The sequence below is a fragment of the Taudactylus pleione genome, unplaced genomic scaffold (assembly GCF_031769625.1).
Source record: "Taudactylus pleione unplaced genomic scaffold, aTauple2 ptg003125l, whole genome shotgun sequence".
NCBI classification, from domain to species: domain Eukaryota; kingdom Metazoa; phylum Chordata; class Amphibia; order Anura; family Myobatrachidae; genus Taudactylus; species Taudactylus pleione.
This window is the reverse complement of record NW_028287484.1, coordinates 98,179-170,267: the sequence shown is the minus strand read 5'-3', so window position 1 is coordinate 170,267 and position 72,089 is coordinate 98,179.

Below are 72,089 nucleotides of genomic sequence, written 5' to 3'. Positions count from 1 at the left end.
AGTGTGTATGAGAGTGTGTGTGCTGTATGTCCGTGTGTGTGCTGTATGTAAGTGTGTGTGCTGTATGTCAGTGTGTGTGCTGTATGTCAGTGTGTATGAGAGTGTGTGTGCTGTATGTCCGTGTGTATGAGAGTGTGTGTGCTGTATGTCCGTGTGTATGAGAGTGTGTGTGCTGTATGTCAGTGTGTATGAGAGTGTGTGTGCTGTATGTCAGTGTGTATGAGAGTGTGTGTGCTGTATGTCCGTGTGTGTGCTGTATGTAAGTGTGTGTGCTGTATGTCAGTGTGTGTGCTGTATGTCAGTGTGTATGAGAGTGTGTGTGCTGTATGTCCGTGTGTATGAGAGTGTGTGTGCTGTAAGTCAGTGTGTATGAGAGTGTGTGTGCTGTATGTCCGTGTGTGTGCTGTATGTAAGTGTGTGTGCTGTATGTCAGTGTGTGTGCTGTATGTCAGTGTGTGTACTGTAAGTCAGTGTGTATGAGAGTGTGTGTGCTGTATGTCAGTGTGTGTGCTGTATGTCAGTGTGTATGAGAGTGTGTGTGCTGTATGTCAGTGTGTGTGCTGTATGTCAGTGTGTATGAGAGTGTGTGTGCTGTATGTCAGTGTGTGTGCTGTATGTCAGTGTGTGTGCTGTATGTCAGTGTGTATGCTGTATGTAAGTGTGTATGAGTGACTGTGTGGTGCGTGTGTGTGTGTGTATGAGTGCATGAGTGTGTGTGTGACACCCGGTGTGGTGTGTGTGGCCCCCCCGGAATGGGCGCTGGGAGAACTACATCTCCCAGCAGCCCTTGCTCCTCCCATCAGCCCCCGGGACTCCCAGCAGCCCCCTCTCCAGTAAGAAGGTAGATGGGAGGCCGCCGGGAGCCGCGGAGACCCGGACAGGTAAGTTACTTTTTTTAAAAATTAAAATTTACGCGGCGTGTGGTTTTCGGTGATGAAAACCCCGCGCCCACTGTTTTTTTAATTGAATCCCGCGGGTATCGGGAGCGCGCATACCCGCAGGATTTCGAAATTGGCCGCGAGGGGCGCGAGGTTTTTTCCTCGCAAAACCTCGCGGCCAATTGAATATACCCCAATGTATGACACATATAATGGGTTACTGTGATCGCTGGTCCTGTATATGCTGGAATTATGACACTTAATACACTATGTATGACACATATAATGGGTTACTGTGATTACTGGTCCTGTATATGCTGGAATTATGACACACAATACACTATGTATGACACATATAATGGGTTACTGTGAACACTGGTCCTGTATATGCTGGAATTATGACACACAATACACTGTGTATGACACATATAATGGGTTACTGTGATTACTGGTCCTGTATATGCTGGAATTATGACACACAATACACTATGTATGACACATATAATGGGTTACTGTGATCTCTGGTCCTGTATATGCTGGAATTATGACACACAATACACTATGTATGACACATATAATGGGTTACTGTGATCTCTGGTCCTGTATATGCTGGAATTATGACACACAATACACTATGTATGACACATATAATGGGTTACTGTGATCTCTGGTCCTGTATATGCTGGAATTATGACACACAATACACTATGTATGACACATATAATGGGTTACTGTGATCTCTGGTCCTGTATATGCTGGAATTATGACACACAATACACTATGTATGACACATATAATGGGTTACTGTGATCTCTGGTCCTGTATATGCTGGAATTATGACACACAATACACTATGTATGACACATATAATTGGTTACTGTGATCGCTGGTCCTGTATATGCTGGAATTATGACACACAATACACTATGTATGACACATATAATGGTTACTGTGATCGCTGGTCCTGTATATGCTGGAATTATGACACACAATACACTATGTAACACACATATAATGGGTTACTGTGATCTCTGGTCCTGTATATGCTGGAATTATGACACGCAATACACTATGTATGACACATATAATGGGTTACTGTGATCACTGGTCCTGTATATGCTGGAATTATGACACACAATACACTATGTATGACACATATAATGGGTTACTGTGATCATTGGTCCTGTATATGCTGGAATTATGACACACAATACACTATGTATGACATATATAATGGGTTACTGTGATCGCTGGTCCTGTATATGCTGGAATTATGACACACAATACACTATGTATGACACATATAATGGGTTACTGTGATCGCTGGTCCTGTATATGCTGGAATTATGACACACAATACACTATGTATGACACATATAATGGGTTACTGTGATCACTGGTCCTGTATATGCTGGAATTATGACACACAATACACTATGTATGACACATATAATGGTTACTGTGATCGCTGGTCCTGTATATGCTGGAATTATGACACACAATACACTATGTATGACACATATAATGTGTTACTGTGATCACTGGTCCTGTATATGCTGGAATTATGACACACAATACGCTATGTATGACACATATAATGGGTTACTGTGATCGCTGGTCCTGTATATGCTGGAATTATGACACAAAATACACTTTGTATGACGCATATAATGGGTTACTGTGATCGCTGGTCCTGTATATGCTGGAATTATGACACACAATACACTTTGTATGACACATATAATGTGTTACTGTGATCACTGGTCCTGTATATGCTGGAATTATGACACACAATACGCTATGTATGACACATATAATGGGTTACTGTGATCGCTGGTCCTGTATATGCTGGAATTATGACACACAATACACTATGTATGACACATATAATGGGTTACTGTGATCACTGGTCCTGTATATGCTGGAATTATGACACACAATACACTATGTATGACACATATAATGTGTTACTGTGATCACTGGTCCTCTATATGCTGGAATTATGACACACAATACACTATGTATGACACATATAATGGGTTACTGTGATCGCTGGTCCTGTATATGCTGGAATTATGACACACAATACACTATGTATGACACATATAATGGTTACTGTGATCGCTGGTCCTGTATATGCTGGAATTATGACACACAATACACTATGTATGACACATATAATGGTTACTGTGATCGCTGGTCCTGTATATGCTGGAATTATGACACACAATACACTTTGTATGACGCATATAATGGGTTACTGTGATCGCTGGTCCTGTATATGCTGGAATTATGACACACAATACACTATGTATGACACATATAATGTGTTACTGTGATCACTGGTCCTCTATATGCTGGAATTATGACACACAATACACTATGTATGACACATATAATGGGTTACTGTGATCGCTGGTCCTGTATATGCTGGAATTATGACACACAATACACTATGTATGACACATATAATGGTTACTGTGATCGCTGGTCCTGTATATGCTGGAATTATGACACACAATACACTATGTATGACACATATAATGGGTTACTGTGATCACTGGTCCTGTATATGCTGGAATTATGACACACAATACACTATGTTTGACACATATAATGGGTTACTGTGATCTCTGGTCCTGTATATGCTGGAATTATGACACACAATACACTATGTATGACACATATAATGGTTACTGTGATCGCTGGTCCTGTATATGCTGGAATTATGACACACAATACACTATGTAACACACATATAATGGGTTACTGTGATCTCTGGTCCTGTATATGCTGGAATTATGACACGCAATACACTATGTATGACACATATAATGGGTTACTGTGATCACTGGTCCTGTATATGCTGGAATTATGACACACAATACACTATGTATGACACATATAATGGGTTACTGTGATCATTGGTCCTGTATATGCTGGAATTATGACACACAATACACTATGTATTACACATATAATGGGTTGCTGTGATCGCTGGTCCTGTATATGCTGGAATTATGACACACAATACACTATGTATGACACATATAATGGGTTACTGTGATCGCTGGTCCTGTATATGCTGGAATTATGACACACAATACACTATGTATGACACATATAATGGGTTACTGTGATCGCTGGTCCTGTATGTGCTGGAATTATGACACACAATACACTATGTATGACACATATAATGGGTTACTGTGATCACTGGTCCTGTATATGCTGGAATTATGACACACAATACACTATGTATGACACATATAATGGGTTACTGTGATCTCTGGTCCTGTATATGCTGGAATTATGACACACAATACACTATGTATGACACATATAATGGTTACTGTGATCGCTGGTCCTGTATATGCTGGAATTATGACACACAATACACTATGTAACACACATATAATGGGTTACTGTGATCTCTGGTCCTGTATATGCTGGAATTATGACACGCAATACACTATGTATGACACATATAATGGGTTACTGTGATCACTGGTCCTGTATATGCTGGAATTATGACACACAATACACTATGTATGACACATATATTGGGTTACTGTGATCATTGGTCCTGTATATGCTGGAATTATGACACACAATACACTATGTATGACACATATAATGGGTTACTGTGATCGCTGGTCCTGTATATGCTGGAATTATGACACACAATACACTATGTATGAACCATATAATGGGTTACTGTGATCACTGGTCCTGTATATGCTGGAATTATGACACACAATACACTATGTATGACACATATAATGGTTACTGTGATCTTTGGTCCTGTATATGCTGGAATTATGACACACAATACACTATGTATGACACATATAATGGGTTACTGTGATCGCTGGTCCTGTATATGCTGGAATTATGACACACAATACACTATGTATGACACATATCATGGTTACTGTGATCGCTGGTCCTGTATATGCTGGAATTATGACACACAATACACTATGTATGACACATATAATGTGTTACTGTGATCACTGGTCCTGTATATGCTGGAATTATGACACACAATACGCTATGTATGACACATATAATGGGTTACTGTGATCGCTGGTCCTGTATATGCTGGAATTATGACACACAATACACTTTGTATGACGCATATAATGGGTTACTGTGATCGCTGGTCCTGTTTGTGCTGGAATTATGACACACAATACACTATGTATGACACATATAATGGGTTACTGTGATCTCTGGTCCTGTATATGCTGGAATTATGACACGCAATACACTATGTATGACACATATAATGGGTTACTGTGATCACTGGTCCTGTATATGCTGGAATTATGACACACAATACACTATGTATGACACATATAATGGGTTACTGTGATCATTGGTCCTGTATATGCTGGAATTATGACACACAATACACTATGTATGACACATATAATGGGTTACTGTGATCGCTGGTCCTGTATATGCTGGAATTATGACACACAATACACTATGTATGACACATATAATGGGTTACTGTGATCGCTGGTCCTGTATATGCTGGAATTATGACACACAATACACTATGTATGACACATATAATGGGTTACTGTGATCGCTGGTCCTGTATATGCTGGAATTATGACACACAATACACTATGTATGACACATATAATGGGTTACTGTGATCGCTGGTCCTGTATATGCTGGAATTATTACACACAATACACTTTGTGTGATGCATATTAAAGCTGGATAAGTGGTAATTATACCCTCTTCATGGACTGGCCACACTCACTCTAAAATCAAGCATTTGGAAACCCCCCTCTAGAAATCTTGCATTTGCCACTGACGGGTGAGTGGGAACAATAAGTGGTGCACAACTGAGGCTGAAACTACACCTTCAGGATGAGCCTTGTGCCTCCACCGACAGTGTTTAGTTCCCACAGACATCCCCTGAAGGGTGTAAACCACCAAAATGGTCCACATCCTCTATTTCTGCCCCATAACGGTACAATGTACAATGACTCCAGAGTGATGCGCAGACTTCTTGGGACAGGAAGGGTCAGGTGACCTGTATGCTAATCACATGGCATCATACATAGTTTACAACAGTACGAGACCCTGCCTGCGTGCACAGATTCCTCACCAGTGTAAGTCATTAGGGGTAGAGATAGAGGCCCTGATTTAGAGGTGGACGCAGTGTAGATGCTACACGCTAGCGGATGATGTTTTTAGTCTGTACATGTGTCTGAGTCACACTACATTTGCATCATGATGGTTCCCATTGGGGGATGCAGAACGAATTTGAACGCAGAAAGAGGTAATTTTGGTGGATGCTTCTGGGTGGTAACAGAGGGGTTGCTAGTCAGACATGGGGTTGTCATGGGTGTGTTACTGTCAGCGACTGTGTGCACTGACCCCAGCAGCCATGTTCAGATGGAGAATTTGACTTGCCATAGAGCTGGTGCAATCTCCGATGGTGTACCTGATAGTGAAACCGATGCTGCCTATAATACGTCTTAATGCACAGGGATTAGCATTGCAGACAGTGGGCATCTCTGCACAAATCTCATCCGCTGTGGCATTAGACGCAGTTGTACAGCAATAGTGCACGCCTCTGTACCAGGCCCTGAGTGACCTATGACCTATTGTTATTGTAATTCCACAGTCTGACAAGACCTAGGGATTCTGTATATTGTTATTTATGCTTCTTATAGACACCATATTATATATGGGATAGGATATAGTAATAGGATAGAACAACTCTAGTTTAGTAGAATTTTCAGAGGGGGCATCTCCCTCATTATACTCTCCTGATGATGTTTCATAAATATGGTCACATAGAAGGTAAATATGTGAATGAATAGAATTCACACATGTGTAGGGCAGAAGATTTTGATCTGTAGATGGGGGATTTCATTTATATGTGTTAAGCAACTAGATAGAAATCAACCCAGGAAAACCCACTGTAGTGTCAGGACCTGGTCATCCACTACAAACTCATTGGCCCTTCGATGAGCGAACACTGGTTTGTAATTCCTCTACATCCGTATTCTACAACAAAGCCTACCCCAGTTTCAGGAGACACTTGTTCCGGGACTATGGGATTTTGTTCAACATTTCCTGGTCCTGCAAACAGGATTTCCTCACTATCTGCACGTTCCCATTGGGTTATTGAAAATTAGGAGTGGTTATGTTGTCTATCTAATTACATTTATAGACCATAGGGAATATGGTCTATAATTGTAATTAGATAGACAACATAACCACTCCTACTTTTCAATAACCCAATCTAGTTGTGAAGATCTGAATAATGGTGTTTATTATGGTAAAATTGGAATAAAAACCAACATTGAATATGATTACAACGTGCACTGATATGATGCAATGCAAAAATAAAGCAGGATTTACAACTGATAGCAGATCTTACAATTGATTATGTTCTAAGGGGAAAAATATATAGCACCTATTTGGAGTCATCCATGTGGAGACTAAGATTGAGTCTACACTATGACCTACCCAGGGTGCATCTGGGAAGCTTAGTACTGCAGCTTAAGAAGTTCATACCGATAAATATTGGGCTGACTACAAGGTGAAGCTTACACAGAAATAAATGCACATAAAAAATATAAATGCTGAAAGCATAACAATTTCATTGCGTTATAATGTAATTTCACATATAGGTGCTGTTCTGATGCACCAGAGTAAAGCGTCAAGCCTATTTTCTTTTTGTCCTTTGCAAGTTTGAAGTTTATAGACCAATTGTATCCTCCAACTTGCCACTAGGATGTGGATGATAAGGTATATGACGTTGTTGGTTTATACTTAAAGCTAGACACATTATTTCCGTGATTTGAGAAGAAAAGTTGTCCGAGTCAGAGGAATTAATAGAGGAAATCCATATCTGCGCACAAATTCAGCTACAATTAATATTCTAGTTACCTGTGCAGTGACCACATGTGGCCATGCTTCAGCCCATTCTGAAAATAAGTCCACACACGGTATGCAATCAGGAAGCCGGCGCACGTAAGCCCGAGAGCCGGCTTCCCAACTGCTTTATCCCGGCGAGGGTTAAATGACTGGTGTCTAATTCTAGACGCCTGTCATTTTACCGGTGCCGGGAGACCGGTGCCCGACATCCCGATCGAAGTGATGCCAGGCGCCGCTGCGGACAGCCGCGGGGGGATGGGTTAGGTTTAGGGCTCCCGGGGGGGACTTAGGGTTAGGCACCCCCCCGGGAGGTTAGGGTTAGGTTAGGGGGAGGGGGGGTTAGGTTTAGGCACCCCCGGAGGTGACTTAGGGTTAGGCACCCCCCCGGGAGGTTAGGGTTAGGCTAGGGGGAGGGGGTGTTAGGGTTAGGCACCCCCCGGGGGACTTATGTTTAGGCGGTGGGGAAGAGGGGGTTAGGTTTAGGCACTTAGAGGGGGGATTAGGGTTAGGCACTGGGGGTAAGGTTAGGGTTAGGCACCCCTAAGGAGGGTTATGGTTAGGGGAGGTTGGGTTAGAACATACTTACCTGCGGATGATTGGGATTTTCCTCATAGCCAATGACTTTGACATCTACATCAAAGACAAAATTGCAGTCATTGTACAAGACATTTCTTCATGCTAAATTACACACTCTCTCTGCCTTATCCTATGCCCCCCAATATACCCTCAGTTCATTTTCCAGTAAGTGATGATTATGGACCTGATTCAGAGGGAGATGCAAATGTGGCCGAATCTTCTTGTGGCTGCGCATTCGGTATGATTTACCGCCAGCCGCATGGCAGCCCTACAGAAGAGGAAATCCCGATTTTCCTAAGGGTAAGTATAAACTAATTTTACCTCCTAACCCTCCTTTAGGGTGCCTAACCCTAACCTCCCCCCTGTGCCTAACCCTAATCCAACCTCTAAGTGCCTAAACCTAATCCCCCCTTCCCCGCTGCCTAAACCTAAGTCCACCGGGGGGGGGTGCCTATCCCTAACCTGCCCCCAGGGGTGCCTAACCCTAACCCCCTCTTCCCCTAGCCTGATCCTAACCTCCCGGGAGGGTGCCTAACCCTAAGTCCCCCCTGGGAGCCCTAAACCTAACCCCCCCACGACTGTCCGCACCTGGCATCCCTTCGATCGGGATGCCAGGGATTCGGTCTCCCGGTGTTAGTGAAATGACATGTGTCTAGATTTAGATGCCTGTCATTTAAACCTCACCGGGATTAAGTAGTTTGGAAGCCGGCGGTCGGCATTGCATCCAACCGCCGCCCATCTGTGACTATGGAAATATTGCTACAAAGTCCATTCCTGATGTACATCCATGTGTATGGTGTGCTAGGACTGAGATGCCAGCTGCAAGCATCAATAGGTGCTGTATAACATCTGTGCATCTTCAGATGTCACCATTAGCTGCACCAGTCATATGACAGGTGTGAATTTTCTATCTGAGTATAGTCTGCAATGAGAGAGGTACATCTCTGTACACAGCTACTTTCAGCGATACTCCAATAACATGGACCATCTCCCAGTCACTGCCCAAGAATGTTATTATTATTATTACCAGTTATTTATATAGCACACACATATTCCGCAGCGCTTTACAGAGAATATTTGGCCATTCACATCAGTCCCTGCCCCAGTGGAGCTTACAATCTATATTTCCTATCACATGCACACGCACATACGCACTAGGATTAATTTTGTAGGGAGCCAATTAACCTACCAGTATATTTTTGGAATGTGGAAGGAAACCGGAGTACCCGGAGGAAACCCACGCAAGCACAGGGAGAATATACCAACTCCACACAGTTAGAGCCGTGGTGGGAATCGAACCCACGACCTCAGTGCTGTGAGGCAGTAATGCTAATATTACACCGTCTATTCATCACTTTTCTCTTACACCATGTGGTTGGATCACAACAGCATCTTTGTAAACGCTCTGTGTAACACATGCACAGTGGGGGGTATATTTACTAAAGTACGGATTTTTAGAAGTGGAGATTTTGCCCATAGCAACCAATCAGATTCTGGTTAACATTTACCTTATAGAGTTTGATTAGTTGCTATGGGCAACATCTCCACTTCTAAAAGCCTGTACTTTAGTAAATATATCCCTTGGAGTTTTTATAGATTTTTGCTCACACACAATAGCAAAATAAGGACCTGATTCAGACCCGTTTGCTAAGGCGCGATCGCTTGCTGCCGGGCGATTGTTGCTCAGTGCGCATGCGTATAAGTCGCATTGCGTAAGCCAGTCACTGTGATGGGGAATCAGGCGCTCATAGCAAAAAAGCCAGAGCGCTACTTTGAGTGACAGATAGCGCAGTTTGTGGGTGGTTACAGGGGAAGGTGCTTGTAAAAGGGGGAGTGGTGTTGGCGATGCAGGTGTGTCAGGCCAACAAAACGCTGTTTAAATGGCGTGCATAATTACCAAAGTTGCATCATGGTACACGTCACCTGCATGTATTTCAACCTGCACTGATCGCAGTGCTTGCGGCAGGGTAGGGGCTATGAGCAGCTCCGATGGCTCTTGATGTTACCGAATTAATCCAACAATTCCAGGAGATGACGTGTGTTGCGAGGGGAAAGGGGGTGTCTTTATACACTAGCGAGCGCTCAGTGCTGTAGCTCGCTAAGACATAGAGGGCATCCTTACACCACGCACTGTGAGCATGGAATTTGAATATCCAGCCCCTTTTTGCCAGCGAGCGGCCGCATCTTGCGAGCAGGTCTGAATGAGCTCCTAAATCCCATAGTCTCTGTGCTCATCTTACCATCTCACCATGCAAACTACCTCCATCACACTATTTCTTCCCAACTCCCTCTTCCCACAATGCATGCACACCACCATCAGAGAGTTCAATTCGCTAAAGGATAGTGAATTGTGAGAAACTAAAGTGGGGAAGTCATAGCTACAGGCACAAGGTGTCAGCAATTGTACATCCTTGATACGCAGCACTACTATGTGATGATGACAACTGACTCACAGTCATTAAATCACTGGCAAAGAAGATTTGGTCACCTTGGATATGACAGTATTCAAAAGCTACAGAACGGGATGGTCACAGGAATGTAGAGAAACTTGTATTTGAGAGCTGAATTGCATGGGAACAAAGTCATCAGCCATTTCCAAAATATAACATGCAGAGCTACAAACCAGTTGAGATAATACATCCAGATGTGTGCAGTCCAATGGCAGTAAAGTCTGTGACGGTATATAGATACTTTGTGACATTTATAGTTACTTCACAAGAATTGTACTGTAACAAACTGCATTATCTGCTATAGCCATGAGAGTCTGCATCAGATGACCATATCTCCACCAACAGGAGACCAGTATGCGGTCACATGACACTTGCAACCAATCCCTGCTCTCCCAGGGATATATAAGGATTCTCCCTGCACACAGCACACCAGTGCAATGCTGTCTTCAGCCCAGCTGTAAGTATAGAGAGAGCTCATGTGGATATTCTATCCTACTCAGTGACTCCTGTGCAGATTTCATTCTCGCTGCTTTCTTGGCTCCAGTATCTGGTTCCATCCCAGAGACCCTATACCATTGGTTACAGTCCATCAGTTCCAGTCCAATATCTTCTACCATCAGCTCCTGTCTGATATCCTCTACCATTGGTTCCAGTCCTATTACCCCTACCATCGTTTCCAGTCTGATATTTTATATACCATCAGTTCCAGTCCCATATTGTCCAGTTTGATTCCTGCCATAGGATTCAGTTGTCAGCTGCCAGTACAGGAAACAAAAAAAGAGGGCAGCAACCTGCACTTCAGGTGCAGCTAAGCCCAGACTCGCTTGCAGGGGTCCCTAGACTCCGCTCCTCTGTTCAAGGTCAGCCAATTCCCCAGTACTGTCCAGCTTTCTGCAGCCTCAGACTAGTTCTCATGATCCTTAACTTTATTAGACCAGCCAGTTTCTAGACATCCACTAGAGAACCCACTCCTGCCAGAGACTCATGTCAAAGTCAAATAATTGGTTATGATCGTTGTGCAATTATTATCTGACAATCTAATCGTCTATGGTCTGATGATGTGTTTCCATGATGCTACTTTGCGTCGCGGAATTCGATGCAATAAACTGCGTATTCACAACCCACACACACCGTTGCACATAACGCACACACATATAAATGTATATATACTTATATACCCGGACGCTCATATGCATATGCACATACTTACACATGGACGCTCATTTGTATATAGCTGTTATTCCAACACACAGATGCACATATGCGGACGCATATGTGCAAGATGGTTCCCACACGTTATAGATAATAACCAGAGTTATTAAAGGTATTTTTAGCTAATAATTATGATGTAATATGTACTTAAATGAGATCTAAGGTTTATAATACAGTGGACATGTCATGTTTGGTATCTATCGGCAAAGAAGTCGCATCATGCGTCCGCTAGTTATGGATGATAGGGAGTTATTGGATAGAAATGTTATAACATGCATGTAGTGTTGTAGCTAGTTTTAACCAGTGGTTCGGCGGGAAGTTACACAATGTGACCGTTGGAGAACTGAGACATGTCCCTGATGACACCGTATGAACCGACCAATGACCAGATTATCCAGAAGCAAGAACCAATGGAAACTTGTCAACTATTCCCTTTGTTAACTCTGAACTCTGTAAGGTATATAAGCTGCGTCCCGATCCCAGTGTTGAGACATCCTCTTTGATGATCACAGACTTCTGGATTGATGACTGTATACTGGGACCAGTGCGCTTGCGTATGTATCGGCTTGTACTTTATTATTGCTTTTTACTCTAATTGTTAAATCTTACATCGTGTTACCCCTTTATACATTGTATAAAGCACTTTTTGTGCTTTGGGACCACACTATTGGACTGGAAAGCAATTCTGTCTTAAGCGACTTGTAGTGCTAAATAGCGACTAGTGACTATTAAGAATCAATACTCAGGTCTGGATCCACAGACAAATAAAACACTAGAGAAAACTCTGAAGTGGCGAAAAAGTTTGCAAACTAAAGAGGCTGTTAGAAAATCAGACAAGTCACAGACCTAAGACCCTGAGATCTGTTGATGTTGGAGAGGTGGAACAATTCTAAAGAAAATATGGAACAGTGCATCAAATGGTTGTCTGTACTCCTGAGCAAAATGGTGTCAGAGAACAGGCAAACCGTACACTAGTGGAGAGAATAACATGTACTGTATGCTAAAGGACACATGCCTAGACAAGCAGTTTTGGGTGAAAGATGTGTCCACAGAGGTTTATCTCAAGAACCATTCTCCATTGCCCTAAAGGACATGATACCTACTGAAGTGTGGTCAAAGAGGAAACCAAGTGTAAAACATCTCAGAACCTGTGAAAGTACACCCTATGTGCTTAAACCAAAGAAGAAAAGATGAAAGCTGGATTCAAAGTCAGTGAAGTGCATCATGCTTGGCTATTGCCATGGAAGCAAAGGATACAGATTGTCGGATCCAAATACCAAAAAGCTTAAGACACAAGATGTCATCTTTAAAGAAACAGCACACAATGAAGAAAAGCTGGAAGCTGATATGCAGAACAGGTATGTGTCACTGGACATACCAGCAGCTGAAGATGTATCTGAGTCAGAGACCATCAGTGTGGAAGTTCATCCACAGTAAAAAATTTCTGAAAGATCAAATATCGGCAAGCCTCCTGAGGAACCTGCAAACATTGCCGAGATCCAGAAGCAAAAGTCAAGATCTGATTGGTGTGAGTGGAAGTCCAAGAAAGGAAAAAAGACTTTGCAAAGCATTGAGAAGGTTGTAACAAGGGTGGTGTTGAAAATCTGAGCTAACCCATGTGTTTTGGTTTTGGATCTGGATTTATCTTTATGTTCTGGTTTTGATTTTGCAAAACCAAACCCAAGTGTTTTGGTTTTGGAACTGAATTTTTTTAAAAGTTTTTAAAAACAGCTAAAATCATGTAATTGTAGCAATCCAAAACCCGAAATTTGGATTTATAATCTGAACTCCGAACCGATGGGAAGATCAGAAATGCAACTCCTCAGGAGATTAGAACCGCAACTTGGAATGAAATTCGGGTGGATTTGGATTTCTGGAGAACCGAACCAAACATCGCTAGTTGAAGGTTATGTGGGCTACTGCCCAGACACCATCTTACTGTCCCACCATGGAGGCTATATTCATTGTTCTAAGATGGCTACCAAGGTTAGTACTGCATTTGTTCGGCGCCATCTTGTCAAAGTTTTGAGTATCACAGTGGGGAACAGATGTCTCCTACATAGCTCCATATAGAGAACCACAATCACTTGCTATAGTAATGCTGTTCCAGCGTCCTGCACCTGCTAGCAGCATACACTCACCAGCTGGTGAGCAGTATGAAACCCAGCTCCTCTCAAGCTCCACACAATGCAGCAGTGTGTATAACAGTGAGTACGGCTTTACCTGTTTTATTTTTTTATAATCCAACCCCACTGGTGTGTACCTACATAACTCGGCCATATGAGCATCTGCATACACATCATTTTCAATGTATAATGCTTAGGTTACTCATACAAATGAGGGGGTATTGGGGTAAATGTACTAAGTGGGTCTTTTCAAAGCTGCTGCATCTTTGACAGTTTCGGCAAGGGATGGCCGTCTGCTGCATAGGATGCTAGGAAAAGAAGGCGGAGCCAGCGCCGGTGCGGGGTAGACCACAGGGATGTATGCAACTTCCCTGCTCTGTTCGGCTTGCGGTACAGATCACGCCATCCTCAGATGGCGAATGTGTATGCAGCAGGAGAGGACATGAAAGCTGAACTTTCCGTTCAATGAATCGCACTCCCCATATAGTATAGTGATGCGATGCAGGCATGGAGCAGGGGTGCCGCTGTAATACACTTCTCCACGGTAACTTGCTCCATGAATTGCAGGAAGCAGAGAAGAGCCCTGATTTCAGCTAAACATGGCTCTTCTCTGCTTCATGAATAGACCCCTGTGTCTTTCTTACAGATGACAACTTGGGCCTGAATGCAACCTGCACGCAATGTTGATGTACATGTAGTTGAGCGATTTTTTGCAACTGCGCATGTGCGAAAATTCCTTAAAAGTCGGCGGTTCAAATTTTCGCCCGACATGGGAGACAATCCCGATTAAGGTAAGTAACCCTAATCTTTTACCCCCCCTAACTCCTCCCTTAGGGGTGCCTAACTATAACCTCCCGCCTCAGTGCCTAACTCTAATCCCCCTTCTAAGTGCCTAAACCTAACCCCCTCTTCCCCGCTGCCTAAACCTAAGTCCCCCGGGGGGTGTCTAACCCTAAGTCCCCCCAGGGGGTGCCTAACCCTAACCTCCCTCCCCTAGCCTAAACCTTACCCTCCCAGGTGGGTCCTAACCCTATCCTCCCCGGCAGCCCCTAACCTAACCCTCCCCCCCTGCGGCTGTCCGCATACAGCGCCCAGCTTACCTTCGATCGGGATGCCGGGCGTTGGGCTCCCAGCATAGGTAAAATGACATGCATTGGGATTTCGACGCCTGTCATTTAATCCTTGCCTGGATTAGACAGTCAGGAAGCCAGCGGTCAGGATTCCGTCCGTCGACTTCCCGACTGCTTCCCGAGTGTACATCCAAAGGTTCTGCTGAGATCCAGACTCATGTCGTGGAAAAGTGATGGGCGTCGCTGGGTGGTGGCTGGTAGTGGACGCACAAATGATCCATTCAGTGGGCGTATTATGGGAGCTCCGCGATATGTCAGTGCGCGCACAGCCGCAGGCTTCAGGGGCCATAGTCAGAGGAAAAAATTGCTCCTGCCATAGGGCTGGTGCAAGTCTGGCTGTTGCGACCGATGGTGACATATAAGGGTGCACTAATCGCTTTTGCTGCGTCCTTACATATTCCGCCGCGCATAAAGTTACAGATGAGTAACCACCAATAGATGCTTCTGCGTTCACCTCCGAATCAGGGCCTTTATGTCGGAAGCATTTTATCTCCCCCAACTCCCCCCAAAATGTATTCTGCAGCAGAACAATGACCCCCAAACATACAGCCAATGTCATTAAGAACTATTTGCAGTGTAAAGAAGAACAAGGAGTCCTGGAAGTGATGATATGGCCCCCACAGAGCCCTGATCTCAACGTCATGGAGTCTGTCTGGGATTACATGAAGAGACAGAAGGATATGAGCAATCCTACATCCACAGAAGATCGGTGCTTAGTTCTCCAAGATGTTTGGAACAATCTCCCTGCCGAGTTCCTTCACAAAATGTGTGCAAGTGTACCGAGGAGAACTGATGCTGTTTTGAAGGCAAAGGGTGGTCACACCAAGTATTGATTTGATTTAGATTTCTCTTCTGTTCATTCACTTTGCATTTTGTTAATTGATGAAAATAAACTATTATCACTTCTATTTGTGAAAGCATTCTTACATTGCAGCACTTTTTCTGCACCTGCCTAATACTTTTCCACATTACTGTAGTACCTCAGATATCATCACTACCACTAACGCTGTGTCTAGACAGCGTTAGACAGAGACAGAGCGCTCTCTCTGAATCAGGGCCGGGCTATTTTTTTTTTAGAACAGCCTCCTGTACGCTCGCATAGCTGTGGGTGACCACCCACAGCTATAGCGAGGGGTCAGGAAGATGGTCGCGATGGTCAAGACCATCACGACCATCGGGCTTGTGACGAGACCCTTGTGGTAGGGTCTCGTTGCCGCAAGCCGCAGAGAGATTTCGGCTCTAACAGAGCCGAAATCTCTCCCACTGACATCACTCTTGATGTCAGTGGGGCCGCCCCCAAACGGAGGCGTTCACATGGGAACGCCTCCGTTTGGGCAGCCACTCCCCCGGCACGCCCACCAAAGGGGGCATGCTGTCACTCAACATCGACAGCACGCCCCCTTTGGTACGAGACCTGGAGCGATGGATTGCCCGTCGCTATCCGGGTCTTGCGCATAACGGAGCCTGATCCGTCGTGCGCATGCGCTCTGGGCCACCATCGACCCGGTTGCGAGTGCTCAGCGCTTGCGACCAGGTCTGAATCAGGCCCTGTGTCATTTCCCAGCAGGGACCGATTGGCCTATAATAAATAAAAGGAGAGCGCACCCATCTAAAACACGTAACTAATCAACTACAAAATTCCGTTCTTTCCACCACAACACAAACACCACATATAAAGAGACCAGCACTGATATAACACTTACACACACCCCTACAACCCTATAGGCTGAACCATGGAATACAAAACATACTAAGAAAACGGAGCTGAGCTAACATAACTCTTAAAAGGCCACTGCTCCTACAACCTCGGGGTTTAACCTGGCTCACGCATAATATATGCCTTGCGCTCCTCTATCCTGAATAAGCCTCCAAACCTGCTTATGGATAAACTGTCTGGACTAACCTCCATTACACATTGCGCTGGTGCCTGTTGTTCACCAATAGGACAGATCAACATTGTGTACATAACTTTTTATGTGTAGCTGGAAATGTCAACAGGCAACGTCTAATTCCTTTATTTAGCGTGCAAACATTTCTGGAACAGAGGATTATTGTAGCTGTATCTAATCTTATTACAGGAATATACTGTTTGTACTGCACGGTGCTGGATTAGCCGGCGATGAAAGATTCATTACACAAACTTTCGGATTTTATAGTTACTGTGCGATACATAATGGTTTAGTTTCCGTCATATGTCTTAGAAGACAGCAGGGAGATATACAGACAAATCTATGTATCATTTATCAGGTTCTAGACCCAAGAATTGTAATATCTTATCATCGCTAATCACGGAAATAAGAAATTAACATTCACCTTAATGTATCAAAATCCGCTCACAGGTTCAGGGTCGCCATAGCCCGTACAGTACCTGCGATGTGATAGAGGTAAATTGATCACTTTAGCGGTCACTCTCTGTTTTATGATTCTTTGGGCTCTATTTATTAACATTATTTTTACTAAAGTAAAGTGAAAAAGGGTGTTTTGTGTTTTCACACCCTTTTCACATTATTTTAGTTTCACCTGTAGTTATTACAGGGCAATTGGAGTAGAATTAGTAAAATTCTACTCCAACCCCTAATTATCACTTATTTTTAGTAAAGCAGATCGCATTTCCCATAATTGTAATGGGAAATGTGATCCGACCATAGTTACTAAAAATAAATTGTAAAAAAATACCGGGGGAAGCCCTGTGATAATAACGCCTGGAGGTGGCGTTATCCAGGGTCTCTCCCGGTTACCGGGCTCCCACTCTGCTCTAACGGGGAGAGCAGAGGCGGGAGCCGGTACCAGTAATCAGCTGTGTGGTCTAAATAGACCGCAAGCTGATTGCTGTAAAAAAAAGAAAAAAAAAAATGAAACATTTTTTTTTTCCTTACCTGAATCCAGGGACCGGTGATCGGGCCTCCGGTGATGGCTCCTCTCCGGTCAGCTGGTCTCCCACAGTGCACTGCTGCCCGGTCAGCAGGTGATCGGGCCCCAGTGCAGTATGGGAGATCACCTAATCGGGAAGCCCGGAGAAGATCACCGGAGGCCAGGAGGATGCAGGTAAGTGTAATGAAGGGATTGGGGGTCGTGGGGGTCCGCGATCGCTGGGGGCTGGGGGGCGGGGCTTAGCGTCGGTGGGGGGTAGCAGTGACAGTGGGTCGGCGCATGCGCGGGCTCTAAGTCGCTGTATTTTTTCCGAAAATACCGCGACTAGAGTGGGAATGGGATCTGCAGGGACAGAGCTTTATCGCAAGCTCTGTCCCTGCAAGGGATTTATAGTAAATCCCTGTGATATTGCCTGAATTCGCAATGCGAATTCACTCGGTAATATCACACTACAATCCGCATTCAATATGCGGATTGTAGTAAATAGAGCCCTTTGACACTGCTGTCTGCTCACCCCACATGTGTGGTGGATATCGCCGTCTCCCGGTAGGTTTCGCGCAATATAACGCATAATCTGCTGTGGCCAAAGTCATCTTCAGATTCCATAGCTTTCCTAAATCTTACAGCTCCGCAGCCCCCATGGAAACCTGCCCCCTGGGATGTAACTAGGTATGTATAAGAGTGCCCCTGAGAAGTCACGTCTGCAGGGGCTAACGAGACTCACTCACATACCCAGACTATAAAAATCTCCAGAGATCTGTGCACAGGAGAGAAGATAACACCTAATAACATATTGTGTGTGCAAAACCTGGACAGTCAGATCACTTGCATATTAATGAGATGGGAGTGGCTTTGGTAAAAAGTGTTTATTTAGCCAAAGAGTCTACAGAATAATAATAACCACACAGTATACAGAATAATACCCCACACAGTAAACAGAATAATAATAACCACACAGTATACAGAATAATACCCACACAGTATACAGAATAATACCGCACACAATATACAGAATAATAATAACCACACAGTATACAGAATAATAATACCCACACAGTATACAGAATAATACCCCACACAGTATACAGAATAATAATAACCACACAGTATACAGAATAATAATACCCACACAGTATACAGAATAATACCCACACAGTGTACAGAATAATAACCACACAGTGTACAGAATAATACCCACACAGTGTACAGAATAATAACCACACAGTGTACAGAATAATACCCACACAGTATACAGAATAATACCCACACAGTGTACAGAATAATAACCACACAGTGTACAGAATAATACCCACACAGTATACAGATTAATATCCACACAGTATACAGAATAATATCCACACAGTATACAGAATAATAACCACACAGTGTACAGAATAATAACCACACAGTGTACAGAATAATACCCACACAGTATACAGAATAATACCCACACAGTATACAGAATAATACCCACACAGTGTACAGAATAATAACCACACAGTATACAAAATAATAACCACACAGTATACAGAATAATACCCACACAGTATACAGAATAATACCCACACAGTGTACAGAATAATAACCACACAGTGTACAGAATAATACCCACACAGTGTACAGAATAATAACCACACAGTGTACAGAATAATACCCACACAGTATACAGAATAATACCCACACAGTATACAGAATAATACCCACACAGTGTACAGAATAATAACCACACAGTATACAAAATAATAACCACACAGTATACAGAATAATACCCACACAGTATACAGAATAATACCACACAGTCTACAGAATAATAACCACACAGTGTACAGAATAATACCCACACAGTATACAGAATAATAACCACACAGTCTACAGAATAATAACCATACAGTGTACAGAATAATAACCACACAGTGTACAGAATAATACCCACACAGTATACAGAATAATAACCACACAGTCTACAGAATAATAACCATACAGTGTACAGAATAATAACCCCACAGTTTACAGAATAATAACCATACAGTGTACAGAATAATACCCACACAGTATACAGAATAATACCCACACAGTGTACAGAATAATACCCAAACAGTATACAGAATAATACCCAAACAGTATACAGAATAATACCCACACAGTATACAGAATAATACCCCACAGTCTACAGAATAATAACCACACAGTGTACAGAATAATACCCACACAGTATACAGAATAATACCCAAACAGTATACAGAATAATAACCACACAGTATACAGAATAATAACCACACAGTGTACAGAATAATACCCACACAGTGTACAGAATAATAACCACACATTATACAGAATAATACCCACACAGTGTAAAGAATAATAACCACACAGTATATAGAATAATACCCACACAGTGTACAGAAAATTAACCCCACAGTCTACAGAATAATAACCACACAGTATACAGAATAATACCCACACAGTATACAGAATAATAACCACACAGTGTACAGAATAATAACCACACAGTATACAGAATAATACCCACACAGTATACAGAATAATAACCACACAGTGTACAGAATAATACCCACACAGTATACAGAATAATAACCACACCGTCTACATAATAATAACCACACATTCTACAGAATAATAACCACACAGTGTACAGAATAATACCCCCACAGTTTACAGAATAATACCCACACAGTTTACAGAATAATACCCACACAGTATACAGAATAATAACCACACAGTGTACAGAAAAATAACCACACAGTCTACAGAATAATAACCACACAGTGTACAGAATAATAACCACACAGTATACAGAATAATACCCACACAGTATACAGAATAATACCCACACAGTGTACAGAATAATAACCACACAGTGTACAGAATAATAAACACACAGTATACAGAATAATACCAACACAGTATACAGAATATTAACCACACAGTATACAGAATAATAACCACACAGTGTAAAGAATAATACCCCACACAGTATACAGAATAATAACCACACAGTATACAGAATAATAACCACACAAAATACAGAATAATACCACACAGTATACAGAATAATACCCACACAGTATACAGAATAATAACCACACAGTAAACAGAATAATACCCACACAGTATACAGAATAATACCCACACAGTATACAGAATAATATCCACACAGTATACAGAATAATACCCACACAGTATACAGAATAATAACCACGCAGTATACAGAATAATAACCACGCAGTAAACAGAATAATACCCACACAGTATACAGAATAATACCCACACAGTATACAAAATAATAACCACACAGTATACAGAATAATAACCACACAGTGTACAGAATAATAACCACTCAGTCTACAGAAAAATAACCACACAGTGTACAGAATAATACCCCACACAGTATACAGAATAATACCCACACAGTATACAGAATAATAACCCCACAGTTTACAGAATAATAACCAGTCTACAGAATAATACCCCACAGTCTACAGAATAATAACCACACAGTATACAGAATAATACCCAAACAGTATTCAGAATTATAACCACACAGTGTACAGAATAATAACCACACAGTGTACAGAATAATACCCACACAGTGTACAGAATAATACCCACACAGTGTACAGAATAATAACCACACAGTGTTCAGAATTATAATCACACAGTGTACAGAATAATAACCACACAGTGTACAGAATAATAACCACACAGTGTACAGAATAATACCCCACAGTGTACAGAATAATAACCACACAGTATACAGAATAATAACCACACAGTATACAGAATAATAACCACACAGTCTACAGAATAATAACCACACAGTGTATAGAATAATAACCACACAGTGTACAGAATAATAACCACACAGTGTACAGAATAATACCCACACAGTATACAGAATAATACCCACACAGTATACAGAATAATACCCACACAGTATACAAAATAATAACCACACAGTGTACAGAATAATACCCACACAGTGTACAGAATAACAAACCACACAGTATACATAATAATAACCACACAGTATACAGAATAATAACCACACAGTCTACAGAATAATAACCCCACAGTGTACAGAATACTAACCTCACAGTGTACAGAATAATAACCACACAGTGTACAGAATAATACCCACACAGTATACAGAATAATACCCACACAGTATACAAAATAATAACCACACAGTGTACAGAATAATAACCACACAGTCTACAGAATAATAACCACACAGTCTACAGAATAATACCCACACAGTGTACAGAATAATAACCCCACAGTTTACAGAATAATACCCACACAGTGTACAGAATAATAACCACACAGTGTACAGAATAATAACCACACAGTGTACAGAATAATACCCACACAGTATACAGAATAATACCCACACAGTATACAAAATAATAACCACACAGTGTACAGAATAATACCCACACAGTCTACAGAATAACAAACCACACAGTCTACAGAATAATAACCACACAGTGTACAGAATAATACCCACACAGTATACAGAATAATAACCACACAGTATACAGAATAATACCCAAACAGTATACAGAATAATACCCACACAGTATACAGAATAATACCCACACAGTGTACAGAATAATAACCACACAGTATAGAGAATAATACCCACACAGTGTACAGAATAATACCCACACAGTGTACAGAATTATAACCACACAGTGTAGAGAATAATACCCACACAGTATACAGAATAATACCCACACAGTGTACAGAATAATAACCACACAGTATAGAGAATAATACCCACACAGTGTACAGAATAATACCCACACAGTGTACAGAATACTAACCACACAGTATACAGAATAATACCCACACAGTATACAGAATACTAACCACACAGTATACAGAATAATACCACACAGTGTAGAGAATAATAACCACACACTGTACAGAATAATACCACACTGTACAGAATAATGCCCACACAGTATACAGAATAATAACCACACAGTGTACAGAATAATAACCACACAGTGTACAGAATAATAACCACACAGTGTACAGAATAATAACCACACAGTGTACAGAATAATAACCACACACTGTACAGAATAATAACCACACAGTGTACAGAATAATGCCCACACAGTATACAGAATAATAACCACACAGTGTACAGAATAATAACCACACAGTATACAGAATAATAACCACACAGTGTACAGAATAATAACCACACAGTGTACAGAATAATAACCACACAGTATACAGAATAATAACCACACAGTATACAGAATAATACCGCACACAGTATACAGAATAATACCCACACAGTGTACAGAATAATACCCACACAGTGGACAGAATAATAACCACACAGTATACAGAATAATACTCCACAGTATACAGAATAATACTCCACAGTATACAGAATAATAACCACACAACCCCACACAGTATACAGAATAATAACCACACAGTATACAGAATAATACCCACACAGTGTACAGAATAATACCCACACAGTGTAGAGAATAATAACCACAGAGTGTAGAGAATAATAACCACACAGTATACAGAATAATAACCACACTGTATACAGAATAATAATCACACAGTATACAGAAGAATAACCACGCAGTATACAGAATAATAACCACGCAGTATACAGAATAATACCCACACAGTATACAGAATAATACCCACACAGTGTACAGAATACTAACCACACAGTTTACAGAATAATAACCACACAGTATACAGAATAATACCCACACAGTATACAGAATAATACCCACACAGTACACAGAATAATACTCACGCAGTGTACAGAATTATAACCACACAGTATACAGAAGAATAACCACACAGTGTACAGAATAATAACCACACAGTATACAGAATAATAACCACACAGTATACAGAATAATACTCACGCAGTGTACAGAATAATAATCACACAGTATACAGATGAATAACCACACAGTCTACAGAATAATAACCACACAGTGTACAGAATACTAACCACACAGTATATAGAATAACACCCACACAGTGTACAGAATAATAACCACACAGTGTACAGAATAATAACCACACAGTATATAGAATAATACCCACACAGTGTACAGAATAATAACCACACAGTGTACAGAATAATAACCACACAGTATATAGAATAATACCCACACAGTGTACAGAATAATAACTACACAGTATACAGAATAATAACCACACAGTGTACAGAATAATAACCACACAGTGTACAGAATAATACCCCACAGTATACAGAATAATACCCACACAGTATACAGAATAATACCCACACAGTATACAGAATAATACCCACACAGTGTACAGAATAATAACCACACAGTATACAGAATAATAACCACACAGAATACAGAATAATAACCACACAGTGTACAGAATAATAAACACACAGTATACAGAATAATACCCACACAGTGTACAGAATACTAACCTCACAGTGTACAGAATTATAACTACACAGTATACAGAATAATAATCACACAGTATACAGAATAATAATCACACAGTATACAGAAGAATAACCACACAGTGTACAGAATAATAACCACACAGTTTACAGAATAATAACCACACAGTGTACAGAATAATACCCACACAGTATACAGAATACTAACCACACAGTATACAGAATAATACCCACACAGTTTACAGAATAATAACCACACAGTATACAGAATAATAACCACACAGTGTACAGAATAATAACCACACAGTGTACAGAATAATAACCACACAGTGTACAGAATAATAACCACACAGTATACAGAATAATAACCACACAGTATACAGAATAATAACCACACAGTATACAGAATAATAAACACACTGTATACAGAATAATAACCACACAGTGTACAGAATAATAACCACACAGAATACAGAATAATACCCACACAGTGTACAGAATAATAAACACACAGTATACAGAATAATACCCACACAGTGTACAGAATAATAAACATACAGTATACAGAATAATACCCACACAGTATACAGAATACTAACCACACAGTTTACAGAATAATAACCACACAGTGTACAGAATAATAACCACACAGTATACAGAATAATAACCACACAGTATACAGAATAATACCCACACAGTGTACAGAAAAATAACCACACAGTATACAGAATAATAACCACACATTGTACAGAATAATAACCACACAGAATACAGAATAATACCAACACAGTGTACAGAATAATAAACACACAGTATACAGAATAATACCCACACAGAATACAGAATAATACCCACACAGTGTACAGAATAACAAACACACTGTATACAGAATAATAACCACACAGTGTACAGAATAATAATCACACAGTATACAGAATAATAACCACACAGTATACAGAATAATAACCACACAGTATACAGAATAATACCCACACAGTGTACAGAATAATAACCACACAGTATACAGAATAATAACCACACAGTGTACAGAATAATAACCACACAGAATACAGAATAATAACCACACAGTGTACAGAATAATAATACCCACACAGTATACAGAATAATACCCACACAGTGTACAGAATAATAAACACACAGTATACAGAATAATAACTACACAGTATACAGAATAATAACCACACAGTGTACAGAATTATAACCATACAGTGTACTGAATAATAACCATACAGTGTACAGAATAATAACCACACAGTGTACAGAATAATAACCATACAGTGTACAGAATAATAAATATGCAGTATATAGAATAATATCCACACAGTGAACAGAATAATAGCCACACAGTGTAGAAAATAATAACCACACATTATACAGAATAATAACCACACAGTGTACAGAATAATACCCACACAGTGTACAGAATAATACCCACACAGTATACAGAATAATACCCACACAGTGTATAGAAAAATAACCACACAGTATACAGAATAATAACCACACAGTGTACAGAATAATAAACACACAGTATACAGAATAATACCCACACAGTGTATAGAAAAATAACCACACAGTATACAGAATAATACCCACACAGTGTACAGAATAAGAAACACACAGTATACAGAATAATAACCACACAGTGTATAGAAAAATAACCACACAGTATACAGAATAATAACCACACAGTGTACAGAATAATAACCACACAGTATACAGAATAATAACTACACAGTATACAGAATAATAATCACACAGTATACAGAATAATAACTGCACAGTATACAGAATAATAATCACACAGTATACAGAATAAGAACCACACAGTATACAGAATAATACCCACACAGTGTACAGAATAATAACCACACAGAATACAGAATAATACCCACACAGTGTACAGAATAATAACCACACAGTATACAGAATAATAAACACACAGTATACAGAATAATAACTACACAGTATACAGAATAATAATCACACAGTATACAGAATAATACCCACACAGTGTACAGAAAAATAACCACACAGTATACAGAATAACCACACAGTGTACAGAATAATAACCACACAGAATACAGAATAATACCCACACAGTGTACAGAATAATAAACACACAGTATACAGAATAATACCCACACAGTGTACAGAATAATAAACACACAGTATACAGAATAATAACCACACAGTGTACAGAATAATAAACACACAGTATACAGAATAATACCCACACAGTGTACAGAATAATAAACACACAGTATACAGAATAATAACTACACAGTATACAGAATAATAACCACACAGTGTACAGAAATATAAACACACAGTATACAGAATAATACTCACACAGTATACAGGATAATACCTAAACAGTATACAGAATAATACCCACAAATGTACAGAATAATAGCCACACAGTGTACAGAATAATAAACACACAGTATACAGAATAATACCCACAAAGTATACAGGATAATACCTAAACAGTATACAGAATAATACCCACAAATGTACAGAATAATAGCCACACAGTGTACAGAATAATTCCCACACAGTATACAGAATAATAACCACACAGTGGGCCTGATTCAGAGCCAGGATGCTATTTGCGGACGGTCGTTCCAAATAAGGGGCCGGCGATTTACATTGAGCCCTCGCTCTTTGCAGTTTGTTGACGCCTCTATGTCTGAGCAAGCGAACGAAAAATGCGCTTGCTATTTTGTAAAGACGTCCCTTTGCCGTTCGCAACACACGTCATCTCCGGTATTTATTAGATTAATCAGGTACATTGAAAGGCAGCTAAACTGCTCGCAGTGCTTGTGGTAGGTTTTGCGAGCAGTTCAGGCTAAAAGATAACAATTCTGGATTAGAACCTCTATACACTCCTTCTTATACCTTCTAATATCCTGCCTATACCTTCTAAGGATGATGTTATTTTGCGTATGCAGTTTATATAGTAAATAAAGAATCCAGACTTGGAACGTGTGGTTCCAAAGCACAAAGTATTATTCAAGTAAAAGTACAGTCAGTTACACGCAATTGATCCATACATAATTCTCCGCAAAGGAATTATACAGACCCAAGTACAGTATACATACACAGCGCTTCCGGACCGGATGTTAGGCATCAGCAAGAAACCCTTCGTCAATCAGCATTCAGCACGAAGACTAAGACCCAGTGTTGGAGCACACATATTTATACCCCCCAGAAATAGACAACACAATAGAGAAGTTTGTTGCTGATGCCATTGGTCCTCAAGGGGGATGCATCTGTTACAGAGCATTTAACAGGCTGGTTCAAATAGACACAACCAAGCCTCCAACAACTGGGGGTCTCTGGATTCCCGCCTCATGCAACATTCTAACAGTTGTTCATATAATATACATTTTGTTGCTTGAAGTCTCTGCGGTCCATAAGTTGAGAATGCATGATGCGATCTCCACACCGATAATACGGGAATTCTGTTGAAAGAGTACGCATCAGTACAAAACCAAACACGGCTTACTTAGCATGTATAAAACCTTAGTTACCAAATAATCTTTATTTCACAGGATTATACTAAATGCACAAACTTAAATCTTATACCTTAAAGCTTATGGAACCTTGTATGTGAATATGTAATGTGTGAGTAAGCGGGGTTTGATGTAAAGATGCTAATTAACTTGGAGCAGATGCGTGCGCATAAAGCTAATGAACAGCGTTTTCATATAGAATCTTATGCATTCGCAAATATGCGATTAGTTACCAGCGCAATTGTGCGTATTAATGTGTGTATGAGAAATGGTGCACTTAGATCTCACTTAAACTAAGTGAACACCTAGCAGTGTGGAATGCTGAGCCTTATAGTTCCACACACCCCCCTCTCTCAGCAGTCCCCACCCTTCCCAGGCTCAAAAGTAAAGTCCTTTGTTCTCCCAGACTCTTGTGTAGATGCTAATTAGCCCAGCTACAAGACCCAAACCTAAGATAACACTCTTGGCTTTGAAGGTATTTTATTGCAGAAAGCCTGCTAATGTAAGGTGTGTATTCGAGCAGGTCCATCTGGAGTGAGAGCAGACATTATATTCAGGAAGCTTGTCTACACAGGCTAGTTGTCACGTGGCCATTTGCTCTGTTTAGCTCATGCAATATATCCTTTAGGGGAATTATAATAATATACACTTTATCCAGAGCACCCAAACTACGTAAAGTCATGAAATGGGCTTTTGGTGAATCGCCGTAACTTATGGCGATGGTCACAGATGCAATCGCATGATGCTAATAGTATTATCGCCACATGTATCGACAATCAGTATAAGGATCAAGAATTTGCCTATGCTGGCGATCACTTCCTGGACCCATTCCCCTAGACCTGAGAACCATTTTACTGGGTTCAGCCATGAAACCCATCCTTCTATCTTTTCCCCTACTTCAGCCACTGAAGCATTATGGTTCTTACGAAACTCCCATTTTAGCTGCAGAATTTCATCCATCTTTCGGTCTATCACCTCCTTGGGGTCGCTGGTATCATTGGTGACATAGGTGCAACATTTTACTCCAAATTGGGTGGCTAACGTTACGCAATACCCTCCACTAACAGCAGTTAAATAATTCAACACTAGCCTGTGTTGCACCAGTTCTTTCTTATATGCTTGCAATTCTCTCCCTGTATACCTGAATGTGTCATCGTACAGCTCGGTAATATTATCTATCAATTTAGCAAATTCCTGAGTATATCTAAAATTTTGTGTTCCCTGAGCGATCCTGGTTGGATCCAGTGCTACTAAAACTTGAAAGCCAGTTGTCTCACTAATTAACTGAGTGGCTTTATGCACATCACCAGGTATCATATTTATTTTGCCTCTGTGTTCATATTGCGTGTGAAGATATGGTGGTGGTGTGTTTTTATGTATACCGAGCATTTCAACATGTGTGAGGGTCATAACTTCTGGGACTACTCTTCCCAGGTAACACAATAACAGTACTAAGATTGGTCAGACACTCCCCTGATTGGCATCGCATTCCTCCTGACTCCACTTCATCAGCACTGCCATCAGCTCCCGTTTCCTCAATCGGTCTCCCGTCACAGAAACTGGATATCCCCGAACCGACCAGGATGGTGAACACTCTAAAAGAGAATATGAAAATGAACACAGCAGGCCCGTCCATTGTCACAACAAGACCTGCAAATTTCTCTTAGTTCAGGTATCTCACTACGACCTTTTCAATCCTCCCGGAACAAGCTCGCGAGCGACAGGTCCACGCTATCAGCTTTGTCTCTGACTTGTTTCTCCACCGGTTGATTGACCTTTTTGCAGTGAGTGGAATGGACCCAGGTATCTCTCTCGGCCACCTTCAAAGATGTAGTACTTGTCAGCAGCACCTGGTACGGACCTTCCCACCAATCAGTCAAACAACCTGAATGCAAGAAATTTCTGATCATAACATATTCTCCTGGTTCAACATCATGACAGTTAGTTTCAGGCATATCATTAGACAACAATTTCAGTTTCTGCTGCTGTTGCTTTAACTGCTTACTCATTGATATAAGATACTTTACAGTTACCTCGTTGTTACCCTTCAAGTCTTCCTAAGGACTTATAATAAAATGAGGTTGTCTACCGAACAGTGTTTCAAATGGGGACAGATTTAGAGGGGGTCTAGGAGTGGTCCTTATGCTATGTAGGACCAAAGGTAACACTTCTGGCCATCCTAGTCCAGTCTCTGCCATGATTTTACTTAACTTATTTTTAATAGTCCCGTTCATCCTCTCTACCTTGGCACTGGCTTGTGGTCGGTAGGGGGTATGAAGTCGGCTATTAAAACCCATCAGCTTACACATATTTTGAAAAACATCAGTTGTGAAATGATTTTAGGGATACCGTACCTGCATACAAATTTCTGAAGTATTTTCTTGGCAGTAAATGCAGCAGTATTAGTGGCCGCTGGGTAGGCCTCAACCCAATTAGAAAATATGTCTGTGCACACTAATACATACTTAAGATTCCTGCAGGGTGGTAATTGGATGAAATCAATTTGTATCACCTGGAAAGGTCCATCAGTCGGTGGAATGTGGGAGAGTTCGGTAGGGATCGCTTTCCCTATGTTCTTCCTCAAGCAGGTCAGACAGGACATTGCTATCTTTTCTGCTTGTGAAGAAAAACCTGGTGCGCACAAGTATGCTCTCACCAACTTGCACATACCTTGTTTTCCCAGAGAAGTCCGACCATGTGCTGCCTCAGCCAGGCTGGGGTAATATGCCTTGGGGGCTACTGGTTTACCTTGTCCGTCCCTCCAGAGCCCGGAGGACTCTTGCCCACATACCTTGGACTTCCAAATGGATTTTTCCTGAATTGAACACAAATTTTGCATCTCACTTAATTTCAGCATATCAATTGTTTGGAAAGACATAATTTTTTCAGTGGGAGAAAACATTTTTAACCCTGCTGCCCATTTTGCAGCTTCATCGGCTCTGTTGTTGCCCAGTGACACCGGATCATCCTCACATGTATGGGCTTTACACTTAATTACTGCCACTGCTTTGGGCAGTTGGATTGCTTCTAAAAGATGTTTTATGTGTCTGGAATGTGCAACTGGTGTGCCTGCTGCTGTCATAAAATTTCTCAGACGCCATAGAGCCCCAAAATCGTGCACCACCCCAAATGCGTACCTCGAGTCAGTGTAAATGTTATCAGATTTGCCTGCTGCCAGTTCACACGCTCTAGTTAGTGCTACTAACTCTGCCACTTGGGCTGAGTGAGGAGGACCAAGAGGTTTTGCTTCTATGATGTCTGTGTCATTTACAACAGCATAACCTGTACATAACTCACCTGTGTCTGTTTGTCTATGACAACTCCCATCCATATTAAAAGTCACATCTACATTCTCTAAAGGTGTGTCATGTATGTCAGGTCTAGCAGTAAAGGTCTGATTCAGATATGTCATACAATCGTGCGTATCATTATGTCCGCTGAACTCACCTCCCGCCAGCAACTCGTCTCCTTCCACCCTTTGTACATCATGTTGTACATATGGTAAATACATTGCTGGGTTCAGCGTGCTGCAACGTTCAACAGTGATGTTTGGTGGTGCAATTAGAGCTAGTTCCCATTTGGTAAATCTAGCCGAAGAGACGTGTCTGGTTTGAGCTGAGTTCAACAGAGCAGATACAGCATGGGGAGTGTAGACAATCACATTATGACCCAGTACTACGTCCTCACTTTTACTCACCAATAGAGCGGTAGCTGCTACACTTCTCAAACAAGTGGGGAGTGATCTTGCTACAGTAGTATGCTACGGGCCTACTGGCATCATCATGTTTTTGTGTAAGGACACCTGCAGCACAACCATCGGCTTCCGTACAATACAAATCAAAAGGTTTTTCATAGTCAGGTATTCCCAATGCAGGAGCTTTTGTCAGACTATCCTTAAGATTAAGGAAAGCCTGCTCTGATTCCTCTGTGTGTATGACACGATCGGGCTTTGAGGAAGAGACTAATTCCTGTAAAGGCAAGGCCAAAATAGAAAGACCTGGGATACACATTTTACAGTATCCACACATTCCCAAGAAGGTACAAATTTGCTGTTGATTTTGCGAAAGTGTCATGTTTTGTATGGCCTGGATTCTATCATTCGTAAGATGTCGTAACCCCTGAGTTAGGCAGTGTCCCAAATATTTTACTCTGGATTGGCATGGCTGTAGTTTGTCCTTAGCCACCTTGTGTCCTGTATGCGAGAGATGAAGTAACAAAAGTTTAGTATCATTCAGACATGACATAAACGAGTCAGAACATAGCAATAAATCATCCACATATTGAATTACAACAGATCCATTGGCAGGTTGAAAAGATTGTAAACAGTCGTGCAATGCCTGGGAGAAGATACTGTGGCTGTCTATGAAACCTTGGGGTAACCGTGTCCATGTATATTGTACACCTCTGTATGTAAATGCAAATAGATACTGACAGTCAGGGTGGAGAGGCACTGAGAAGAAAGCAGAACAGAGGTCAATGACAGTGAAATGGGTTGCATTTGGTGGGATCTGCATCAGAATGACAGCTGGATTTGGCACTACAGGGAATTGGCTCCCTACCACCTTATTAACACCTCTAAGGTCTTGTACCAGCCTATAACCCCTCCCACCACTCTTTTTCACTGGAAAGATGGGACTGTTGGCTACACTAGCTGTACGAACTAAAATTCCCTGTTCAATAATCGCTCAATTATTGGAAAAACCCCTAACTCTACCTCCTGTTTTAGTGGGTACTGGGGAATTTTTGGAGCTTGCCTACTGCTTTTTAAATTTACCATTACAGGGCTTACGTTTGCCATTAATCCAGTGTCCTGTCCATCCTTAGTCCAAAGGGAATCTGGAATTTGGGACAACATTTCATCTACCTGTGATGGATTTTCATTTAAACTTGTAGAGTGATACATTATCCTTTGGGGAGTGTCCAACATATCCCGCACCTCGAGTGCAACTCTCTCTGGGATATTTAAAAATACACCCTCAGGGGTGCAATATATAACACATCCCATCTTACATAACAAGTCTCTGCCCAGCAGGTTAGTAGGAGTCACAGCAGCCAGAAGGAAAGAATGCCTGGTATGCAACGGCCCAATAGTAACCTCTGTGGACTTTGTTAAAGGATAATGTTCCACTTTACCTGTTACGCCCATTGTTGGTACTGTCTCGTTGGTCACCTGTAAATTAACGGGAGATTTCATCACTGACCTGGTCGCCCCTGTGTCTACAAGAAAAGGATATTCAGTACTAGCTACATCAACCATCATGACCGTTTCTTCCCTAGTACTTCCCGTTAACCTGACTATCTGTAGACTACAGGTATGACCTGACCCCTAGCATTGGCTACCATTCTCCAATAAAGCATTTACTGCCACAATTGGTGCTGGTGCCTGCTGGACATTTGCTGGTCTCTGTGCATATCCCTTATGGGGATGTCCAGGTCTTCCCTGATTTGGGGTTCCTACTCTTTTTATTGTACAGTTTCTACTTAAGTGTCCTGTTTGTTTACAATTAAAACATGTTCATGGATCGGGTGAAGACATGTGTTGTTGTGAGGTTTGAGCAGAGGGTAAAGGTGGTGGATATGGGTAAGGATAGGGAGGGTAAGTGTATTGTGGGGGATATAAGTTTTGTGAGTAGTATGGGACCTGTGGTTGTATAGGGTTTGTGGAATAGAGCTGTGTTTGTTGTTGCGTAGGGTTAGTGAGGGCATATAACTGTTCAGGTGTAAGTGTGTGTGCAGGTGCGAGTGTGTCCATTGGCTGTGATGTTACCGTCATTCCCTCCAGAGCTTGGATACTGACAGCCATTAGTTTTTCGCTCTGGGTCTCTCTCTTCTTTGAGATGTTTTTATCATGTTCTATGGCAGATTCTATGAGTGTATCTATTGTGACTCCACTCCAGCCAGGTTGTGAGGTCTGAACCTGAGTCCTTAAATTCTCTTTAAGACCGTCCATGAGTACCGTGACTATCATTCCCCTGTGGTGAGTGCTATCTTTAATATCTTCTAACCCAGTGTACTGGGCGATAGCCTGCAGAGCCCGATCCCTATAATCTTCTGCAGATTCACTCTCCTTTTGCTTAATGGTGAAAATTTTGTTCCAGTTAACTACTACTGGAACATATATACCCAATTGAGTTACAATGCGGGAAATGTTACCTTGGTTTACTTGGTCTGTTAAGGGAACGTCACCATCCAATACACAATCCGTGATAAATTTTGTCACGTCGGTATTGCATGGCAGACAGGCCCTTAACACCACACGCCAATCTTTATTGGCTCATGTGAACTACCCAAATTTCTCAAAAATCTTTGACATTTGGCTAGTTCCTTTTTGGGATTGGAGAAATCATTTATGATGGAATTTAGTTCTGCTCTTGTCCAAGGACAATGCATTACTACTTCCCTCGTGGGCACTACACCGTTCGCATCTGCATTTCCATTCGGAACAGTTATTGTCCGAATGGGATGCAGACCGGCAGCGCTGCTACCTTTGATCTTGTTACCTGGCTGGGGGTTTACTCTGTTGCTGCTACGTATGGTATTAACAACTTCCTCTACGGGTGCAGAGGGTGTTAGCACTTCCCTTGCTGTTACCGATGGAGATGGCGGCACCACTTGTGATTGTGGTGATGCAGCATCTATCATTTGCACAGCATGGGAAATGGCAGACATCATCCACATCATGAACATTTTCTTTATGGTTGCTTAAGAGAGGGTACAAGTATATTGTTACATTTTTATGGGTATTTTTGGTAACTGTACTTGCACCTTCATCCACATAAGGTGGGGGAGGTGAGCGTGAACTGCTGGTAATACTCTCCACAATGCTACCTTGCCACACGTGCGCACCATTTTGCGGCTTGCCCGTATTGCCATTTAGCGTTGCGGATGTATTCTCTGGCAATGCGCTCGCGACGCTAGTTTGCGTCGCTTGCACATTTTTAAGCCCTTCATGCTGCCACAATTTTAAACATTCATAATATTTTACCTTTTTCTCTCGGGAGCGCATCAGACTGATGTGATCCCGGACATTATCTAACACATTTTTATCAAAACACTCTTCATCGTCATTTTAAACCATACATCACAATACCTTATCGCATAAGTAACGTACTTAGGGCCTGATTCAGAGCCGGACGCTCTGACCAGAGCGCTCGCTCTGAATCAGGGCCCTCCTCCAAGAAAATAGAGCGTCCTCCTCCACAACTTATGCGAATGTCCATGATGATGGTCGCAATGGTCAAGACCATCGCGACCATTGGGCTTGCGATGGAGACCCTGTGGTAGGATCTCGCTGCCGCAAGCCCTGGAGTGATTTTGGCTCTATCAGAGCCAAAATCACTCCCACTGACATCACTAGTGATGTCAGTGGGGCCGGCCTCAGACGGTAGGCATTCCCATGTGAACGCCTCCATCTGGCAGCCACGCCCCTGGCACGCCCACCAAAGGGGGTGTGCTGTCAATCAACATCAACCGCTCGCCCCCTTTGGTGCGAGACCCGGAGCGACGGAGAGCCCGGGTCTCGCGCATGCGCACGACGGAACTCCCTCCGTCATGCGCATGCGCAGTGGGGCAACATCGACACGCTTGCGAGCGTCCTGCGCTCGCGAGCGGGTCTGAATGACCCCCTTAGTATGCATAATACGACGGGCCAATCCGATCGGCGCCTCCATTAGCAGCACATCATTGTCTAACATCTCTATTGTTTGCATGGCTCCCATTCTGAGACAGCTCCTATGCTTTTCAATACAGATTTAAACTGGTGAAAGACAATCAGGATACTTTCACTTACCTATGGATGATTTAAACGGCAGCGCCCACACACCTGGATAAGATTTGAAAAAGGCAACTTCCACACCCGGATAAGATTTAGAAAGGCAACTTCCACACCTGGCTAAGATTTAAATAGGCAACTTCCACACCTGGATAAGATTTAAATAGGGTAATTCCACACCTTCTCTACAACAAAGACAACATGTACACCTGCTACTGTGTATAGAACGGTAAAGCTGCTTACCGAGCGACTAGCACTTAGCCCTTAAAGGTCATATGGTACCTCTAACTGTAGAGAACAAGTTACCCCTACCAACAAATACTCACTGTTACACACTTTTTCCTGAAAAATGTAAACCTCAACGGCTTTGTTTAAACACAGTGGCAGCACAACCGGAAGTACGTATACGCTATGGTGCAGTCGCATACACAATAATGCAACTACCACACAACCGTATGACAACTTTTTAGCTACATACGCAAAAGTGCATCTTTGCTGTGCGCAAAACTGCGACTCAGCCACGTACTCAATACTGCGGCACCCCTTTAAACGTCAGGTCCTATCAACAAAGGAAAACACACTTTTTCTAGTCAGCTTCCTTGACTCACACGGAAATGGATAGCAATCTTTCAGCACAAAGCGGTTGCAGGTAAACCCTGCATGTGGCCACTCCACCCTTTGCTGAAATATCGATAACCGTACGTACCGTGTGAGTAGGTAAGTGACTTCACTACTAGCCCCCAACTAATGATACTGGATTAGAACCTCTATACACTCCTTCCTATACCTTCTAATATCCTGCCTATACCTTCTAAGGATGACGCTAATTTGCGTACAAGGTTTATACAGTAAATAAAGACTGTGTGTGGTTCCGAAGCACAAAGTATTATTCAAGTAAAAGTACAGTCAGTTACACGCTATTGATCCAGACACAATTCGGCACAAAGGAATTATACAGACCCAAGTACAGTATACATAGGCAGCGCTTCCGGACCGGATGTTAGGCATCAGCAAGAAACCCCTCGTCAATCAGCATTCAGCACGAAGACTAAGACCCAGTGTAGGAGCACACATATTTATACCCCCCAGGAATAGACAACACAATAGAGAAGTTTGTTGCTGATGCCATTGGTTCCCAAGGGGGATGCATCTGTTACAGAGCATTTAACAGGCTGATTCAAATAGACACAACCCAGCCTCTAACAACTGAGGGTCTCTGGATTCCCGCCTCATGCAACATCCTAACAGTTGTTCATATAATATACATTTTGTTGCTTGAAGTCTCTGTGGTCCATAAGTTGAGAATGCATGATGCGATCTCCACACCGATGATACCGGAATACTGTGGAAAGAGTACGCATCAGTACAAAACCAAACACGGCTTACTTAGCATGTATAAAACCTTAGTTACCAAATACTCTTTATTTCACAGCATTTATACTAAATGCACAAACTTAAATCTTATACCTTAAAGCTTATGGAACCTTGTATGTGAATATGTAATGTGTGAGTAAGCGGGGTTTGATGTAAAGATGCTAATTAACTTGGAGCAGATGCGTGCGCATAAAGCTAATGAACAGCGTTTTCATATAGAATCTTATGCATTCGCAAATATGCGATTAGTTACCAGCGCAATTGTGCGTATTAATGTGTGTATGAGAAATGGTGCACTTAGATCTCACTTAAACTAAGTGAACACCTAGCAGTGTGGAATGCTGAGCCTTATAGTTCCACACACCCCCCTCTCTCAGCAGTCCCCACCCTTCCCAGGCTCAAAAGTAAAGTCCTTTGTTCTCCCAGACTCTTGTGTAGATGCTAATTAGCCCAGCTACAAGACCCAAACCTAAGATAACACTCTTGGCTTTGAAGGTATTTTATTGCAGGAAGCCTGCTAATGTAAGGTGTGTATTCGAGCAGGGCCACCTGGAGTGAGAGCAGACATTATATTCAGGAAGCTTGTCTACACAGGCTAGATGTCACGTGGCCATTTGCTCTGTTTAGCTCATGCAATATATCCTTTAGGGGAATTATAATAATATACACTTTATCCACAGCACCCAAACTACGTAAAGTCATGAAATGGGCTTTTGGTGAATCGTCGTAACTTATGGCGATGGTCACAGATGCAATCGCATGATGCTAATAGTATTATCGCCACATGTACTAAAGTGTGAGTTTATCTAAAATGGTGCTTAGGCGGCCATTCGCAAATTGGTGTCTTGCGGCCAGTCGCAAGATGGTGTCGCTGCGATTCAATTTTAAACTGATCTTGTCTCAGCCAATAATCCAGCTTCGACAAAGACAACCAAGTGACGTGGTCAATGACGCTCCTTTACTAATTATGCACTCCCATTAAACGCCCTTTTGACCGTTTGGTACGCCTGCGTTCGGATCTCTACTCTACTTTCAAGCACCTTCCCCTGTTACCATCCACAAACGGTACATTCTGTCAATCACATTAGCAGCCCCTCGCTGTTTTACGAGTGCACGATTTCCGACTGCAATAACTGGTTTGTGCACACGCATTACGACCCATACGCATGCGCAGTTGTGCGAACATCGCTCAGAGCGAACGAGCGCCCGCTTACGAGCGGCTCTGAATCAGGCCCAGTGTACAGAATAATAACCATGCAGTATACAGAATATTACCCACACAGTATACAGAATAATAACCACACAGTAAACAGAATAGTACCCACACAGTGTACAGAATAATACCCACACAGTGTACAGAATAATACCCTCACATTGTATAGAATAATAACCACACAGTGTACAGAATAATACCCACAATGTATACAGAATAATACCCTCACAGTATACAGAATAATAACCACGCAGTGTACAGAATAATAACCACACAGTGTACAGAATAATAACCACACAGTATACAGAATAATATCCACACAGTGTACAGAATAATAACCACGCAGTATACAGAATAATACCACACAGTCTACAGAATAATACCACACAGTCTACAGAATAATACCCACACAGTGTACAGAATAATAACCACACAGTATACAGAATAATAACCACACAATGTACAGAATAATAACCACGCAGTATACAGAATAATACCCACGCAGTGTACAGAATAATAACCACACAGTATACAGAATAATACCCCACACAGTATACAGAATAATAACCACACAGTATACAGAATAATACCCCACACAGTATACAGAATAATAACCACACAGTATACAGAATAATACCCCACACAGTATACAGAATAATACCCACACAGTGTACAGAATAATAACCACACAGTGTACAGAATAATATCCACACAGTGTACAGAAAAATAACCACACAGTATACAGAATAATACCCACACAGTATACAGAATAATAACCACACAGTGTACAGAATAATAACCACACAGTATACAGAATAATAACCACACAGTGTACAGAATAATAACCACACAGTATACAGAATAATAACCACACAGTGTACAGAATAATAACCACACAGTATACAGAATAATAACCAAACAGTATACAGAATAATACCCACACAGTATACAGAATAATAACAACACAGTATACAGAATAATACCCACACAGTATACAGAATAATAACCACACAGTATACAGAATAATACCCACACAGTATACAGAATAATAACCACACAGTGTACAGAATAATAACCACACAGTATACAGAATAATACCCACACAGTGTACAGAATAATAACCACACAGTATACAGAATAATAACCACACAGTATACAGAATAATAACCACACAGTATATAGAATAATACCCCAAAGTATACAGAATAATAACCACACAGTATACAGCATAATACCCACACATTATACAGAATAATACCCACACAGTATACAGAATAATACCCCACAGTATAAAGAATAATAACCACACAGTATACAGAATAATAACCACACAGTGTACAGAATAATAACCACACAGTATACAGAATAATACCCACACATTATACAGAATAATACCCCATAGTATACAGAATAATAACCACACAGTATACAGAATAATAACCACACAGTGTACAGAATAATAACCACACAGTGTACAGAATAATAACCACACAGTATACAGAATAATAACCACACAGTATACAGAATAATACCCCACAGTATACAGAATAATAACCACACAGTATACAGAATAATAACCACACAGTATACAGAATAATACCCACACATTATACAGAATAATACCCACACTTTATACAGAATAATACCCACACAGTATACAGAATAATAACCACACAGTGTACAGAATAATAACCACACAGTATACAGAATAATACCCACACATTATACAGAATAATACCCCATAGTATACAGAATAATAACCACACAGTATACAGAATAATAACCACACAGTGTACAGAATAATAACCACACAGTGTACAGAATAATAACCACACAGTATACAGAATAATAACCACACAGTGTACAGAATAATAACCACACAGTATACAGAATAATAACCACACAGTATACAGAATAATACCCCACAGTATACAGAATAATAACCACACAGTATACAGAATAATAACCACACAGTATACAGAATAATACCCACACAGTATACAGAATAATACCCACACTTTATACAGAATAATACCCACACAGTATACAGAATAATAACCACACAGTGTACAGAATAATAACCACACAGTATACAGAATAATACCCACACATTATACAGAATAATACCCCATAGTATACAGAATAATAACCACACAGTATACAGAATAATAACCACACAGTGTACAGAATAATAACCACACAGTGTACAGAATAATAACCACACAGTATACAGAATAATAACCACACAGTATACAGAATAATACCCCACAGTATACAGAATAATAACCACACAGTATACAGAATAATAACCACACAGTATACAGAATAATACCCACACATTATACAGAATAATACCCCACAGTATACAGAATAATAACCACACAGTATACAGAATAATAACCACACAGTGTACAGAATAATAACCACACAGTATACAGAATAATACCCCACAGTATACAGAATAATAACCACACAGTATACAGAATAATAACCACACAGTATACAGAATAATAACCACACAGTGTACAGAATAATAACCACACAGTGTACAGAATAATAACCACACAGTATACAGAATAATAACCACACAGTATACAGAATAATAACCACACAGTATACAGAATAATACCCCACAGTATACAGAAAAATACCCACACAGTATACAGAATAATAACCACACAGTGTACAGAATAATAACCACACAGTGTACAGAATAATACCCACACATTATACAGAATAATACCCCACAGTATACAGAATAATAACCACACAGTATACAGAATAATAACCACACAGTGTACAGAATAATAACCACACAGTATACAGAATAATAACCACACAGTATACAGAATAATACCCCACAGTATACAGAATAATAACCACACAGTATACAGAATAATAACCACACAGTGTACAGAATAATAACCACACAGTATACAGAATAATAACCACACAGTATACAGAATAATAACCACACAGTATACAGAATAATACCCCACAGTATACAGAAAAATACCCACACAGTGTACAGAATAATAACCACACAGTATACAGAATAATAACCACACAGTATACAGAATAATACCCCACAGTATACAGAAAAATACCCACACAGTGTACAGAATAATAACCACACAGTCTACAGAATAATACCCACACAGTATACAGAATAATACCCCACAGTATAAAGAATAATAACCACACAGTATACAGAATAATAACCACACAGTGTACAGAATAATAACCACACAGTATACAGAATAATACCCACACTTTATACAGAATAATACCCACACAGTATACAGAATAATAACCACACAGTGTACAGAATAATAACCACACAGTATACAGAATAATACCCACACATTATACAGAATAATACCCCACAGTATACAGAATAATAACCACACAGTATACAGAATAATAACCACACAGTGTACAGAATAATAACCACACAGTATACAGAATAATAACCACACAGTATACAGAATAATACCCCACAGTATACAGAATAATAACCACACAGTATACAGAATAATACCCACACATTATACAGAATAATACCCCACAGTATACAGAATAATAACCACACAGTATACAGAATAATAACCACACAGTGTACAGAATAATAACCACACAGTATACAGAATAATACCCCACAGTATACAGAATAATAACCACACAGTATACAGAATAATAACCACACAGTATACAGAATAATAACCACACAGTGTACAGAATAATAACCACACAGTGTACAGAATAATAACCACACAGTATACAGAATAATAACCACACAGTATATAGAATAATAACCACACAGTGTACAGAATAATACCCCACAGTATACAGAAAAATACCCACACAGTATACAGAATAATAACCACACAGTGTACAGAATAATAACCACACAGTATACAGAATAATACCCACACATTATACAGAATAATACCCCACAGTATACAGAATAATAACCACACAGTATACAGAATAATAACCACACAGTGTACAGAATAATAACCACACAGTATACAGAATAATACCCACACTTTATACAGAATAATACCCACACAGTATACAGAATAATAACCACACAGTGTTACAGAATAATAACCACACAGTATACAGAATAATACCCACACATTATACAGAATAATACCCCACAGTATACAGAATAATAACCACACAGTATACAGAATAATAACCACACAGTATACAGAATAATAACCACACAGTATACAGAATAATACCCCACAGTATACAGAATAATAACCACACAGTATACAGAATAATAACCACACAGTATACAGAATAATACCCCACAGTATACAGAATAATAACCACACAGTATACAGAATAATAACCACACAGTGTACAGAATAATAACCACACAGTATACAGAATAATACCCCACAGTATACAGAATAATAACCACACAGTATACAGAATAATAACCACACAGTATACAGAATAATAACCACACAGTGTACAGAATAATAACCACACAGTATACAGAATAATAACCACACAGTATACAGAATAATAAGCACACAGTATACAGAATAATAACCACACAGTATACAGAATAATACCCCACAGTATACAGAAAAATACCCACACAGTATACAGAATAATAACCACACAGTGTACAGAATAATAACCACACAGTATACAGAATAATACCCACACATTATACAGAATAATACCCCACAGTATACAGAATAATAACCACACAGTGTACAGAATAATAACCACACAGTATACAGAATAATAACCACACAGTATACAGAATAATACCCCACAGTATACAGAATAATAACCACACAGTATACAGAATAATAACCACACAGTATACCGAATAATACCCACACATTCTACAGAATAATACCCCACAGTATACAGAATAATAACCACACAGTGTACAGAATAATAACCACACAGTATACAGAATAATACCCCACAGTATACAGAATAATAACCACACAGTATACAGAATAATAACCACACAGTATACAGAATAATAACCACACAGTATACAGAATAATAACCACACAGTGTACAGAATAATAACCACACAGTATACAGAATAATAACCACACAGTATACAGAATAATAACCACACAGTATACAGAATAATACCCCACAGTATACAGAAAAATACCCACACAGTGTACAGACTAATAACCACACATTATACAGAATAATACCCCACACAGTGTACAGAATAATACGCACACAGTGTACAGAAGAGCCAAGTATTTGGATAAAATAGCAATAAGAGGTTCATTCAGCATTTCACACAGTTTATCTTGTACATTGTAGAAAATGACGTCTAGAAGCTGATAGGTTGCTAAGGACAACACCTCCTGTCCTCTTTAGAATATTTGGTAGATCTCCCCAATGTGAGCTGTCTGGGCAGCCACTGAGGCATTGTGTGTACTCTATATTTTTATGTATCTGATCAATTGTATCAGTTTTAATGCAATTGGACAAATACACGTGTTGCTAATAACGTTCCCATCTTTGACAATCATTGTTTCTGTTGCCATAAGAGATACATTGGTTTATCGCTTCCAACCTTAACAACCTTCTTAACTAAACTTAACTTAATAATAAATAACGACACGGACACAAAGCAGCTTGGCTAAAAGGTCACAGCTTTTATTTAATAATTAATTAATTAATTAATTTAATTAACCTATCCGAGGTGGCAAGAGACGCTGCAAGCTCAGTTCTAGCTTTAAAAAATACGAATGACTCGAGGGATGACTAAAACGACCCTCCTATAGACGCACTTACGATGTGGGGGTCTCGCTTCCCTCCTGAGCCAATCCAAACGCCTCCGTACAAAAGCGTTCGGGTCCCCTCGTACAGAGAAGGACAAATTCGCCACGCACCTTGAGGTCAAGCGCCCCCACAACGTTCTATTGCGCCACATGAAGCCACTGAGCTGCAGCAACCTCCCGCCAAACCAGGCAACAAAGGAAGACTGGTCCGCCACCAAGGAAACTAATCTAGAAAGGAAAGCAGATCCTTGATGAACAGCCCAAGGCCAAGGGCATTTAAATGCACCCCATCCGGGGGAAAATAACGATCCAGGTCGCCCTTCAAAAAGCTGTGACGCACAATCACGCCCCCCAAAGAAAGCACATGCCGATCCACCGCTACATTCACCTTCTTTCTCGTTCTATCCACAGCCAAGTAATTCCGGGTGCCCCTCCAAGTTAACCGAGGAATCATTTCAGACCAAACAATCCGAACTCCTGGCCAACGCATTCGCACCTCCTCCAATAAATCACGCAACCGCACAATCAACTCCACACCTTTCAGCTGACCCACATCATTACCACCAATGTGCAACACCAACCACTCCGGCGCTCCCTAAGAAGCCACAGATGAGATCATCAATTCAAGAACAGCCTCCACACGCAAACCCCTCACTCCAATCCATCTCACGCTACGTCCACCAAGCAACAAACTAGCATGTTTAGCCAGCCCATGCTTCTCTGCCCAAAAAACATAGGAATGACCCACAAACCAGACCTGTCCATCTTCCTTTGTGGGTGCTGAAAAGGAAAAAGAAGCCTAACTATGAGAAACTGAAGGAAACCACCACGACACAACTTATGAAAGAAAACATAGCAACTAACTAGAAGGGATGCGTAAAAAAGGGGAAACAAAGAAACCCGAGTGAAGAAGAAAAACTAAAAAACCCGACCCGTGAACCAAAGTGGTCAAATCATGGCTCCCGGGGGGAAAAACAAAAAAATCCCTTCACACCCCCAATTGTTGAACGCTAGCCGTTCATCAATTGGCGGGTAAACAACGTTTTCGGGTTAGCAAGGAGCGCACTATAATTTATCGCAGCGCACATAAGACTTGTAAGCCGCAGATTTCCATCTACCTACTTGTTGAATAGCTGCAGGCGAAGCCCCTGCTAAAGCTGCGCAAGTAGCTGCCCCAATGCGAAAAGAATGAGTCCCAAACGCCAAGACGTCTAAGCCTAACTCAACTAATGCGCGCTTAAAAATAGCCGCAAATTGGAACTTAGTAAGGGGTGTACCATCAACATGCACCAGCCACTGTGATCCCCCAGATGGGCGCACACCCATGTAGGAGGATGCCAACTTAACGGGGCACACTAAATTGCTGTCCTGACGATGCAGAGTAACCCATCTACCTCTTCCTGTCTGATCTGTTTTAGAGAATCTTAATTTACATAACACAGAAGCATCCCTAAAGACCACATCCAATAACAACAGGCCGGAGGAAGCCGACTTTTATACTAGTCGCCACTAACTCACCAACGCGGAATGCACCGTAAAATGCGGCCGCAAAAGCCAAACTGAAAAGGGCCACTTCAAATGAATCCGTAGTTACTTTTTCTAAAACCGACAGCAGAGACTGCAGCAACTGTTGGTCCACCGGCCTGCGTGAGTCGACGCGAGCGAGGCGCTCCCTGGCCTAACCTTTAAGGGCTCTCGTTAACATAAATGATTTAGTGGGGTCGTAATGACCTTTAAGTTTACAAAAGAGCGATATCCCTGTGAGCGCCGCGACAACGGAAGCCCTGGACCGGCCCTCCTGGTGTTTTAACCAGACAAAAGACAAAATCAAGTCCTGGTCAGACTTACCCTCCATGGCAGGCTGGGCGCAATGAGCCCGCCAATCCTGCCAGGCCGACGAGTATGTTCTGAGGGTTGACGGTGCAAGTGAATGCCGCGCCAAACCTTCTAAGCCGGCCTGATGATCTGCCATACAAACGAGGGGCAAAGTAAACCTTAAGGAGAAGAAAAAGGGGCTAGGGAGCGAAAACGCGCAAACTGGAAATGAGACAATGCGTCAGCAATCTCATTGGCTGCGCCAGGGACATGGCACACCGTGAGACTAATATTCAACTCCAGGCAACGCAACAGCAAATTACGCAATAGGCGCAAAGCAAAAGGGGAAGCCGTTCTCTGGTTGTTGATGGCGTGTACAACACCTAGATTGTCACACCAAAATTTTACGTGCCGGTTGCTCAAGCGATTTCGCCAAAGCTCGACAGCGACCACTATTGGAAATAATTCCAAAAGTAATAGGTTGCTGGTAAGGCCCTCGCTGCGCCACTCTGCAGGCCATGGGGGACCAGTCCCCATCAAAATAAGCCCCGAAGCCAGATGACCCAGCAGCATCAGTAAAGAGCTGCAACACCGTGTTGGCCACAGGGGGCGAAGGCCAAAAGCGTTCGCCATTAAACTGAACTAGGAATCTGGCCCAAACCCGTAAATCATCTTTAATCTCAGCTGACAGACAAATGTAGTGGTGAGGACGGAGTACTCCCGCCGTGGCCCTTTCAAGTTTCCTGCAAAAAACCCTGCCCATCGGGATCACCCGGCAGTCAAAGTTGAAGGAACCTAACAGCGATTGAACCGCGCGCAATTTCACCTTATTAGCGGACAAACAACACGCCACCATATCCAGTAATTTTAACACCCTGTCTTGGGGAAGTCGACAACAACCTTCTAATGTGTCAATCTCGATACCCAAATACGACAAACGAGTACAGGGACCCTCTGTTTTATCCAATGCTACTGGCACTCCTAGAGTCCGAAAAAGCGCTTGAGCGGAGAAGAGGAGGTCTGCACAGACGTCGCTCCCTCCTGGACCCATAAAGAGAAAATCGTCCAAATAATGCGCTACCCCATCCCGACCGGTACCGGCCCGGATGCACCAGTGCAAAAAGGAGCTGAAACTCTCAAAATAGGAACAGGAAACCGCAGTCAACAAAATAACCCGTGGGCAGACGAAATCCCATATAGCGCATAGCTTCCGGATGCAGCGGCAGCAGACGAAAGGCCGACTCAATGTCGAGCTTCGCCATCAACGCTCCCTGACCAAAATGGCGAACGAGGCCTAGAGCCTGTTCGAATGACTGGTATACTACTCTGCATGCTGACGCTGGTATGGCATCATTGACAGAAGTGCCCGGAGGGTAGGACAAGTGCTGAATTAATCGGAACTTGCCTAGAGCCTTCTTGGGAACAATACCTACCGGGGAAATGCAGAGATTCCGCAAGGGGGGAACAGGAAAAGGGCCTTCTATCCTCCCCAACAGAACCTCGGCCTGAACTTTGGCGTGCAAAACATCCGCATGATCTAAGGCTGAACGCAAATTACGCTGAGCGCAAACGAATATAGGATCCGAAATGGGCAAACGAAAACCTGTTGTGAAACCTTCTAACAAGAACTTAGCCTCCTCGCGCAAGGGGTACCAACCTAACCAACGGGAAAGAGCCTCCAAGCAAATAGGGGATCTGGCCTTAGCTAGCGTTCTTAGTTCCTTCGGGGGGGTCGGATAAGTTGACTCCTGGTGCCCGGGGACAGTCTTTGGCCGGGTGATCACCACTGCAGAGTCGGCAGGAGTGACGAAAGCGACACGAGGCGCCTCTGATGCACCTGGAGTCATTGAATGCAAAACATTTGCCTCTCGCCGAACCCGTTGCACCTGACTTAAAAGATGACGAGGACTTGCGTGTCTGAAACCCCTCGTAAGGGGGGCGACGGTTTTGCGACACCTCCAACCATACCTCAACGTCCTTCACACCAAATGGCAGGACGCGTCTACCTTCGTGCTTCCTGCGAAATTGAACATCATACTCACGCCATGCCACTCCCTTGGAACGCACGAACATGTCATGCACCAAAAATATATATTTCAGAACATTGCGTGGAGGTAGCATGCCGAAACACCAGCATACTCTTCAACCAGGCATTAAAATTGCAAAAAGCCTCCTCGCCCAATCCCCCAGGTTTCTTTGCCTTCGCTAAACCTTTCTTAGTTTCCTCTGTGAGGGAGAAAAAATCCACAAATTTTCCTCTGCAGATCTTTTCCCGAACGCTTTTTCGCAATCCGCGCAGGATCGCTGTGTTCGCACAATGCACGGCATCCGAGCCCGGTTCAGGCTCCTTGGGCATTGCTGCCTCGACCCTCTTGCTGCTATTATCTGTTTTCCTAGCAAGGCGGCGCGCAACCAACCTAGCGATTTTTCGCGGGCGCGCAGGAGAACCAGAGGAATGAGAAGAGGAACTGGAAAAAGAACAGGAGGAATTAGACAAATCCCTTGAGGGACTCGGAACCGAGCCATCCACTTCCGCACGAGGAGAAGCCGCGGGCCGAACAGCCGGGGTTGCTTCGGGACGATCAGCGATAACAGCCGTACTAGCTAAAGACCCTTCTGTTGCGGATCCAACTACAGCCGCCGTACCTGAAACTACATGAACATGGTGAGTCACAGGTAACGAGATCTCAGGCAGCGGGGCTGGAGGTGTAGGGGGGCGGGGAGACAGAGGGGGCAAGGGCGGATTTGACCCAGGTGGGGTGGGAACACGCTGAGAAGTAGAAGGTGCCGCAATGACTGGAGAAGGTGTCGTCACTGGAGCGGACTGGGGGGGGTGTGAAGCAGAATAGGAAGAACTGACCAAAGGGTAAAAGTAAGTTTGTTGGGGAGCGGGCTGCAAAAAGGGGGGGTAAGAGGGGAAAGAAGGAGCGGAGAAATGGGTGTACCCCAGGTTGGGGGGTGCCACGGAAACGGACGGATAGACCGGAGGGGCAAAACCAGAGCTCCATGCAGCATGACCCCAGGAAGGGCCAGCTATAGAAGAAACTGGGGCCGATGAAAAATAGGGCGGTTGAGTGGTTGCATTATGCAACCATGATACTTGAGAGACCCCAGGGGAGAGGAAGTGGCCAGGGGGACCGGGATTCGGAAACGCACGGCAGGGGGCAGCAGCTGCATAACCCAGGCCCGAACCCGTCAGAAACCTATGGTGTCTGGGAGGTGAGGTCATCACCGTATCTAAAATGGCCACCACAGGAGAAATGGCCGCCGGGCCCGCCGCACAGGCAAGGGTGCCGGGGCCATCACTGCTCCCGCTTGAGCCCTGAACCATTGGGGACCCCGCCGCTGGAAGCCCCGCTGTAATAAGCGGCGCCTCCCAGTTAGCAGAGTGTCCGGCGGGAGGCGCGCACAGCCGCACACCCGCCGGAGCAGCGGAAGGATGGATCGGTGACATGCGACCAGCTGGAGCTGTGAGAGGAGGTTCTCCCGCCGGCGCGGCCAGTGTGGTAGAAGCGGCGGGCCGATGGGGTGAGTCACCCACCGCCGCCGCACGTGACGCATACCCCGGTGGCTGGACGCCGGATGGGGGGGGGGGCCGGAGCAAGGCCGCCGGGACCCACGGAATCCCCGCCCAGGGGGGTCGCAGGCTGGCTTGCCGAGGTAAGCGCTGGGGTGGTGATGCCCTGCGGGGTCGGGGATGCGCACACCATGGGATGGGGCGGGGGGTGGCCACCCGCCCACATATCACTGCAGAGCGAAGCGGGCGGGCAAAGTCCGCCAGCCGGCGGGGGGGGGGGAGCAGCACGACATGGACGGGGCATATTGACTTCTTTAACAGTATGGGTACTCAGCCTGATTTCTTGAAAAGATCACAGCAAGAGGCTGACCCCAGGCAGAGCCCTGCCCTATATAGCCTAAGCTAACCACTCCTACAAGAACCCCTAATAGGCTGAAAACTAACCTCCTGACACACTGACATACCAAGTCACCTGAGCCAACAAGCCTGTCAATCAAAGCCATCAGCAGAAAAACCAGTTCCCTTATCTTCGCTCATACTTAGGCAGTCTTCGCTTGTTATTATGATACATAACTATTTTTTGCCGGGATGAACAATCATCGGCAACTGACATTAACCTTTCACCGGTAACAGAGGAGAAGGATATAATGCTGAGGAGGGGGTGAGACAGGAAGTATATACTGCCCAAGGGGGAGGGGGAAAGAAAGTACCATTGGGTGGGGTGGGGGAGTCTGGGGGGAGGAAGAGCTTCACTGATACTACTAATTGGTTGGAAGAGCTGTCTATTAAAGGTGAGAAATATAAAACCGACTTCATTAATTACAAGCAATCATAATTATGTAATGTACAAAATGATTACACACAGGATAAAGTGTACAACTGGCTTTCTGATGAGTCTCCTCAGTGGAACTAAGATGAGGCCTTCTCTCTTTCACCTGATGGGTTGGAAAGTGGGTATTGGAGGCGGTGATGGGGGGTGGCTCAGTTGGCTGCAGTTTTGCCTATGGTGCCGAGAAAGCTTGCACCGGCTCTGCCAACAAGGCAGATTCCAACTGAACCGGAGAACATTTAACGGGAAGCAATCGGGAAGCCGACTGCCTAAATACCGGCAGCCGGCTTCCCGACTGTCATATCCCGGCAAGGGTGAAATGCCGGGCGTCTAGATGTAGACGCCTGCATTTCCCTGATGCCGGAAGACCGGTGCCCGGCATCCCGATCTTAGAGATGCCGGGCGCTGCGAGCGGAAAGCCGCGGGGGGGAGGGTTAGGTTTAGGGCTCCCGGGGGGGACTTAGGGTTAGGCACCCCCCGGGAGGGTTAGGGTTAGGCTAGGGGGAGGGAGGGTTAGGGTTAGGCACCCCCGGGGGGACTTAGGGTTAGGCACCCCCCCAGGGGACTTAGGTTTAGGCAGCAGGGAAGGGGGTGGTTAGGGTTAGGCACTTAGAGGGGGGATTAGGGTTAGGCACTTGGGGGGGGAGGTTAGGGTTAGGCACCCCTAAGGAGGGTTAGGGTTAGGGGGGTTAGGTTAGGTGAGTAGATACTCACCTATCCACGATCGGGATTTCCAGCACTATCGGGCTTCCGCTGCTCGGAACTCTGCTGATGTCGGCCTGCCGCTGACGGGAATCGAACCGCCGGCCATGGGGCCTGCGGTATTTCATACCCATTCCCATTTAACCCCAGAGATTCTACAAATCCACAACCTCAGTGAGTGACTCTGAACCCTCTAACTCACGTTCAGCCAGGAGAAAACCTTTCATCCCTTTAGCTGCAATTACTCCAGCCCAGGTAGCGGGATCCTCGGTCAGCCAATGAGACCGGGGACAAAGAAAGAAAGACCGCCGCATCCAAAAAGGAATTCATATTTAATCTGCCTTCGTCTCCTTTAAGTGAAGCTGAATATAGTGTTTTCTGTGCCAGCTACTAAGCCTGATGTTTTCCAAACCAAAGTGGAAGCTTATAAATTGACTCAACAATTAAAACCCAAGGAACATTTTGGTAAATATCAGCCTCCTATACAGGGAGTCACCTCTACGCCTATTCCTGTCCAACTGCGGAAAATATTCCATGTACTAAATTTGAACCTATTTCCAACAGTCCTACAATTAAGATTTTTTTCCAGATTGTTAGATCCGTCTACAGTATCAATGTTACAACAACCTGAGTCTTTTTATTCTAATTTGTCTAATGATGACTTGTCTGCTTTATATCATTTAAAAAAACATAATGATATTGTGATATGTAATGCGGACAAAGGGGGCTCAGTTGTTATACAGGACATTATCGCCTATAGAAATGATCTAGCATTTCCATAAGGTTAATGGGCCATTTTAGTTATGATGAATAGGCCCCTGAGGCAGTTACATTGGGTGCTTTAAATAACAATTTAGCTAAAGCTTTAACAGTCAACCATCCCACCGTACCATTACTTTATACTTTGCCCAAAGTGTATAAAAACCTTCAATTTCCGCCAGGCTGTCCTATTATCTCCACATGGTTCATAAACTTTCTATCGTCAGATGATAAATGTGACCCATAAACTTAAACTATACTTAACTAAATATAATCACACAAGACCAAAATATGCCGTTTGAAATAACTGGTCAGCTTTATTTTGTTACAATGATAAGTATGGTGGCGGAAGAAAGAACGGCAAACAGCGTCCACTTGTCTTAGGCAAAAATATATCACAACTCACGAGACCCAACTATCCCAATAACAAGGGTAAGTGTGATATTAAAACTTACAAGGGCCAACTATCCCTCCGACACCCATGCCAATGCTCATCCTATCGCCACACCCTATCACATAACACGCCCCCTAACTTCTCATCCTATCACCACACCCTCTCACATAACACGCCCCCTAACCTCTCATCCTATCACCACACCCTCTCAAATAACACGCCCCCTAACCTCTCATCCTATCACCACAACCTCTCACATAACACACCCCCTAACCTCTCATCCTATCACCACTCCCTCTCACATAACACGCCCCCTAACCTCTCATCCTATCACCACACCCTCTCACATAACACGCCCCCTAACCTCTCATCCTATCACCACTCCCTCTCACATAACATGCCCCCTAACCTCTCATTCTATCACCACACCCTCTCATATTACATGCCCCCTAACCTCTCATCCTATCACCACTCCCTCTCACATAACATGCCCCCTAACCTCTCATCCTATCACCACACCCTCTCACATAACACGCCCCCTAACCTCTCATCCTATCACCACACCCTCTCACATAACACGTCCCCTAACCTCTCAACCTATCACCACACCCTCTCATATTACATGCCCCCTAACCTCTCATCCTATCACCACAACCTTTCACATAACACGTCCCCTAACCTCTCATCCTATCACCACTCCCTCTCACATAACACGCCCCCTAACCTCTCATCCTATCACCACACCCTCTCACATAACACGCCCCCTAACCTCTCATCCTATCACCACACCCTCTCACATAACACGTCCCCTAACCTCTCATCCTATCACCACACCCTCTCATATTACATGCCCCCTAACCTCTCATCCTATCACCACACCCTCTCACATAACACACCCCCTAACCTCTCATCCTATCACCACACCCTCTCATATAACACGCCCCCTAACCTCTCATCCTATCACCACTCCCTCTCACATAACACGCCCCCCTAACTTATCACCCTATCACCACACCCTCTCACATACCATGCCCCATAACCTCTCATCCTATCACCACTCCCTCTCACATAACACACCCCCTAACCTCTCATCCTATCACCACTCCCTCTCACATAACACGCCCCCTAACCTCTCATCCTATCACCACACCCTCTCACATAACACGCCCCCTAACCTCTCATCCTATCACCACTCCCTCTCACATAACATGCCCCCTAACCTCTCATTCTATCACCACACCCTCTCATATTACATGCCCCCTAACCTCTCATCCTATCACCACTCCCTCTCACATAACATGCCCCCTAACCTCTCATCCTATCACCACACCCTCTCACATAACACGCCCCCTAACCTCTCATCCTATCACCACACCCTCTCACATAACACGTCCCCTAACCTCTCATCCTATCACCACACCCTCTCATATTACATGCCCCCTAACCTCTCATCCTATCACCACAACCTTTCACATAACACGTCCCCTAACCTCTCATCCTATCACCACTCCCTCTCACATAACACGCCCCCTAACCTCTCATCCTATCACCACACCCTCTCACATAACACGCCCCCTAACCTCTCATCCTATCACCACACCCTCTCACATAACACGTCCCCTAACCTCTCATCCTATCACCACACCCTCTCATATTACATGCCCCCTAACCTCTCATCCTATCACCACACCCTCTCACATAACACACCCCCTAACCTCTCATCCTATCACCACACCCTCTCATATAACACGCCCCCTAACCTCTCATGCTATCACCACTCCCTCTCACATAACACGCCCCCCTAATTTATCACCCTATCACCACACCCTCTCACATAACATGCCCCCTAACCTCTCATCCTATCACCACACCCTCTCACATACCATGCCCCATAACCTCTCATCCTATCACCACTCCCTCTCACATAACACGCCCCCTAACCTCTCATCCTATCACCACTCCCTCTCACATAACATGCCCCCTAACCTCTCATCCTATCACCACTCCCTCTCACATAACACGCCCCCTAACCTCTCATCCTATCACCACACCCTCTCATATAACACGCCCCCTAACCTCTCATCCTATCACCACTCCCTCTCACATAACACGCCCCCCTAACCTATCACCCTATCACCACACCCTCTCACATAACATGCCCCCTAACCTCTCATCCTATCACCACACCCTCTCACATAACATGCCCCCTAACCTGTCATCCTATCACCACTCCCTCTCACATAACACGCCCCCTAACCTCTCATTCTATCACCACTTCCTCTCACATAACACGCCCCCTAACCTCTCATCCTATCACCACACCCTCTCATAAAACACGCCCCCTAACCTCTCATCCTATCACCACTCCCTCTCACATAACACGCCCCCTAACCTCTCATCCTATCACCACTCCCTCTCACATAACACGCCCAATAACCTCTCATCCTATCACCACTCCCTCTCACATAACACGCCCCCTAACCTCTCATTCTATCACCACACCCTCTCACATAACACGCCCCCTAACCTCTCATCCTATCACCACTCCCTCTCACATAACATGCCCCCTAACCTCTCATCCTATCACCACACCCTCTCACATAACATGCCCCCTAACCTCTCATCCTATCACCACTCCCTCTCACATAACACGCCCCCTAACCTCTCATTCTATCACCACACCCTCTCACATAACACGCCCCCTAACCTTTCATCCTATCACCACTCCCTCTCACATAACATGCCCTCTAACCTCTAATCCTATCACCACTCCCTCTCACATAACATGCCCCCTAACCTCTCATCCTATCACCACACCCTCTCACATAACACGCCCCCTAACCTCTCATCCTATCACCACTCCCTCTCACATAACACGCCCCCTAACCTCTCATCCTATCACCACTCCCTCTCACATAACATGCCCCCTAACCTCTCATCCTCTCACCACACCCTCTCATATTACATGCCCCCTAACCTCTCATCCTATCACCACACCCTCTCACATAACACACCCCCTAACCTCTCATCCTATCACCACACCCTCTCATATAACACGCCCCCTAACCTCTCATCCTATCACCACCCTCTCACATAACACGCCCCCCTAACTTATCACCCTATCACCACACCCTCTCACATACCATGCCCCATAACCTCTCATCCTATCACCACTCCCTCTCACATAACACACCCACTAACCTCTCATCCTATCACCACTCCCTCTCACATAACACGCCCCCTAACCTCTCATCCTATCACCACACCCTCTCACATAACACGCCCCCTAACCTCTCATCCTATCACCACTCCCTCTCACATAACATGCCCCCTAACCTCTCATTCTATCACCACACCCTCTCATATTACATGCCCCCTAACCTCTCATCCTATCACCACTCCCTCTCACATAACATGCCCCCTAACCTCTCATCCTATCACCACACCCTCTCACATAACACGCCCCCTAACCTCTCATCCTATCACCACACCCTCTCACATAACACGTCCCCTAACCTCTCATCCTATCACCACACCCTCTCATATTACATGCCCCCTAACCTCTCATCCTATCACCACAACCTTTCACATAACACGTCCCCTAACCTCTCATCCTATCACCACTCCCTCTCACATAACACGCCCCCTAACCTCTCATCCTATCACCACACCCTCTCACATAACACGCCCCCTAACCTCTCATCCTATCACCACACCCTCTCACATAACACGTCCCCTAACCTCTCATCCTATCACCACACCCTCTCATATTACATGCCCCCTAACCTCTCATCCTATCACCACACCCTCTCACATAACACGCCCCCTAACCTCTCATCCTATCACCACACCCTCTCACATAACACGTCCCCTAACCTCTCATCCTATCACCACACCCTCTCATATTACATGCCCCCTAACCTCTCATCCTATCACCACTCCCTCTCACATAACACGCCCCCTAACCTCTCATCCTATCACCACACCCTCTCACATACCATGCCCCATAACCTCTCATCCTATCACCACTCCCTCTCACATAACACGCCCCCTAACCTCTCATTCTATCACCACTCACTCTCACATAACACGCCCCTTAACCTCTCATCCTATCACCACTCCCTCTCACATAACATGCCCCCTAACCTCTCATCCTATCACCACTCCCTCTCACATAACACGCCCCCTAACCTCTCATCCTATCACCACACCCTCTCATATAACACGCCCCCTAACCTCTCATCCTATCACCACTCCCTCTCACATAACACGCCCCCCTAACCTATCACCCTATCACCACACCCTCTCACATAACATGCCCCCTAACCTCTCATCCTATCACCACACCCTCTCACATAACACGCCCCCTAACCTCTCATCCTATCACCACACCCTCTCACATAACATGCCCCCTAACCTCTCATCCTATCACCACACCCTTTCACATAACACGCCCCCTAACCTCTCATCCTATCACCACAATCTCTCACATAACACACCCCCTAACCTCTCATCCTATCACCACACCCTTTCACATAACACGCCCCCTAACCTCTCATCCTATCACCACAATCTCTCACATAACACACCCCCTAACCTCTCATCCTATCACCACACCCTCTCACATAACACGCCCCCTAACCTCTCATCCTATCACTACTCCCTCTCACATAACACGCCCCCTAACCTCTCATCCTATCACCACACCCTCTCACATAACACTTCTCCTAACCTATCATCCTATCACCATGCCATCTTACATAACACACCCCCTAACCTCTCATATCACCACACCCTATCACATAACACACCCCCTAACCTCTCATCCTATCACTACACCCTCTCACATAAAACGCCCCCAAACCTCTCATCCTATCACCACACCCTCTCACATAACACGCCCCCTAACCTCTCATCCTATCACCACTCCCTCTCACATAACACGCCCCCTAACCTCTCATCCTATCACCACACCCTCTCACATAACACGCCCCCTAACCTCTCATCCTATCACCACACCCTCTCACATAACATGCCCCCTAACCTCTCATCCTATCACCACACCCTCTCACATAACACGCCCCCTAACCTCTCATCCTATCACCACTCCCTCTCACATAACACGCCCCCTAACCTCTCATCCAATCACCACACCCTCTCACATAACACGCCCCCTAACCTCTCATCCTATCACCACACCCTCTCACATAACACGACCCCTAACCTCTCATCCTATCACCACACCCTGTCACATAACACGCCCCCTAACCTCTCATTCTATCACCACACCCTCTCATATTATATGCCCCCTAACCTCTCATCCAATCACCACACCCTCTCACATAACACGCCCCCTAACCTCTCATCCTATCACCACACCCTCTCACATAACACGCCCCCTAACCTCTCATCCTATCACCACTCACTCTCACATAACACGCCCCCTAACCTCTCATCCTATCACCACTCCCTCTCACATAACATGCCCCCTAACCTCTCATCCTATCACCACTCCCTCTCACATAACACGCCCCCTAACCTCTCATCCTATCACCACACCCTCTCATATAACACGCCCCCTAACCTCTCATCCTATCACCACTCCCTCTCACATAACACGCCCCCCTAACCTATCACCCTATCACCACACCCTCTCACATAACATGCCCCCTAACCTCTCATCCTATCACCACACCCTCTCACATAACATGCCCCCTAACCTGTCATCCTATCACCACTCCCTCTCACATAACACGCCCCCTAACCTCTCATTCTATCACCACTTCCTCTCACATAACACGCCCCCTAACCTCTCATCCTATCACCACACCCTCTCATAAAACACGCCCCCTAACCTCTCATCCTATCACCACTCCCTCTCACATAACACGCCCCCTAACCTCTCATCCTATCACCACTCCCTCTCACATAACACGCCCCCTAACCTCTCATTCTATCACCACACCCTCTCACATAACACGCCCCCTAACCTCTCATCCTATCACCACTCCCTCTCACATAACATGCCCCCTAACCTCTCATCCTATCACCACACCCTCTCACATAACATGCCCCCTAACCTCTCATCCTATCACCACTCCCTCTCACATAACACGCCCCCTAACCTCTCATTCTATCACCACACCCTCTCACATAACACGCCCCCTAACCTCTCATCCTATCACCACTCCCTCTCACATAACATGCCCTCTAACCTCTAATCCTATCACCACTCCCTCTCACATAACATGCCCCCTAACCTCTCATCCTATCACCACACCCTCTCACATAACACGCCCCCTAACCTCTCATCCTATCACCACTCCCTCTCACATAACACGCCCCCTAACCTCTCATCCTATCACCACTCCCTCTCACATAACATGCCCCCTAACCTCTCATCCTCTCACCACACCCTCTCACATAACACGTCCCCTAACCTCTCATCCTATCACCAAACCCTTTCACATAACACGCCCCCTAACCTCTCATCCTATCACCACAATCTCTCACATAACACACCCCCTAACCTCTCATCCTATCACCACACCCTTTCACATAACACGCCCCCTAACCTCTCATCCTATCACCACAATCTCTCACATAACACACCCCCTAACCTCTCATCCTATCACCACACCCTCTCACATAACACGCCCCCTAACCTCTCATCCTATCACCACACCCTCTCACATAACACGCCCCCTAACCTCTCATCCTATCACCACACCCTCTCACATAACACTTCTCCTAACCTATCATCCTATCACCATGCCATCTTACATAACACACCCCCTAACCTCTCATATCACCACACCCTATCACATAACACACCCCCTAACCTCTCATCCTATCACTACACCCTCTCACATAAAACGCCCCCAAACCTCTCATCCTATCACCACACCCTCTCACATAACACGCCCCCTAACCTCTCATCCTATCACCACTCCCTCTCACATAACACGCCCCCTAACCTCTCATCCTATCACCACACCCTCTCACATAACACGCCCCCTAACCTCTCATCCTATCACCACACCCTCTCACATAACATGCCCCCTAACCTCTCATCCTATCACCACACCCTCTCACATAACACGCCCCCTAACCTCTCATCCTATCACCACTCCCTCTCACATAACACGCCCCCTAACCTCTCATCCAATCACCACACCCTCTCACATAACACGCCCCCTAACCTCTCATCCTATCACCACACCCTCTCACATAACACGCCCCCTAACCTCTCATCCTATCACCACACCCTCTCACATAACACGCCCCCTAACCTCTCATTCTATCACCACACCCTCTCATATTATATGCCCCCTAACCTCTCATCCAATCACCACACCCTCTCACATAACACGCCCCCTAACCTCTCATCCTATCACCACACCCTCTCACATAACACGCCCCCTAACCTCTCATCCTATCACCACTCCCTCTCACATAACACGCCCCCTAACCTCTCATTCTATCACCACACCCTCTCATATTATATGCCCCCTAACCTCTCATCCTATCACCACACCCTCTCACATAACATGCCCCCTAACCTCTCATCCTATCACCACACCCTCTCACATAACACGCCCCCTAACCTATCATCCTATCACCACGCCATCTTACATAACACACCCCGTAACCTCTCATAATATCACCACACCCTCTCACATAACATGCCCCCTAACCTCTCATCCTATCACTACACCCTCTCACATAACACGCCCCCTAACCTCTCATCCTATCACCACTCCCTCTCACATAACACGCCCCCTAACCTCTCATCCTATCACCACACCGTCTCACATAACACGCCCCCCTAACCTCTCATCCTATCACCACACCCTCTCACATAACACACCCCCTCACCTCTCATCCTATCACCACACCCTCTCACATAACACGCCCCCTAACCTCTCATCCTATCACTACACCCTCTCACATAACACACCCCCTAACCTCTCATCCTATCACCACACCCTCTCACATAACACGTCCCCTAACCTCTCATCCTATCACCACTCCCTCTCACATAACACACCCCCTAACCTCTCATCCTATCACCACACCCTCTCACATAACATGCCCCCTAACCTCTCATCCTATCACCACACCCTCTCACATAACACACCCCCTAACCTCTCATCCTATCACCACACCCTCTCACATAACATGCCCCCTAACCTGTCATCCTATCACCACTCCCTCTCACATAACACGCCCCCTAACCTCTCATTCTATCACCACTTCCTCTCACATAACACGCCCCCTAACCTCTCATCCTATCACCACTCCCTCTCACATAACACACCCCATAAACCCTCAGCCTATCAATGTTACCAACCCACTGTCAAACACAACCAAAACATGCCCCTAACTTTATTAACCCCTCTATCCCTGACTAGAAGTTTATGTGCCCTCGGTTCTATTCACATCTCCATTATCATTGTATCAGCCCATAGACTCTTTATTACAATCGTGTATTCAAAGCCCTCCTATTTATCCTAAGGATACATCTTTACTGTTACATTATTTGACAGCTTGGCCACCATTCCAGCTAATAGCCTACTATGTTGTGTTGCTGTTGTTAATCTGTGGAATCGGTATGATTTGTCGGAATCCCGACAGTGACATCCCGGCAGAGGAGGAAATCCCGATCATTCTAAGGTAAGTATTGAATAAACTATTTCTACCCCCTAACCCTAACCCTCCCTTAGGAGTGCCTAACCCTAACCTTCCCCTTTAGTGTCTAACCCTAATCCCCCCTCTAAGTCTCTAAACCTAACCCCCCCTGCCGCCTAACCCTAAGTCGCCCGGGGGGGTGCCTAACCCTAAGGCCCCCCCGGGGGTACCTAATGCTAACCCCCCCTTCCCCTATCCTAAACCTAACCTCCCGGGGGGTGCCTAATGCTAAGTCCCCCCCGGGAACCCTAAACCTAAAACACCCCCCTGCAGCTATCCACGCTCTGCGCCTGGCGTCCCTTTGATTGGGATGGCGGGCGTCGGGCTCCCGGCATATGTCTAATGACAAGCATCTGTCTTAGACCCTTGCCTGGATATGACAGTCGGGAAGCCTGCTGTCTGGATTAGGGGCCTGATTCAGAGCCGCACGCTATTTGCACTCGCTCGGTCAGAAAAAGGGGCCGGCTACTAAAATTGAGCGCTCGCTCTTTGCGGTCTGTTGACGCCTCTATGTCTGAGCGAGCGAACGAAACATGCGCTCGCTATTTTGTAAAGACGTAGGTCGCTCGCATCCTACGTCATCTCCGCTATTTATTTGATTAATCGAGTACATCGAAAGGCATCTGAACTGCTCGCAGTGCTTGTGGTAGGTTTATCCTACCGCAATCATGCGAACAGTTCAGGCTAAGAGACAACCAAGTGACGTGGCCGATGACGCTGCTTTGTTAATTATGCACACCCTTAAAACGCCCGTTTTGACCATTAGGCACGCCTGCGTTCAGATCTCCACTCCCCGTTTTCAAGCACCGTCCCCTGTTACCACCCACAAATGCCACATCCTGTCACTCAAATTAGCAGGCACTCGCTATTTGGCGAGCGCTCGATTTCTGATTGCACTGACTGGTTGGCGCATGCGCATTACGACCCATACGCATGCACAGTTGTGCGAACATCGCTCGGAGCGAACGAGTGAATTGTATGATGGGCTGTATGATGGGCTGTGCGATGAATTGTATGATGGGCTGTACGATGGACTGTCTGATGGGCTGTATGATAGGCTGTATTATGGGCTGTATGATGGGCTGTACGATGGGCTGTACGATGAATTGTATAATGGGCTGTATTATGGGCTGTACGATGAATTGTATGATGGGCTGTGGGATGGGCTGTATGATGGGCTGTACGATGAATTGTATGATGGGCTGTGGGATGAGCTGTATGATGGACTGTACGATGAATTGTATGATGGGCTGTATGATGGGCTGTATGATGAATTGTATAATGGGCTGTACGATGAATTGTATGATGGGCTGTATGATGGGCTGTATGATGGGCTATGCGATGAATTGTATGATGGGCTGTGCGATGGTCTGTACAATTGGCTGTGCGATGGTCTGTACAATTGGCTGTGCAATGGGCTGTATAATGGGCTGTATGATGGGCTGTATAATGGGCTGTATGATGGGCTGTATGATGGACTGTATGATGGGCTGTATGATGGGCTGTGCGATGAATTGTATGATGGGCTGTATGATGGGCTGTACGATGAATTGTATGATGGGCTGTATGATGGGCTGTACAATGAATTGTATGATGGGCTGTATGATGGGCTGTACGATGAATTGTATGATGGGCTGTATGATGGTCTGTGCGATGATTTGTATGATGGGCTGAACGATGGACTGTATGATGGGCTGTATGATAGGCTGTACGATGAATTGTATGATGGGCTGTGTGATGGGCTGTATGATGGGCTGTACGATGGGCTGTGCGATGAATTGTATGATGGGCTGTACGATGGGCTGTACGATGAATTGTATGATGGGCTGTATGATGGGCTGTACGATGAATTGTATGATGGGCTGTGTGATGGGCTGTACGATGGGCTGTGCGATAAATTGTATGATGGGCTGTGGGATTGGCTGTATGATGGGCTGTATGATGGGCTGTACGATGGACTGTATGATGAATTATATGATTGGCTGTATGATGGGCTGTACGATGGGCTGTATGATGGGCTGTACGATGGGCTGTACGATGGGCTGTATGATGGGCTGTGCGATGGGTTGTATGATGGGCTGTACGATGGGCTGTATGATGGGCTGTACGATGGGCTGTATGATGGGCTGTATGATGGGTTGTGGGATGAGCTGTATGATGGGTTGTGGGATGGGCTGTATGATGGGCTGTGGGATGGGCTGTATGATGGACTGTGGGATGGGCTGTGGGATGAGCTGTATGATGGGCTGTGGGATGGGCTGTATGATGGGCTGCATGATGGGCTGTATGATGGGCTGTATGATGGGCAGCGGGATGAGCTGTGGGATGAGCTGTATGATGGGCTATGGGATGGGCTGTATAATGGGCTGTATGATGAATTGTATGATGGGCTGTACGATGAATTGTATGATGGGCTGTATGATGGGCTGTATGATGGGCTATGCGATGAATTGTAGGATGGGCTGTGCGATGGTCTGTACAATTGGCTGTGCGATGGTCTGTACGATTGGCTGTGGGATGGGCTGTATGATGGGCTGTGCAATGGGCTGTATGATGGGCTGTATAATGGGCTGTATGATGGGCTGTACGATGGGCTGTGCGATGAATTGTATGATGGGCTGTATGATGGTCTGTATGATGAATTGTATGATGGGCTGTATGATGGGCTGTACGATGAATTGTATGATGGGCTGTATGATGGGCTGTACGATGGGCTGTGTGATGAATTGTATGATGGGCTGTACGATTAATTGTATGATGGGCTGTACGATGAATTGTATGATGGGCAGTACGATGGGCTGTATGATGGGCTGTACGATGAATTGTATGATGGGATGTGTGATGGGCTGTGCGATGAATTGTATGATGGGCTGTACAATGGACTGTATGATGAATTATATGATTGGCTGTATGATGGGCTGTACGATGGGCTGTATGATGGGCTGTGCAATGGGTTGTATGATGGGCTGTATGATGGGCTGTATGATGGGCTATACGATTGGCTGTATGATGGGCTGTATGATGGGCTGTGCAATGGGTTGTATGATGGGCTGTATGATGGGCTGTACGATGGGCTGTACGATGGGCTGTACGATGGGCTGTATGATGGGCTGTGCGATGGGCTGTGGGATGAGCTGTATGATGGACTGTATGATGGGCTGTGGGATGGGCTTTATGATGGGCTGTATGATGGGCTGTATGATGGGCAGTATGATGGGCTGTGGGATGAGCTGTGGGATGAGCTGTATGATGGGCTGTGGGATGGGCTGTATGATGGGCTGTGGGATGGGCGATACGATGGACTGTGTGATGGGCTGTGTGATGGGCTGTGTGATGGGTTGTGCGATGGGCTGTACGATGGGCTGTATGATGGGCTGTGGGATGGGCTGTGGGATGGGCTTTATGATGGGCTGTATGATGGGCTGTGGGATGGGCTGTATGATGGGCTGTGAGATGTGCTGTATAATGGGCTGTATGATGAGCTGTGTGATAGACTGTGGGATGGGCTTTACGATGGGATGTACAATGGGCTGTATGATGTGCTATATTATGGGCTGTGGGATGGGCTGTATGATGGGCTGTGTGATGGCCTCTGGGATGGGCTGTGGGATGGGCTACGTGATGGGCTTTGGGATGGACTGTATGATGGGCTGTGAGACTGTACAATGGACTGTGTGGGATGAGCTGTACAATGGGCTGTGCGATGGCCTGTGGTATGGGCTGTACGATGACCTGCGGGATGGGCTGTATGATGACCTTTGGGATGGGCTGTGGGATAGGCTGTACGATGGGGTGTATGATAGGCTGTGCAATGGGCTTTATGATGTGCTGTGTGATGGCCTGTGGGATGGGCTGTGTGATGGGCTGTGGGATGAACTGTATGATGGGCTGTATGATAGGCTGTACAATGGGCTGTATTATGGGCTGTGCGATGACCTGTGTGATGGGCTGTGGGAAGGACTGTATGATGGGCTGTGTGATAGGCTGTATTATGGGCTGTGGGATGGGCTGTAGAATGGGCTGTGCGATTGCCTGTGGGATGGGCTGGGTGATAGGCTGTGTGATGGGCTGTGCAATGGGGTGTACGATGGACTGTGGGATGGACTGTACGATGACCTGTGGAATAGGCTGTATCATGGGGTGTATGATAGGCTGTGCAGTGGGCTGTGGGATGGATTGTATGATAGGCTGTGGTATAGGCTGTATGATGGGGTGTATGATAGGCTGTGTAATGGGCTTTGGGATGACCTGGATGATGGGCTATGGGATGGGCTGTACAATGGGCTGTGTGATGGACTGTATAATGGGCTGTATGATGGGCTGTGCAATGGGCTGTACAATGGGCTGTACAATGGGCTGTATGATGGGCTGTGTGATTAGCTGTGCGATGGGCTGTACGATGGGTTGTGTAATGGGCTCTACGATGGGCTGTACGATGGGATGTACAATGGGATGTATGATGTGCTGTGTGATGGACTGTATGATGGGCTGTGTGATAGGCTGTACAATGGGCTGTATTATGGGCTGTGGGATGGGCTGTATGATGGGCTGTGTGATGGCCTGTGCGATGGCCTCTGGGATGGGCTACGTGATGCTCTTTGGGATGGACTGTATGATGGGCTGTGAGACTGTACAATGGGCTGTATGATGGGCTGTGGGATGAGCTGTACAATGGGCTGTGCAATGGCCTGTGGGATGGGCTGTACGATGACCTGTGGGATGGGCTGTATGATGACCTGTGGGATCGGCTTTGGGATAGGCTGTCTGATTGGCTGTATGATGGGGTGTATGATGGGCTGTGTGATGGCCTGTGGGATGGGCTGTGGGATGGGGTGTATGATAGACTGTGGGATGGGCTGTACGATGACTTGTGGGATGGGCTGTGTGATAGGCTGTATGATGGGCTATACAATGAGGTGTACAGCCCATCATACAGCCCATCGTAAAGCTGTGCAATGGGCTTTACGATGGCCTGTGGGATGGGCTCTGGGATGGGCTGTGTGATGGCCTGTGGGATGGGCTGTATGATGGGCTGTGTGATGGCCTGTGGGATGGACTGTGGGATGGGCTACGTGATGCTCTTTGGGATGGACTGTATGATGGGCTGTGAGACTGTACAATGGGCTGTATGATGGGCTGTGGGATGAGCTGTACAATGGGCTGTGTGATGGCCTGTGGGATGGGCTGTACGATGACCTGTGGGATGGGCTGTATGATGACCTGTGGGATCGGCTTTGGGATAGGCTGTCTGATTGGCTGTATGATGGGGTGTATGATAGGCTGTGCAATGGGCTGTATGATGGGCTGTGTGATGGCCTGTGGGATGGCCTGTGGGATGGGCTGTGGGATGGGGTGTATGATAGACTGTGGGATGGGCTGTACGATGACTTGTGGGATGGGCTGTGTGATAGGCTGTATGATAGGCTGTACAATGAGCCCATCATACAGCCTATCGTAAAGCTGTGCAATGGGCTTTACGATGGGCTGTGTGATGGCCTGTGGGATGGTCTGTGTGATGGGCTGTGTGATGGGCTGTGTAATGGGCTGTATAATGGTCCTGTATGATGGTCTGTACAATGGGCTGTATGATGGGCTGTGTGATAGGCTGTATGATGGGCTGTACGATGGGCTGTGTGATGAGCTGTACGATGGGCTGTGTGATAGGCTGTATGATGGGCTGTATGATGTGCTGTGAGATGGGCTGTACGATGGGCTGCATGATGGGCTATAGGATGAGCTGTATGATGGGCTGTGTGATGGGCTGTGTGATGGGCTGTATGATGGTCCTGTATGATGGTCTGTACGATGGGCTGTATGATGGGCTGTGTGATAGGTTGTATGATGGGCTGTATGATGGGCTGTGTGATAGGTTGTATGATGGGCTGTACGATGGGCTGTGTGATGGGCTGTGTGATGGGCTGTATGATGGGCTGTATGATGGTCTGTACGATAGGCTGTGTGATAGGCTGTACGATGGGCTGTATGATGGGCTGTACAATGGGCTGTGTGATGAGCTGTACGATGGGCTGTGTGATGGGCTGTATGATGGGCTGCACGATGGGCTATGGGATGAGCTGTATGATGGGCTGTGTGATGGGCTGTATAATGGTCCTGTATGATGGTCTGTACGATGGGCTGTATGATGGGCTGTGTGATAGGCTGTATGATGGGCTGTACGATGGGCTGTGTGATGAGCTGTACGATGGGCTGTGTGATAGGCTGTATGATGGGCTGTATGATGCGCTGTGAGATGGGCTGTACGATGGGCTGCACGATGGGCTATAGGATGAGCTGTATGATGGGCTGTGTGATGGGCTGTATGATGGTCCTGTATGATGGTCTGTACGATGGGCTGTATGATGGGCTGTGTGATAGGTTGTATGATGGGCTGTATGATGGGCTGTGTGATAGGTTGTATGATGGGCTGTACGATGGGCTGTGTGATGGGCTGTGTGATGGGCTGTATGATGGGCTGCATGATGGTCCTGTATGATGGTCTGTACGATAGGCTGTGTGATAGGCTGTACGATGGGCTGTATGATGGGCTGTACAATGGGCTGTGTGATGAGCTGTACGATGGGCTGTGTGATGGGCTGTACGATGGGCTGCACGATGGGCTATGGGATGAGCTGTATGATGGGCTGTGTGATGGGCTGTATGATGGTCCTGTATGATGGTCTGTATGATGGGCTGTGTGATAGGCTGTACGATGGGCTGTGTGATGAGCTATACGATGGGCTGTGTGATGGGCTGTACGATGGGCTATGGGATGGGCTGTACAATGAGCTGTATGCTGGGCTGTGTGATAGGCTGTGCGATGGGGCAGCTGTGGCCCCTTCTTATGCAAATGCCTTTATGCATCATGTTAAAAAAATATAGTTTTTCTCTGATCCTAACATTACTCAGCTTGTGTTCATGTATAGAAGATATATAGAGGACCTATTTATCATCAGTACTTGTGGGGAACATTGTTTATTGATCTGTTGAATCACCAATATGCTTCTGACATTTTCCTTAAATAACGTTATTTTGGTATTCATGAACAGACTTAACACAGGAAATATCACAGATATCTCCTTGCTAAGTTCCCCTGCGTTAATTTCCACACTCCCCATACATTAGTACATTAGTATGGGTACATTAGTACATTAGTATGGGTACATTAGTACATTAGTACATTAGTATGGGGATGTGGAAATTGTGGTATTCATCAAATTCTGAAAATTATAAATTTTCGGAATTTGATGCAGTTACTATTCGCCACTGTGAGGTGGCGAATAGCAGAATCCACTTACCTGTACCAGCGTGTGCAGGTCCCCCGACGAGTCCCTCCGGTGCTCTGCTCCGTCCTCAGGCTCCGGAGGCTGGTCTGTCATGTGTGCTCCCCAGGAGAGCACAAGAAAGTTTAGAAAAAGATAAAAAAAAAAAATTTTTTTTTCTAATCTATCATGTGGTCTGCTGGGAAACCACATGACAGACCAGCTGGACGGAGCCGGAGGCTGCTGCGCGGACAGGTAAGTGGGGGGGGGAGGTGAGCGGAGGGGGGTGGGGGGGATCGGGGGGGGTACGAAATGTAACGCATCTGTAGGCAGTGCTGCGCATGTGCTGGTTTTACAGATGTAACAGCGCATGCGCAGCACTGTTTCCAGATGCGATAAGGTAGTGTAGGCGGGAAAAGTATCTATTTCCCGAAAAGCTGTCATCGCAAAAATGACAGCTTTTCGGAATAGATACTTATGGAGAGGAGGAATGATGAATTCCACCTATAATTAGCTAGAACTCCATGAGAGTTCTAAAGCTAATTATCTCCAGAGAATTTTAATGTTTAATGAATAGGCCCCTAAGGGTGACACTTTACAACAGCTTTATATTATGTTTAATAATTTCCTGAATAAAAGATATAAACACAAGGATCTAGAAATAGCGAGAAACAAAGCATTAGCGCAGAATCGTGATGATGTGTTCAAATCTCGCCTCAAAAATGCCTCACAGAATGCTGTGGTGTGGGGTTAATTAATATAATTCCAAAAGTTCAAAATTAGTACAGAATACGCATAATTTGTGGCCTATTGTGAACGGCGATAATGATCTTCCTCTATTGTAAAATAGCTGCTTATTACCTGGTTTCCAAAGTGGTAAAAATTAGGGGGACCTGGTGATGAAACTTGATGTTACTGATCTATATCCCGCTTGTTCTAAAAAAAATTTGAGTACGAAGCCTGGTTGCTTTATATGTTTGGGTTGCGCCACTTGTGGCTGTTTGTTGACTTTTTGCCATCTTAATACTGGTAAAAAATTCAAGATGAGATATAGATTGACATGCTCTTCTACCCATTATATATATAGGATTTCCTGTCCATGTGGCATACATTACATAGGTAAGACTGAGCCTCAGTTTAAGGAGAGGATGGCATTACATCGCCCAGCGTTACGCTCTCCTATCCTTTCTGGTTCCAATGTGCAGGCAGTTGCCAGACATTTTGCCCACGCCAGTCTGTCCTCTATTCGCTACCAAATAATTGACCCCATATTGCCATCTATTAGACCACTCCAAATGGTTATTACCATGTGAGACAAAGTGGATTTTTACTTTGGACACTGTAGCGCAGAAAGGTTTATATGAGGTTTATATGATGTTTTTTATGAGGTTTAGAGCCTTGGTTTTAATGTTTTTTTGTAAATATTTTGTGATTATTGCAGTGTTATTTTCTGTATTTATTTTTTGTGTTTTTTATGTATTTGATTTATCTGTGTGGAGTTTGTATGTACCATGCCATTGTGTTACCTTTTGCATGGTTACCTCTTTTGAGTCCTTGCTGCTACCATCCTTTGTATCTGTGTAATTGTGCCTAATCAGTCACTCATGTCAGGCGTGTTACCTGTGTGTGGAAGCTATTTTAAATGGTGCTTGTACATTTGTATGTTATCTCCTGATGTCCCCTGAAACGTAGAGAAATAAAGGCCCTCATTCAGACCCACTCGCAAGCGGGCGCACGTACGTTAGGCGTACGTACAAAAATATTTAAATTCAATGGCTCGCTCGTATTTTCGTTCGCATCTAAAATTCCTCCCAAAACTCTGACGACCCCTCCTCTAACTAACGAGCGTACGAAATAGCGAGCGTACATCCCCGAAATGGCTTGAAAGGAACGCACGCACAAGTATAAACAGGAAGTGGCCTTGTCAGATGTCGATTACCTGCTCCTTTATTCTGCCTACCTCCATCAATCGTATCATGCCAATCAATGTATCAATTAGCTTAATTGTTTGTTTTTTTTCAACACAATGCAAGAAACTTTACTCTTGTCCGTGTTTGTGTTTTCCCGCAGAATACGTACGGATGAAACATTCGCTTGTATTGTTTAAAAAACATGTGAACCACAATTAAACAATTGTACTATTGCTGTGGATCCCCGCATATTTCCCTGGGTTCATTTCTTTATTTAAATTTGCTTACGCATGTCACTGCATCAAGCCTATCCTAACTCTCCAGAGATTTCTGGCCCTGTCGAACACATGACTCATACACTAACCAATAAAATTGCTCCTGTTAATTTCCAAAATACATTAGCCAATCAGAAAATTTTTACACACTTTATCAAAAATGATTTTTAAGAAAAACACCATTGCCATCATGAGAGCCTCCGCATTCACCAGGCGCGAGCTGCTGGTGCTTACGGAGGTCATGGATCGCCGGATCACCAGCCAGCCAGAACCCATGACCAACCGGCAGAAGCGCTCCGCGTATGCGGAGGTACGGTCCCGCCTGCGGTCCTTTGGATCACGCCGCAACATCGGCCAGCTGGAGCGCAGGTGGTCCGACCTGCAACGGCGAACGCCCCGCTTGCTGGCATGCTTTCGCATGCAGATCCTGGCAAGTAAGTGTTATGTATTGTGGTTTTAATGTTTGTGTTTGTGGGGCAAACTGCGTGTGCATGTTTTCATGTTTGTTCTATTTATTATTTGTACTCATATCTGCGTCTGCATGTTTTCCTGTCTGTTCTATTTATTATTTGTACTCATATCTGCGTCTGCATGTTTTCCCTCTTTTTATGAATTTTTAATTCTACTGCTATTTTTTTTTTTTTTTTTTGTTTGTTTGTTTGGCCGGATTTGTCCATAAACTAAACGCAATTTATTTGACATATTTTAGGGGGACAGCCAAGACTCCGCCGTCAACGTCGGCGTTCCCGCCCACTCTCCCCAACCCCCAGCCAACACTCCACCCCAAATCTTTCCCCTATTCCCCACTCCTCCCCATCCTTCCCAGACCCTCTCCCGGAAATGTCGGGACTCCTTCCCCTCCGTCCCACTTCCCCCTCTCCTCCACCCACCCCTCTTCCAATTACCCCCTCCCCGGAGTCCAGCATAACTCCGCCCCATTCTTTGGGGAATGACGGATCCTCCGAGGAGGATCATGGAGGTTTTGCCGGAGCTCCCGATTTTTTTCCCGGTATGTTTTTTATTATTTTTTTTTAAACCACAAACTGTTTGTATGTAATCATGTGTCGTGCCTTTCTTCGTGTTTTTGTGGCTTGACTTTTGTTGATTGTGAAGGTTTGCCTTTACCTCTTCCTGGTGATTTAAGCATACACATATCATACCTGTGGGAATTTGTACCTAGGCCTTGTATTTTTGCCAGCCCACACTTTTTATTTATGTTTTTGGGTTTAGGAGTGATTTGGTTTTTAATTAATGTTTTTCTGTGGAGTCCCTATTGTTGTATTAACCCACACACTTTTCTCACCCACAGAGGAACAGAGGCGTCGGCAAGAGGTGGCGGATGTTGTGGGGCAGATGCGCCACCATGTAATCGGCCTTCTGGTGGCCCTCGACCGACTGTCTGGCCTCCTTCGGCATTAGATTTTTTTTTGTTGTTGTATTTTCCCAATAAAATGTTAAAGACAAATATACGTTGTGGATCATTTTTAAAAACCAAAACCAAAATAGTTTAGCCTGACATAAGTTCCTGCAAGGATTTCCCTTTTGTAAAAGTTAGATTGTGTTTTGTCTTTGTATGTCAAACAGACACCAGAAACACATAACAGTAACAATGTAATTTCCCTTTTTGGGTGTAGTGT